The 72,089-nt window shown below is 39.7% G+C and overlaps 1 protein-coding gene across 4 annotated transcripts; it reads left to right on the top strand.

Annotated features, from left to right (window-relative positions):
• Positions 1-29,006: 29,006 nt before the first annotated feature.
• LOC126266975 (uncharacterized) lies at positions 29,007-67,684 on the top strand. 4 transcript variants are annotated; one of them, XM_049971709.1, is made up of 5 exons: positions 29,007-29,403; positions 29,505-29,645; positions 38,903-39,032; positions 58,071-58,211; positions 66,712-67,684. In XM_049971709.1, the coding sequence occupies exons 2-5, from the start codon at positions 29,527-29,529 to the stop codon at positions 67,306-67,308; spliced, it is 987 nt and encodes a 328-aa protein (XP_049827666.1). In that variant the 5' UTR covers positions 29,007-29,403; positions 29,505-29,526; the 3' UTR covers positions 67,309-67,684. The 4 variants fall into 4 exon arrangements, with proteins under 4 accessions (XP_049827666.1, XP_049827665.1, XP_049827664.1 ...); XM_049971708.1 differs by having other exon boundaries at positions 29,131-29,420; XM_049971707.1 differs by having other exon boundaries at positions 29,206-29,425.
• The last annotated feature ends 4,405 nt before the right edge of the window (positions 67,685-72,089 follow it).

The following is a 72,089-nucleotide window of genomic DNA, read 5'->3' as shown; positions in this document are numbered from 1 at the left end:
AGAAATTCGGGGCCCTCAGGTGTGGTGAACGAGCTGGCCATGGTATGGTGCTTTGACAACCAATCCACCTGTCAATATGCTATTCAATACCGCTTCAACCACACGTGAGTTATGTGCCGGGCTCCATCATGTTGGAAGTAAATTGTCATTCTGTCATGCAGTGAAACATCTTGTAGTAGCATCGGTAGAACATTACGCAGGAAATCAGCATACACTGCAACATTTAGATTGCCATCGATAAAATGGAGGCCAATTATCTATCCTTCCTCCCATAATCCGGCACCATACATTAACTTGCCAAGGTCGCTGATGTTCCACTTGTCGCAGCCATCGTGGATTTTCCGTTGCCCAGTAGCGCGTATTATGCCGGTTTACGTTACCACTTTTCCAAGGTTACTTAATAATAAGGTTGGGCAGTAAGCGCTCTGCTCTGCCATTGGCTGGCCTAGTGACGTCAGCATGGAAGCAAGCGCTCATAAGCAGACGACACGGCATGCGCGTTTACGTCTGGTTTTTGGCGGAAGATTTTGTTTATAACAGAATTGAGATGTCTAAACTGCTTTTCTGCAGCTAAAATATTAGAGTTAAAACTGATGAGTTATATTCTTTCGCAGCTTATGCCTCACCCATTGGTAAAATATCAGATCACTACCACACTGACACACACTTGAAATTCGAAACCTCGACTCAAATAAATCAGAAACTATTCATTTAATCGCATTGAAATGAGTTTACTTAAGAGCTCGAAGTTGCACACACTTGTTTGTAAGAGCAGCATTCCTTCTTTCTAAAGCCGCTATAGTATTCATCAAAGTAACTTTATCTGTGTCTGAAAAAAAACTGGTCATCTGTACATGTGCTCTTATTATGATGTTTCCTATTTGGTGACAGCTTTTCCAGAGTTTCCAGAGATCACTTATGTAGTTCTCTTTTCTTATACCGTTTGGTTCTGTCTTCTGTTGCGGGTGACACATTGACAGTCGCACTACTACTACACGGCAAATTGCGCGAAGGAACTGCATCTGGCTTGAGCATTCTTTTTTGGGGCAAATTAAGCAATTCAGACTGTAAATCACTTAAGCAATCTGTTTCTGCGAAATGGCGAGAACATATTCGTGCGTGCGCAACATTTACACTGTCTTTCCTACAACATTTCGACAACCATAGTTTTTGTAATGTTTCATTATGAGGGAAACTGTGATACATTTCGTCAGTTCCCTTTGTGCTCTAGTTCTAGGGAAAACAGCCCGTAACAGCACATCCTGGCATTGTAAAAATTAATTTTCTCACACACTTGTAGATTCTCCAATAAGAATTTCACAGGACGAACCATAAGCTATACAGCTGGCGAACACAATTTCCACTATCGCTAACTATTTCAGTTCCGAATGAAATATCAATTACAGCAAAAACCATTAATACTCCCGAATTCCGAATGTTTCCGCTGTTGACAGACTACCTCAGAAGAAAGAACACAATCAAAATACTCCTTCAAACACAAAACAACACAAGAAAAACAATCACACTCAATTCGAACTGTGTACTGTTTGGCACAGCTGCTTCCACCGTGACGTCACGCACACAACTGAGAAACCACGTTGCTTTCTGCGCATAGCTCTCTGCGCCCCCCTGCGCTGTTCAATGACGCTTTGTCGCTAAACAGAATGCGTGCAAAGAATCTGTCATCGTCCTGTACTTTCTCTTGGCGCCCAGTGGCAGAACTGTACACGACGTTCAAAGTCGTCGCCATGTAATTCCTGGTGCATAGAAATATGGTACGGGTGCAATCGATGTTGATGCAGCATTCTCAACACCGACGTTTTTGAGACTACAGATTCTCGCGCAATTTGTCTGCTAGTGATGTGCGGATTAGCAGCGACAGCAGCTAAAACACCTACTTGGGCATCATCATTTGTTGCAGGTCGTGGTTGACGTTTCACATGTGGCTGAACACTTCCTGTTTCCTTAAATAACGTAACTATCCGGCGAACGGTCCGGACACTTGGATGATGTCGTCGAGGATACCGAGCAGCATACATAGCACACGCCCGTTGGGCATTTTGATCACAAAAGCCATACATCAACACGATATCGACCTTTTCCACAATTGGTATACGGTCCATTTTAACACGGGTAATGTATCACGAAGCAAATACCGTCCGCACTGGCGGAATGTACGTGATTCCACGTACTTATACGTTTGTGACTATTACAGCGGCATCTATCACAAAGCGAAAAAAGTGGTCCAACTAAAACATTCATATTTCTTTACGTACTACGCGAATATGCAATAAAAAGTGGGGGTTCCTATTTTTAAAAAAAAGTTGATATCCATTTGACGTATGGCAGCGCTATCTAGCGGGCCAATCATAGCGTCATCTGGTTTCCCCCTTCAAGCTAGACGAGTTTCGTTCCCTGTAGTTTTTTTTTTTCATTTCATGCTTATTTCGTGAGATATTTGGCCCGATCACTATCAATGCGCTGTGTATTTATGTATGGATGAACTGTTAGAGGGATAGTGTCAGATCTTGTTTCGACAATCGCATAGGCTCATGAGGATGCGCAGAAGGATTAGAATCATGTGAGCATCTCAGTCCATGAGTAATTATATAGCTATGGAGGTGACTAATGACGAATACAAGTAACCAAACGAGGTGCACGTGGTGCCACCAACACCGCAGGTGGATGTTCGGAAGGAACCACTAAATCAAAGGAGCATTATGAGCATGGAAAATGCAAGTTTAGTGACTGGTGAGAAGGAGGCTGAAGACATGGTAATAAAACAACAAGCAGGACACGCGGTAGTCCATGAAAATGCAGAGAAAATCAGTAACAAAATTTTTTCCTCTAACCCTGATAGCAACGCTCAATTGACCCAGCCACCACCTGTTTCGTCAGCAGAAAGACAAAGACAAACTGGATGCATTAATGAACGTTATGTGAAAATTGCATAAGGAGATGAGAGAGATGAAACAGGAATTGAAGGAAATGAATAAGGTTTGCAAGAGATGAAACAGAAAGTTGCGCAAGGGCTCACGAACGTTGTAGAACTGAACTAGAAAATCAGTAACATCGCTGGCAAGGCTGAATAAACGAGCAAATTTCCTCTTGATGTGAATCCAGCTGAGCACGCCGCCTTCTGCTCCAGCTCCTAAGTGAGTAGAGAAGGAAACAGTGTCGAATATCTAACGGCACTGTGGTAACTAGACTATATTGAAAGGAGCCTCCGTGTGAACACAATTGATGACGTATATGCTGTGCTAACTAACGTGGCTCCAGTAGCAGACACTGGTAATACTGACACAGTTGTTGCTACTAATAGCAACAATTTGGTTACAGTTTCCTGAGACATAGAGCTGACAATTCTGTCGAAATTTTCGGACATTTTGCGTGAGGCGATTTTCTAGAAAGTGAAAGGTAGCCGAGTTTTCCGTTAGATAAGCCACCGTAGGCCATTGTCAACGATCAAAATTTAACCTCCAGCGAAATAACTGTAAACAATGTGGAAAGGAGTCTGTGTGAAAGTACAATTTATGAAGCAGCTGTAGAGCACCACTACGCAATTTCATTATTCGACAAGGTCAGTTCCCAGACGTCTGTTGCTAACCGTAACGTCAATTTGACCGCAGCGCCCCAGCACACAGATATTATGGTTCTAGACGAACCTTCAGTCAAAGCACATGATGCAAATGTTCCAGAGAATGACAGCGAGCCGGGTGCACGGTTAGATAATCCACCATCAGCTGCCGACGATGTTCAGAAAGCACGCTGCAGGGTTGTAGATGCAGGCGCAATCAAAAAGCCTTCAGGCGTGAGCACGAGCGTCTACTTTCCAGAATTTCTGTTTGTGCATATTAATGGCAGAACGTCTTATATGTTTTCAGGGGAGTCTCGATATATTTTTTCAATTGTCTTTTATATGCAATCTTTTATGAACACAGCCAATGTCATGAATAGCTGTGCTGTGATGAAGTAAAATATACTAGCACTATAAGGCTAAGTTGGAGCTGCCCTCGCTCAGTCAGTAACATGGCTGACTTAAACGCAAGAGAAACAGGTTCAAACCCAGGTCCAAGACTACTTCGATGTCCCACAAGCCATACGTTTCTAAGGTCGACTGTGTCTGAAATGGGTGCCAGGGACAATTCCGGGACCAAGGCGACGCACTGACCGCATCTCCGCCGACACAAGGGAGTCTGTGACAGTTCAAGGTCCGCAAAGGCTGTCGCACTAGTACTTATATTGCTTATACGTATTTATAACATTTATAAGGCTAAGTTACTGTAATGAATATTCTCAACATATATAATCGTAAAAGCCGGCCCCTGTGGCCGAGCGGTTCTAGGTGCTTCAGTCCGGAACCAGGCGGCTCCTACGGTCGCAGGTTTGAACCGTGCCTCGGGTGTGGTTGTGTGTGCTGTCCTTAGGTTGGTTAGGTTTCAGTAGTTCTAAGTCTAGGGGACTGCTCAGATGTTAAGTCCCATAGTGCTTAGAGATATTTGAAACATTTTTTTGTAATCGTAAAATTGATTGATTCTTTCCAGATGATTACATTATCAGTCTGCCTTTCATGTTTTAGTTCGCATATAAAATGCCTGTTAGATCTGTAATTATCAAGTATTGTTTACTTTCAACAATTTTTGTGCCCAGTGACTGCAAGAGGCAGTGATATTACCAACACGTTAATAAAATACCATATTCATACAAATAATGTTAAAAAAATTTCATAAATACAAATTATTCTTTTGTACTCCTAAAAGAGCTGTGCAAGGGTTTTGTTGTGAACAGAAACTACAACATGTAGGTTGTTCAATAGAGAGTGGAAAAGATGAAACTCTGAGGGCGCAAAATATGGCGAATAAGGTGGATGCAGAATGACTTCCCAACACAACTCCTGTTTCTTTCTTTCTTTCACTGGTGCCATGTCCCACACTGATGCAGGGTCGGCATTGTTAGGAACGGATTTGGCAAGGTTAGTGGAAAGGGGTGACCGCATGCCCTTCCTGCCACCACCCCGTACCCACCAGGGCGGAATTAATGTACACCTACTGTCTGCTCCGAGTGTAATTAATGGAATAGTGCGAGCATGTTCAGATGTCTGCGTATTGTGTAACTGAGGCGGAACGTGGGGACCAGCCCGGTATTCACCTAGCGGGATGTGGAAAACCGCCTAAAAACCACATCCAGGCTGGCCGGCACACCGGCCCTCGTCGTTAATCCGCCGGGCGGATTCGATCCGGGGCCGGCGCGCCTACCTGAGTCCAGGTTTTTTTTTTTTTTTTTTTTTTTAATCTCATTTGTTCTGCTCGGTGCGGACGTCGAAAGACATCCGAAAAGTTCGTTGTTCATCAACGAACACGCTGAGCTACCGTGCCGACATCGCTCTCGGCTACACTGGCGTGTCCCAACACAACTCTTGTGTAGTGTTTTATGTCAGTCTAGCAGAATGCGAAAGGGCGTTATTGTGTAGTAGTATCACTTTACACAATCTTCCTGGTCGTTGCTCTTGGACTGCGCCCGCAAGATGTCTCAGTTGTTGACAACAAATGTCAGCAGTGATGGTTACACTTCGGGGAAGCAATTCGTACCACACCAGATGCATAACATTGTCTTTTGTTGTTGTGTGTTGGTGTTTTTAAGAGAAGCTGTTTGCTTCGTTTGGGCTCAACCATTGCTTTCTTTTCTTATGTTAGCATAAAGACACCATTTCTCGTCACCAGTAACGATACAAGATAGGAATGGTCAGTGTTGTCCACGAGCCAATTGATGATGAGCAAGCGGATGCACGCTTGGCCACCCGCAGATTTTTGTGATGTTGGCTTAGAGCATGCGGGACCAATAACCCGATTTTTGAACCTTCCCCATTGCATGTAAATGTCACCAGACCGTGGAATGATCATAATTCATCACATTTGCCAGTTCTCGAGTACAGTGACGTGGGTCATTGTGGATTAATGTTTTTAAACGGTCTTCATCAAAGCCCAAAGGTTTTCCTGGATAGCCACTAATATCAAAACGATCCTCTTTAGAACGAGAAACCCATTTTGTTGCTGTGCTCTGTCCAGTGGCATTATCCCCAAACATGCCGCAAATGTTTCACGCTGCCTCGGCCGCTGCCGTCCCTCTACTGAACTCAAACAGAAGAAAATGTCGGAAATGTTCCGATTTTTTCACTTGCCACTACATTTTCCAGCATCCACAGATCCGCTGACTATGCTCAAATGTAAACTCTATTAGCAACAGTGAGCTACAAATAAAAAATGACAGTCGACAAATAAACCCATATCAACTAGAATACCAACATGCAAAACAAAAACGCTATGTAGTTATGCACCAACCTAATATTTTAAACCAGTTGTCGACGAATTAGTGAGCGTATTGTAGGGTGTCACGTGTAAGAAAACACAACTGAAACGGAGAAGGCGGGATTCTATTCACAATATGCAGGGTGTCCAAAAAGTCTTTCCCTGATTACATAAATTGACAACTCAGCTAGAAGTAAGATACAAATATGAAACTGGTATCTAATTGTTTACAAACTATCAAAGTTTTTTTCACACATCAGCTAACTTCCACATGAGCACCCTTTGTAGCACGTAGCACATCTAGGCGATATTCAGATTCCGTCCACACGTTTGCCAACATCACTGGAGGGATCGATTCAACGACTGTGGTTATCCGTTGCCGCAGGGTTTCAAGATCTGGTACACGTGTTCGGTAGACCTCGTCCTTGACATAACCCCATAAAAAGAACTCTAATGGGGTTACGTCAGGAGAGCGTGGTGGCCAAACCGTTGGCCCATCACGACCAATCTATGCCCCAGGAAAGGTCATATCGAGATAGGCACGGACGTCCAAACCACAATGAGGCGGTGCACCGTCTTGCTGAAACAAGACATCGTGGTGATACTGAAGCAGCTGGGGACAGCATACCGTTGCAACATGTCCAGATACACTGCAGATGTGATGGTAGCCTCAGCGAAGAAGAACGGCCCGATAATTCGATCGTGCAATAGCGCGCACCAAACATTCACCTTTGGACTGCCTCTGGTGCACTTCATGACCTCGCCAGGGGGTTGAGAACCCCAAATGCGCACATTATGGCGATTCACTACTCCACTGACAAAAAAGGTCGCTTCGTCGGAAAAGGCAATTCGTCTGAGATAACCATCATTGTCCTCAATACGTGATAGTATTTCGACCGCAGACTCACATCGACGTGTACTGTCATTGGGCAACAATGGAAGTGGAAGTTTACTGATGTGTGAAAAAAAAAACTTTGATAGTTTGCAAACAATTAGACTTCAGTTTCATATTTGTATCTTACTTCTAGCCTGAGTTATCAATTTATGTAATCAGGGAAAGACTTTTCGGACACCCTGTACTTTCTCTGTTACTGCGGGGACTGTCTGTGGCTTGACCAGAGGCAGGCAAGGAAGACAGAGTATGTTGCTTGGTTGCCTTTGCTCGAATACATTTGAAACAAACAATTATATTTTTGATTTTGGAACTTTTAACTTTCATTTCAATGTTTAAGTTGCTTATTATTTTTTGACAACGGCAAGCGAGGAATGTTGATTTGATTTTCCTTTTATCAAACGAAACATCTTGTGGGTGCAACGCACACGTAAGATTACTTACGTGGGTGCTCGAATACCGGAGCACCCACATAGTCGGCGCGCATGGATGTGGTGAGTATTATTTGCGTATTTGCGTATCTTCTTCCATCAGAAAAGTAGGGTGATAAGAGGCGCGTAGCTTCCTTAATGATCGTATTCTGGCTGACCCGGTAGACTGCAAGCTGCCATCCTTAGGGGCGGGGCCTGGACTCGTACGCGCGGTCTCCCGGGTGCAGAGATGTCTGCTGCCCTGGTCGGACGGCCGGAGCTGCTAAGGCTTACTACAACGAAGGCGGCCGGCTGTGTCCCTTCGGTGATCTTCATGGGATCCACGAGTTACACTTGAGAGGGCAGTCAGATGTGCCACGGGCTGCTGGCGCAGCCAACACACACGGCTGCCACTTAGTCATGACGTGAGTTGGAACGCGGGGCGACTGGACGCCGACGCATGAGATTCGAGTATTGCCATTGGCATTCCTTTCCGACCCTGCAGATGAGGTCAGTAAAACTGTGGTAGCAGATTCTTTCTCCAAGCCCACAGGTGATAAATAATTAAAGAGTTGTTCTTGCGCACCAGTGGTGATGTTTGGCAAAATACGTGTTCCACTCAGTGAGTCCGCAGAGGTCGCTCAGTCGTGTAATTCTATCCGGCAGCACTGCCGGACAGATCAGCGTCAATTCTTCGTATAATAAGTGGTTTCCGGAGAAGATCTGATTTGAAGAACAGGTTTCGGGGCAGAAAACAGACGTAAAAGAAAATTTTGGTGCCGAGAATGGGCGAGTCTTGGCATACACGAAAATGAATAGCTGTTAATTCAAATGGGAATCAAATTCGCCTGCAAACGCTTGAAACTAAGTCAGAAGTAACGTTCAGCACCAAAATAATCTAGGGACTTTGTTTGTGGTAGCTGTGTAGCTTGTCCATTATAATTATCCGGGCTGTTATGCCGTGGTCGGTTGATGAATTTTGTCTCAATTCCCAACGTTTCGTCTCCGACTGCGGGAGACTTCTTCAAGGGGGTCCGTAGGTCGATAGAAGGTCCAACACACCCACTGGCTCGCTACTGACTGTAGCCAGTGGGTGTGTTGGACCTTCTATCGACCTACGGACCCCCTTGAAGAAGTCTCCCGCAGTCGGAGACGAAACGTTGGGAATTGAGACAAAATTCATCAACCGACCACGGCATAACAGCCCGGATAATTATAATGGACATGATATTTTCGGCCGTGAAAGTCTACATTTTAGTAGCTGTGTAGCTGCCTTACTGTATGTGATTTTGTTGAGTAAGGGCCGGCCGCGCTTGTCGTGCGGTTCTAGGCGCTCCAGTCCGGAGCCGCGCTGCTGCTACGGTCGCAGGTTCGAATCCTGCCTCGGGCATGGGTGTGAGTGATGTCCTTAGGTTAGTTAGGTTTCAGTAGTTCTAAGTTCTAGGGGACTAATGACCACAGCAGTTGCGTCCCATAGTGCTCAGAGCCATTTGGACTATTTTTTTTTTTTTTTTTTTTGTTGAGTAAGATTGGAGTATTGGGAACAGGTTTTTTTTAGTCAAAACAATGGAATTTGTGTTTGTTTGTGGTTTACTTCGTGACACTGCCTGCTTCATTTGCAAGTGTGGATCCGTAAAAACGTACGTAGAATAACCATCTGTCAGTATAACTAAGTCAGTGAGAGCCAGTGTAGTGATCACAGGCTGTTGTTAGCGTGGCGAAGGATAGGGAAGGAAATCGGTCGTGCCCTTTCGAAGGAACCGTCCCGGGATTTGCCTGAAGCGATTTGAGGAAATCACAGAGAACCTAAATCACGATGGCCGGACGCGGGTTTGAAATGTCGTCTTCCCGAATGCGTGTGCAGTGTGCTAACCGCTGCGCCACCTCGCTCGGTGATAATCTTTTTGTCTAACAATGTGTGTTTTGGAATTTTTTTGTATGTTCTCAGTTCTCAAGAGCTCTGACGATCCATTACAGTAGTGTTTCCTTTTTTCACTTTTTGTTTGATTGTGGTAGCTCGTGTAACATGTTGTCGTCAGGTATTGTTTCCTTCAGCTAAAAATTAGGTCAATGAAGTTATTGTGCCTGGGTAAGTTAAGCTTATTGTGGAAATGAATAATAACTGAGTGTTGTAGGGCTATGATCACCAGCAGACACGAATTTGGGCCAGTTTTAGACAGTCTGTGTGGACTGTTTGGTTTCATGAGCGATGGAGTAACAGGGGTGACGAAGGAATGTGCAGAAATGTGTTGAACAGGGGTTGCTGTCTGGATTAAAACTTTTTGCTGTTTCAATAGAAAGCGAGTGTCCAGGTTTGCTTTTGAGTGCGTTTCTTTTGCAAGAGGAATGAAGATGTGATTGAAATTGACGTTTTTCTGCGTTGTATGAGTTGTAGTACCAGCATATGAGTTAAGACCGTCACAAAAAGAATAAGATTCGCTGTAATTTTACTTGCAGGCTCCCACGATGACTCCATAGTAAGCTCCATCGTCTGCTAGCTGGCTTTCCTGGAGGGATCTGCACATATTTTCCCTGATAGCCCCAGTGTTATTTTCTTTCTAAGGTTCCTTGAATTCTAGCTGAGCGGACAGTCAGGTATCCAGTCTGACGGCTGACCTCACAGTCTGCAATGTGGGAACTCTCAGAGAACACTGGTGAACCCGTGAGACAAAACAGAATCTCATGTGCCCGCCAGCCGATCAGTAATCTTTCTCAAACGATTTTAAAGAAACTAAATAATAAAAAAATCTGATGTGCACCTCATAGCTTCATTCGTCACCTTCATAATAAACTTCCAATCATTTCGTTAAGTGTCGTAGTTGCTGTATTATTACGAGATTAAATAAACTACTTCAAGGAAACTGAATAATTTGCGAACGAAACTAGAGATCGCTATGAATTTGCATGTGGTGTATGATAGGTCTTCTGTTGCTGTGTACCAAATGTAGCTAACATAGTGAATTATTCTTTAAAGTTAAGGGTGAGATCTGGATCTCAGTCCGTTCTCGAGATAATCAGTCGCATATAGTGCATTTAGTTCTGCTCTTACACCCAGACGATGATGTGGGAATGAAGTATTCATAACATTTCATGTACCTTACAAATAGTTTGAGATTTCCAAACAAGATGTTGGCAAACGATAGCATACAAAGATATACTGTGATATACAAGTAAAGTAACTACAGATTTTTTTCAGTGGAATAATATAATAACATATGTTTTTGGGTGGGGTCCACCTTTAGCAAAAAACAACTTTGTTTTTTGTCCCAGATATGTATTACTGTAGTTGCAGCATCATTAGTGTTTTTTTTAATTATTATGGCTTCTTACCACACAGTGCGGTTTTTCTGCTGCACTGCGTTTTTACAGTGTCTATTTTTTTGCACAGTTTGTCACCTGCAATTTTTTTTTCATCTTCTTCATTGTCAAGTTGAATGTATTGAGTTGTCACTGTCACTGCCACTGTCACTGTTTACCACCTGTAATAGCCATCTTGTCTCTGTAGAAAAAATAGACTAAAGTAGTCTGGAGAAAATAAATAAGTACTTCTTTTACAGTTTCGACGGAATCCTATACCTCAGCGGTTTTTTTTAATAATGAACGCATGGTAGTGAAACTAGCCGAAGGGGTTTTATTTCTATATCTCAAATCTCAATGTTCTGAGAAATTTGGAAACACTTCCTATCCCCTTTCAAAGTGACCTACTTCATCTCAAATATCTTTTGATACACTAATTATATAATTTATTTTTCATCTTCACGAGCAGTTCAAAGCAGCTCATAAAAGGATTCAAGCGCATTTTTTTTTCAATTAGAACTATGCTCCTTTTTGTAACCACAATAGGACTTCTTGTTCAGACAATGCAACTAATTTTTAGCCCTGAAGACCGGATCACTCTGACGATTTGCAGAAGTCTGTCAATTAAGTGTCAAGGTGAAAACACATAATCAATATTGACGAGCTAAAAGATATATGAAGTGAAATAATACAGTCCTCCTTTCGAATAGGGATATGAACAAAGAGATGGTATATATGTACGGCGAATTTTTATCATATTTGTCAAAACACTGAGATATAGAAATAAAAACGTTTGGCAGCTTTCAGTTATAGCCATTCATTATTTAACAAACCCTGGCTTATAGGATTCTGCCGAAATTGTAACAGAAATGGCTACTTACTTTCTCCAGACTTATTACTCTATATTTTCATCAGTGGTGAGGTTTGAGTAATAGCTACATTTCTCTTGTTTCCATGTTACAATTTTCTTCTTTTGTTAAAGCACAACAAAGAAACATTTCACTAACATTCTAACGTTGTTGAAATTACGACGGTTTCATGATGCAATGGATCATTAAACTAACAACTGAGGGCAAGACAGGTAGGTACAAAAAATAAACGCATAATTTCTTCACTGCAAAAACTACAGCAGTACTCGTTTCAACAGCTGTCGATAGGCCTTTAAAATTATTATTTCACTGAAAAATATCTGTAATTAAAAAAATGGTTCAAATTGCTATGAGCACTATGGGACTCAACTTCTGAGGTCAACTTAGAACTAGTTAAACCTAACTAACCTAAGGACATCACACACATCCATGCCTGAGGCAAGATTCGCACCTGCGACCGTAGCGGTCTCGCGGTTCCAGACTGCAGCGCCTAGAGCCGAACGTCCACTTCGGCCGGCCACTAACTAAGTAACAGATCAAACAATGAAATATAAATGAGATAACTGGGGATTAAGAAGAGAACAGTGGATAGCACGTGATATCAAGAGATATCCCAACATAGTGTAATAGAATGCTTTTTTGCAGTTTGGTTTCTTTTCTGTATATGTATCTTAGAGTTTAATTTCCTTTTATGGGGAACCAAGCATATGAAGAAGTAGTGTAGCCACGAGAGTAGTGAAGTAGATGAATAACTAATATTTTTGTTGTTAAAGTGTGTATTGTTAATACTACAATGAATACCTACAGGCATACATTGATGAACCAAAACATGACAACCTGCTTAATAGCTTGTTTGTGTTGTGTCTTCGCCAATGAACGCAACCGGAGCTGTTATGGTGAGACATTTTCAGACTGGCACCACGGTCAGTGCTTTGAAGTTCGCCGCCAACCTCAAGCATGGCCAAATCAGCAATCTCTGCACTGACTCCAATGAGATGGTCTTCCACGTTGTGATAAGTGGCCGCCACATATAGCAACAGACGGTTCATGTTCAGCATTGGCATACAGCAGTCCAGGTAAGGGGTCCCAGGGTTGCCGCTCATAGCTACAGTTCGTGGTGGAGATTAGCCTGTCAGACTTAGTGTACAAGCGGAGTCACCTATAGCCTTTGCATAGGGGCAAATATTTACTACAGCGATTGACAGTGTGGCACCCAGGATGGGCATAGTCTTGTTGACATTATATTCAGTAAAGCACGCCTTGACAGGTCACTGCTTAATTGCATCTGTCCGCAAGCACATGCAATGAATTGCTGTACGACTTTAGTATCGCAGAACAATAAAATGCATACTTGCCTTCACTAATTTGTCTGCACTGTCACAGTTCCTCTGTACACCTCGGAACACCTAAACCTAATAGAACGCGTGGGAGTCGCTCCACCCAGGTGACAGCTACTAATCAGTTTGTCCATATTTGGAATGAAATACATCGCTGGGAGGTATGTGGCATCAGATGTCTACTCGCAGGTCATGCAAATCGCCTACATAATGGACTGCTGATTTGAGTATCCAGTGATGGCACCTGATGATGACGCAGATGGGTTCCACAGGATTTACATCAGGTGGATTTGCTCACCGAGACATCAGTTTGAGTTCACTACAATGCTCCTCAAACCACAGGTTCTGGCTCTGAGACACAGTATTATACTGCTGAAAGATGACGTCACCGTCGGAGGAGACATCAAACATGAAGGGATGCAGGTGGTTCACAGCTGTCAGTATGTTCGATTACTACCATAGGTCCCATGCAAAGCAGGAGAACGTCTCCCATAGCTTAATACTGCTCCCACTACCTTGTGTCAGTGGCGCACTGCTCGTTTCGAGCTGCATCACCTCGATGACGGCGTTCGTGGAGACAATCAGCGATCCAGTGTCGCAAAAATGTGATTCACCCAAAGGGCCTTATAATATTTCTGGCTTGGGCAGCCATCATATTAGGCTCCAAGAAGCTGTTCCCAGAGCAGTGGAGATGCAAGAAGTATATAGATGACGAAATGTGGTGTGGGGTACCTGTGACAGATGTTAATTTCGGTACCATTCCCGTGAGAAAGACCGCCTGCATAATGTTACTGCTCTGTGGTTGCCTGCTGTGTTAGAAGCATGGGAGCCGAAACGTTATATTATTGTTATTATTATTAGTCAAACTGCTCATTCGAGTGAATTCACTTTTTAATATAAATATCCCTCAACAGCTGACTATCAATCAGTCATTTTAGAATTATCAGTAACAGTTTAAATGAAAAACAAAATACTGACGAAATTGCAGACGAAGCACTTCGGAAGCGTTCGGGTCACGCCTTTTCTCGTATGGCACGCGAAGTGTTTCGGGCTGTTAATCACTCTGGATTAGGCAGTCGAGAAGAACAGACACGTCTGTCGTAGGATGTGTTTCCAATTCTTATTTAAGTTCCTGTTCGTCATTCTGGATTAGACAGTCAAGATGTACAGTCATGTTGTCTGTGGCAGAATGTGTTTGCCAGTATTCAGTATTAAAATATTCACTTCGGTAGCCATGGGGCACAGACACGTGCCACAAATAATGTAAAGATACATTTTCGTAAGCATTGTGTTTGATCATATACTTTTCTGTATCAGAAGGTGTTGTATTAAGATCATGTAGTCTTCTCGTGTGGCTATATTAAAATATGCGAGTGGCATCCCAAAGAAGTGATACATAATTTCAGAACAAAACCTCGCTAAAAGTCAGTTTCAGCCCCAAGATACCGAACCTACGACCTGCGTGCTGTTTTCTGCGCTGGGGACATCAACTTGCAGACAGCAGGTTAGTGAACTATAACAGAACCTTCGTGTTCCACACAGTACATTGGAAACAACTAGGCGCCTCACGTGTGCTGCATGCACAGAACAAATGTGCTCAGTGACACGTCATCTGCAGTAATGCAGAGGAGGTAAAGGAGGATGATCGTTATTAACACTAACAATCAATTCATTCTTCCTTTCTTGCCGTAGCCTACACGTTTCAATTGATCGACTGTCGAATCCCGATGGTCCCGTGCCCAGTGCTGTGTTAATTGATGATGTCGTTTGGTCAACACGTAAACACGCAGGAGTGGTCTGCTGCTGAGCATCATGTTCAACAATGTACGATGAATGGAGTGTTACAAAACACTTATGCCTGCGCCAGAATTGTGCTTCTTCAGGAGAGATGCCACAGATCACCATCCATGATACTTTCCTGTGCAAAAAAGCCTCCGAACTCCGTGTTCTGTGAAGAGTTGTAGACATCCAACGATTTAGCGTCTTGTGGTTGTTTCACTGTCCTTCTACCTCTATCTGTAGCTGCCCACGACAGTAGTGCGTGTACATTCGACCAACTTCACCGTTTTCGAGATATTTGTTCACAGGCTCTGCGTAATAATAACCTGCACTTTGTCAAAATCGCTTTTGTCAATGGATTTCCCCATTTGCAGCTCACATCTTCACTAGGGTGATCCCCCCAACAGTGCATGCTCTGCTTACACACTTTTGTTACCGCGTCATGTGTCTGTAACGCCACCAAGCGGCATCCAGCGTTGTGGATTATCAGTGTATAATCTTCAAGGTTTTGTGACCTTACGACTAGCAGGACCTTTTTTAGTATTTAATCATTTCGGTGATATGGGCGAGCATACACATCGTGCTACGTCGTTTCCCTAGGTGCTGTGGGTGTGTGTGTGCGCACTCCTTAGATTTTCTTACATTATTATGTATGTCTGCATGTGTCCTGAGCCGCCGACCTCTCGCTACTGCCAACGAGTCTCGGTGAATAAACAATTTCGAGCGTTTGTCATAAAATATAAGTACATAAAAGCAAAAAGGCTAAGTAAGTTATTAAAGGTAATCAGCCCAATTTTATTATCATAGAAGTCCCCTTTTTAGGTTAATGTTAATTTAATGGAGGGCATCAGCCCATGTAAAGTCAGTTCTTCAATTATATACACGTATACCAAGATTTGTGTTAAAACATACGTATGATAAAAAGACTGTTAAGTTAAATAAATTATGTGCAGAAATACGAGAGTGATGAGTGACTGGCAAACACTAGAAGGGGAAATCCAGAGAGACAATGAGGCATAGGGCAATAACTGCAACAGAACTCAACCAGTAGTAAACAGCGCTCCAAAGGGGCTGAGTCTGGGCGACCTAAATGGAGCTGGCCTCTGGAGAAACACACTGCTGCCTGCTGACAGAGTAGTTGTAAGCACACGATGATGAACCTCAGCAAACAATGCTTCCTGGTATTTTTTTTTGACATCTGCAGGCGTGAGGTAGAAATCAAGCAAGTCATCTACCAGTCTCAGATCCTAGCCAGGCACGTGCGTCTGGTAGCAGCCTCAAAGCAGTCTATACAGCCACAGCAGAGCTGCTGCCTCCCAGGCAGCGAATTCTCATTAGCGAGAGCCTCTATTTTGACTGAAGGAAGATCTGTGGCGCATGTGCTTGCCACAGAGATTGGATTTGACCACCCTTTTTTTTCAACAACAAAGACTACTTTCCTACACTTACTTTGATGGGAATCCTTTTTTCTTTTCTGTCGTTTTGCCACACACAATGAAAGTGACTAATGCTTCTCAGTCCCTGCCTCCAGATTCTTTGATACCAGAATTTCAGCGCAGCATACTGGACATTACAGCTGCTGCATTGTTACAATTGCCCTCTTTTTTTAAGCATCTGCTTATGACCGTTTCTAGGTTAATTACAGAAGCCTCGTTTCTCATGCTGACCATTCTAATGGGTCGCTGTAAGTACAGTTGCATATCTGCGCTCGTTTTTCGTTGACGAACTTGAACTCTTGTTACTAATACAATAACACCAAAGAAGAAACAGAGGCAATTCTAGCCCCTGTGAACTGAACTCCACAATTTCAGTAATCTTGTGACTGAGTCTGTGAACAGTGAACCATGTGCAGTTTCTCTCAGGCATAATTTCCAGACACACATTTCTCATGTGCAAGACAAAGCAGCTGTTGGTAGGGTTTTCGTTGATTTCACTGAAAAGGATATTATAGGACTTGTAGTAAAATTGATGTTTATTATCTGTGCAACCATACCAGTGTTCTTCTTCTTATGTATATTTTGCTGAACACACATTCTAACAAAAAAGGAAAAAAAAAAGTTTTTGTTGTGTAGTAGATGAACTAATAAGTTGATTATTGTTTTTAGAAGTAAGGTTGAAATCCTTAGTAGGATTTATATACGAGGCCTGTTCGAAAAATTCCGGAATTTGGGCCACAAAAATTTTATATGCTTACCAATTACTTATTAATCATGGTCTCTTTCGAAATAATCTCCTCCACGATTGACATTCCGCTCCAAACGCCGTTTTCATTTCCAAAAGCAGTTCTGGTACTCCTCTTGCTGGATCACGAGAACCACCGTCTGCAAATTTTCTTTTTTCTCGCCCATTGTTGCAAATCTTCGTCCTTCCTAGGGGGTTTCAACTTTGGAAATAAAAGAAGTCCGCAGGGACCAGACCTGGAGAGTACAGGGGATGAAGCAGCACAGTGATTTCGGTTTTTGTGCAAAACCTCTTCACAGATTACGTGGCGGAAGTCTTTCTGGTCTTGATTCATGACCTGTGGGACGAACATGGCGGCAGCATGATACATTCCAAGAGGCTGTGTCAGGATTGCATGACAAGAACAAAATAAAATTGAACATTCCTCTGCAATCTCTCGGGCAGTTAGTCTTCCATAGGCAGGCACAATTTCATTGACATTCCTGACATGAGTGTTGTCTGTAGAAGTTGAAGGGGGTCCTGAAGGAATGTCATCTTTAACTTCCGTCCGGCCATTTTTTAAACCATTTGTAACATTGTGTACGGCTCAAGCACTCATCACCATAGGCTTCTTGCATCATTTGGTGCCTCTGTAAAGGTTTTCTTGGGTTACACACAAAATTTAATGCAGACGTTTTGATCCTTTAACTCTGCTACCTCGAAATTCGCAGACTGTGTGGCACAACGTTATACTCAATACAGCACGAAACAAATATTTGTATAATGTTTCATTGCTTAATGTTTCTTTAATGCCAAAGTAAAATGTATCTGCTTTTCCTCATATTTCTGGTATTCGTGATTCTGACAAATCTATACGAATGTTGTAACACTCTTATTAAGCTCTTCAGTATATGGCAATACCATGTTTCCTTGTTAAATATTTATTTAATGGCAATGTAAAATGTATGAGTCAGTGTTTTTTGTTTAAATTATGTTTTTATTTCTTTTTGTACAGTTGCTATTGTTGGTAAAAACCTGTAAGTCTCATATAATATAAATTCTTGCATGCTTGCAGTGTGACGGGATGAGTAAACCTTTGCTAATATAATCAAACTGTAAAGTTAAAATATGAAAGAATTTTTGGTCATTTCTAGAAAGATGCTACTTTCATTTCTGGCACCACCAGAAATTAAAATGTATGAATCATGGTATCAGTGAGGTTACTAGAAGAATTAATGAAAGAATGTTTGAGAATTCGTGTCAAAATTGTAAATCTTATGGGACGAATAAGGATTGTCTACTAATGCGTTTTTGTTCTCTTTAATAATTTGATTAAAATTTCGTACGTGCAGCAGCAATATGGAGATGGCCTCTTCTATTACTAATAAACGAAAAGTGCTACTTTATTTTTGTTCTGCAGAAAGATTTCTTTTATTGTGTTAACAAGTTTTCAGTTTACAAGGCCACATTTACTGACTAATGTCGCCAAAGAAGTTACAATGTTTGTAAATGAGATAGGAAAAGAAGTTACATTTCTACATTAGAGCAGAAAAATACAGTAAAGAACATTTTCAACAGTGATGTGGTAATGCAATGTAAAAAGTGAAAAGTTTAACAATAAACAAACATAACATGAGTAAACACAAGAAACTTTAACAGAAAACTGGAACTGCAAGCCTACATAATAGTTTATATTAATAAACAATACCAATAAAATAAAAGAAAATTAGTACTTGACAAGGTTACTTCAGGAGGTATAAAACACAGAGACTGATACACAAACCAATTCAAAGAAAGAAATTATCAATGTAAGTGCAGAATATACTAACAATCTAAGCAATATCAATAAGATAAACACAAATGAGTAAAAGCAGGGAAATGGAGGGAACATACAGTAAATGCCATAACAGAGAATGTAGTGGTTCTGCATTTTAAAAAGTAAAAAGTTGTCCAATATACAAATATAAAAGGAGCAAACAGGATAAACATGAACATTACACTCAAAACTGTGCCTGTGTAACAGTTTGCATCAAATAAATGAACCAAGTAAAATAAAAATGGTACTTTCTATCTACGCCACATCGTCGAATTTTGTACCTAATGTTCTTAAGATGATGTTCTCAGGGACCCTTGAAACATTTTTCGATATCATTATCTGTAACCAACATCCATACTTATTACACTTATGTACGTAAAATATGAATGTAATAGACGCCTAAATGTAGTTTTAACTGACACAGTGAACACATGGCAAGGTTTCTGTCGTCATCACAAGGGCTCTTTGGTCATCTAACATATTTGTAGTTACCATACCTTTACCAACAAAACTTTGTGGCGTGCTGTCTCTGTATAATAGACGTATCGCGCTTACAGGGGTTGTCTTAATGTAGAAATTATTCAATGGTGCCACCGAGGGGCGTGAGCACATTACAAAAATTATTTTGTCATATGAAAGTCGTTCTACTAGCCAAACAAACAGTGAATTTCTTCTGTATACCGTACGAGTAGCCTAAAAATGTTTACCATATTTATATATGGTAGTGCAAAGTCAATAAGCATTGGATGGGAGAGGACTTTATGTTGAGCATGTATTACACTGTCCCCTTAAATTAATGTGACCACCTGTCAAAATCCTGAATAACCACCTCTTGCAGTACAAACTGTTGTGACATGTGCAGGAAGAGAATCAGTGAGATTCTGGAAGGTACTGATAGGGATGTGGAGCCACAACAGCTTTAGAGCCATGTCCAGCTGAGCTGCTTCATGAGATAACCTCACAGTTTTTATACTTTCTCGCTGGGCCTTAATTCCTTTCCAAATTTCTCTTTGATTTCCTCTGCCATTTTCTCAGTGTAAAGACCAAGTAACATGAGGAGTAGGTTGAAATATTTCCTCACTCGCTTCTCAGGTACTGCCTCCATTTCATGTCCTTAAGCTCTTGGAATTGTAGAACTATATAACATTTTCCTCCCTGTACTTTATCCCAGCTACCTTCTAATTTTATAGCGTATCTCAATCAATATTACTGTAAGTGTTCTCTAAATTTTCGAAATTATATAAATGTTGGTTTGCTTCTTTTTTTATCTGTCTTGTAAGATGAGTCTCACACCCTTGCTTTCAGTTCTTCTGTTCTTCTGAATTGAGTAAAAATTTTTATTTGCTTAATTTTTTCGTATCTCATTAACAGAGTCACAGTTCGACCATGGGACTGGGACTTCATTCCATTTCAACTTCACATATCATATTCTAAGGACAATGGACAGGATGTGTGGATTCAGAATGTAGAGAAAGTAATGCAATACTATGATACAGAAGAAGATATCATAGCTACTTCTGGAAGATGATTTTAGTTTATTTGTCTGGAGTTCTGTTGAACTATGGAGAAAATCAAGTTCTACAACACAGAATTACTATAAAATACATAAACAGAAATATTAAAATATTTATAGAATAATACTGAAAAACGCATTATTTCAAATACATTAATTTTACTATTATGTTGTTTAGCTTCAGTCATTATAGTTATTTATACATGACTAATAACAAACCATGAGAACCTGTGATTATTTTGGTAGGCCTACATATTATTTTGCAACATGTATGCTGATGTCCCACTTATGTAATAGCATTACTGAGCTATAATTATCCATTATATTAAATCCTTTTGGACTTTATTAATATTTATAAATGGACACCACATGCAATTGAAGTTGCTCTGTTATGAGCAATAGAGACTTTCTTTGATTAAATTTCAGCTTGTCAGATAATGATACCAGATGACAGTAATGAAGGGAAGGCTCATATGCAGGTAGTTCTGATAGTGGTCCTATTAGTAATCATTACAATTTTTAGTAAGGCACAAAATGATCACTGAATTGTCTTCACAGGTCCAGAACTTAATACAACCAATTTATATTTTGTCAGTGTCTAAGTAAAAGAATTGGAATGAATATCTGTACGTCAATTGTTGTTCTTTGTGTTTTAAAAGTATGTTTTTTTCTTCTTTCTGAGACCAATGCCCCACATATTCTTGGAGTTTGTAGCATATACAGTGAGCCTATTACAACTAAATGTTTTCCGAAGTCGATGAAAGCAGTGTTCACAGATGTCACTAGGTAGTTGTCTGGTCTTTTATCAACTAAGACTAATATGCTGTCTTTAAGGATGATACATCTGCTTGCAGTTATTGTGCATAGTCAATGTATCATTTAAAAGTGTAAGACGCAGCAAATGAGCCACCAAAGAGCTCTGTGATATGCAAATCACATACCACTGTGATGAAATTGGTATTCCATCACAGCCATTAACAGAAGGCCTTCTGTCTTCTAGCTGTTTGATAATCCTCAATCCACTTCATTACTCTCTTACTTAAATTACAAAACTCTATTTTCCTTTTGAGAATTACACTGCCCTCATAGCCAAAATTTTGGGCAGATGCAAAAGATTCAGAAAAGTGTTATTGTTAACTGAAGCTGATAATGAATTTAACTTTATTTTTTTAATAGTGTACACAGGGTTTTTCCTCATTCTGTTTAGATTTAGGGCAGCTATAAATCAAGATTTTTAGGAAAAGTCTGTCAAATAGAAAAAAGAGGTATGCAGGAGCCTATTATCCCACTTTAATTAACTAATAACTAATTAAATCTTTGTCTTGTCTCCCTTCTTGAAAAGAAGCCTTATCTTGGCCATTTTAACTTTTTCTGGAAAAATACCACTACACAATGAAGAGTGGCAAAAATGAGTAAGGGACTTACTAATACAGTTGCACATTTTCCTAGTATGAAATCAGGAATATTGCCTATGCCTAACGAAAACTTTGATTTTAATACCTTTATAATAGTCAATATTTCCTCTTCGTCTGTTTGATACAAACATATTTTTTTTTCATTTAAATATATTTTTTGCTCATCTCTGTTTCCAGAAGTCGTCTTTTTCTGTCAAGTTGTTTGCTATTTCTGTGAAATATTTATTTTCAAGCAGTTTAACATCACAGTAATTTTCCAGTTTCTCTCTTGACAAACACCCAAATTACTTTCAGTTTTTTTTTTTTGTAGCTTCCTCCATGTAGTTGTCATCTCAAAGTTTTCTGATCTTCTGATAACTTTATTTAAGATTTGTTTGTATCTTTTAAAGTTAGCACCAAATTTTGGAGTTTATTGGTTTGCTTGGCTATGGACTAGAGAAATAATTTTTTCCTTACTGCAACTTTCGTGTATGGAGTAATTCAACTACTTTTTGTATATTTTTCACGATTTTTCTTTTTGTGAGTGGGAAGTACTGCTTAAAATAAAACTGGAAGGTGCTTAAGAATTTATCAAACATTTCATTTGTGTTCCTACTTTTATACACTTCCTCCCACATCTCCGTATTTAAGTAGTGAATAAATGTATTTATGTTTTCTACACTGAAGTTCCTAGCAATAGTTACTAATGATTTTTTGGGTGTAGAGGGCGATCTATTTTTACTGATGTTATCTGTCCAATATAATCTCAAAAACCTATGGTGAAACCTTTGTGTTCTATTTTATAAGTACATCAGGTAATATTTGGTCTATTATTGTGGCTTAAGTGCTGGTTACATATGTTGCTGTTTCTATAGTAGTTTTCAAGTCAATTGTCAAAAGGAGGTTTGGTATGTTAGGGCGCTGCTTAGATTCCACAGAAAAATCAGCATTAAAGTCACCACAAATAAGCAGACATCTGTATTTTATAACTTGCGTAGCAGGTAATCTAAATTTTGTAGTAAAGTGTTCAGGTCACTATCGAGGTCCTGTACAAACAAATTACGTCAGATTTTCATTTAACAGATCAAGAACCTAATATTTCTATATCTCTTTCTTGGGCGTACCTTCTAGGAACTGAATGGGCACAGATGTGATATCACTATTAATGCATATACACCTTTTGTTTTCTTGCAGATGTGACTGCCTAGTGCGATGTCTGGAAGATATGCCATTTTCAGTGTGTTCCTGCAGCCAGTGTTCAGTTAGACACAGGACTGAAACATTTTAAAGTTTATTTCCTAACAGTATTCCAAATTCATCAATTTTGTTTGTTAGTAATTCCACGTTTTGGTGAAACAGTATGTGGTCTGCACTTAGTTCTGAAATCCTAGGCTGTCCTGGAAACTGATCTTTTTAGCTGAGTATTTGTCCACAAAGCAGCACAGACGTTCCGTTTAGGAGTTTCCCTGTGGCTTTCTCCAGTGATGTTGGGCTATTTTCGTTTTATTTCAGTAGTTAATTCTAACGTTAGTGCTTCTTTGATTACTTGCTTGGGTTTTGGATATACAAATTCCATTTTATTTATTAAACATGGCTGTTGAACTTTATTTTCCTCTGTGACTGTTTTCATCTTCTGTGATTGTAATTTGACGTTGCTTTCAATTTTAAATGTCTGCACAGCTTTTATTTTTCCTTAGCCATCATGTGCAAACCTTGTTTTGTACAATCATTTGATATCAGTAACCTGCTTACATCTACGATGCAGACATGGTTATGTTTCAGAGTCGCATTTAACATTTGATATATTTCATTGTTCCATTGTACCTTTTCAAATCTAAATGGAACTGTATGGCAGATGACTGTAATATATTTTCTTTCTTTGTAATAGATCAGCAGCACTCTTTTTGAAATCTTGAATTTTGTTTTTGATATCATATGCTACGACAACGACGATAAAACAAATCTTTTGTGAAATTCGCGATCTTGTCTTTCACATTATTGAAGACTCCTGTAAATTGTGCATTTGAATTTATTAATGAAGATGTATCTGAGTCAGGCTGTAATTTTTTTGTTTTAAGAGTCTTGTGGGGTTCAGAGTTTAGATATTAACATCCCAAATCACTTGATGTGAATCTCAAAAATTCTCAAGACAACTTTGAAGTTCTTCAAGTGACTTTAATTCAATAAAGGTATGACAATTTTCGATGGGCCAGTTGAGTCTTGATGTGTTGGTAGTGGTTAAATTTTCCACAAGCTTGTATAAAACGTTGAAATTCATTGTATTTTAGTACAATAAAAGATTTGGTGAAAGAAATAGGTAGTCTTAAAGACTGGTAATTCTTGGATCACTGGCTCTTGTCTTGTTTCTGTCATTATTTATTTTACGTTTTTTTCGTTCAGTTCGAATAACTATCCCACCTACATATAAATTGCATCAAATATACGATTTTTGGCGTATATCTTATGTAATTTTGATATTTTATGAAAAGAGCACATCTGCTTAATATTTATATTTACATATTGCATGTGGAATTCCAGGTTTCATTGCAAATATACCATAGATTCTTAATTAATGATCTTTCATATAGTATTGTTAATAACCTTTATTTATTTAAAAAAAATCGATACAAATTAAATTTTCAGATATAACGGAAAAAATGTCAATTTGGAAATGTGTCTATTCTTTGATACAACGATATGATCTCATATAACCTAAAGTGATAAACATTATAAAAACATAAACGAAAAAAATTAAAAATGCTATGCACAGATCTATATTTTATTAATTTTGACCCATAAATGAGATGTATTTAAAATCTGTTTGGTGCTTATTAATGACAAGGTTGGATCAAAGTTCAGTGTGAGATCATGAGCCTAGTTTCAAAAATGTTTTTCAGCAATTGGGGTTTCATACACTGTTTCAGTTTCTCTTTCTGTTACGAACTTCATGATATTTTGGTGAACATAATGTGTCTATTTGAACTTCTAAACCCACATGTCAGAAGCTTTGAAACCAAATTTTTTTCATTGACTTAGAACAGATATAGCCCACTGCTGCAAGTTCATTGTTGGTTGAGCTTCGTCAAAGCTATTAAAAATCCATGAATCGATAAATGTGTTTTTGTCGACACTGGTTTCACCATGCTTAGAATATTTTCATGCACAACACAACAGAATACTATCTGCTGCTTCACCAATGAATGCTGAACTGCCACCAAAACCAGAGCAAAAGATGTTGTATCACATCCAATCATTGCGAAATTTACAAATATGTTTTGTCCTCAGGTAGCAGTAGCCCGCTTTACATGTAATGTTACTAGTGTAACAGTTGGGCGAGTAGTGTGGGATCTCAATTTCGACATCCTTCTTCACTGTCGTCAACTACGAGGGGTGTTCGATAAATAGTGCTTCACACTTTTTGTCCTGCTAATTCCGATTGAAAAAACGCGGTATTTATCTGAAAAGTGTCTGAGGGCACCTGGCGGTGAACAAAGACCCAGTGAGGTGTTGTGTGAGCCGTCTGTCATCGTCACAACAGGATTGCACAAGCTATCCAGTTTCCCGCTTGCCGACTGGCCGCACATAGCTGTGACTCCTGCGGTGTTGGAAAGTGCAGACGCTCTCACTTGAGGTGATCGATGGAACACAAACACCTCAGCGTCCAACTGGATGTCTCAATTGATAATTCTGACATACTTGTCCTCCAGTTGAGGAACTCAAAGGTGTGTGTGCACCTGTTGGTTGCCTTGCCAGCTAACAGAAAACTGTAAAGAGCAACCAAGTGCTATCTGTGTGGAATTGCTTACGTATTATGAGGTTGATTGTGACAATTTTCTGTCGAACATCGTCACAAGCAACGAAACCTGTGTTTATCAATCTGAATAAGTAACAAAGTGGCAATCCATAGAGTGATACCTCACCACCTCTCCTCCTAAGAAAATGTTCAAAGTCGCATGCTCAGCTGGTAAAGTCATGGGAATGGTCTTCTGGGAATCTGAAGAGGTTATTCTGTTTGATGTCCACCCTTGTTGTGCGGCAATCGATTCTGAAGTGTTTTATGTCATTCTCAGAAAATTGGAGAAATTACTTCAGTGTGTTCATCGCCACAAAAATGCAAACGAGCGTTCCCCTCTCTGCAACAATGCATGGCTTCGCAAAAATCTGTGCACTTGACCGAAGCCCAGAAAACTTTGATGGCTTGTTCTTCCTCATCCACCCTACAGCCCAGATCTCACACCTTCTGACTTCCATCCATCTAGCCCAATGAAGGATGCACCTTATGGGAAGCAGTACTTGGGATGATGGGGCCTTTATTGATGAAGCAAGACATTGGCTCTGACATTGATTAGTAGAGTGGTACCATATGGGCATACAGACAGGCACTCCCAGCAAGGTGGCATAAGGTTGTCACAATGAACGGAGATTATGTTGAAAAATAGGATTTTGTAAACAAAAGAGTGGGAAATAATATGGTATATTGGAATCCTGAATAAAGTCTACCTACTTTCAGAAAAAACGCCACAGTAGCAATGCATATATTATAAAGTTTGTAGAGATACTCAAATAACAGCTATATTTAACTTACCGCATACTCTCCCTCTCTCTCTCTTCTATCATGTTTCCCCTCGACTCAAATGCAATTTTCGTACAAAATTATAATTAGATATGTGTTAAGAATCATATATGTGAATAATTTAATATTGAACTGACATAGGTATTGGAAATGAACCTAAAAAACAAATGTTGACTGAAACAATACTTGAGCCAGCAGTCCAGTGATTACCAGCACTATCGATAGACTCACATGGCCCATTGACAACTGTCTTGCCTTTAGTGAATTGAGATTGCCTGGAGAACTTTGGAGTTGATTTGCTTGAACATTTTTGAGAGTTGTATTGAAATGCTTTGGCAGATTGGCATTTGAAACATCAGGAATCAAAAAGATACAAAAATCTAATTGCCATAATGTCCATTTATTAGTTCTATTTAGGCACATGTCATATGTTACTTTAATAAAAAGACTCTTCTCTAAATACTTTGCTTGTTATTCTATAAATCCTATTATTTATATCATTAAAATGACTTATATCTACTATTTTCGGATAATTTACAAAAGAAGTGTGTGTCTGTTAGTTACTTTTAAACTTATTTTATTGTCAAGTCATGTATTATGTTAGTGCAGAACCTTTTAAACACTTTCTTACCTGAGAACAGTGATCTACTCTGAACAATGGAAAATAATGTGCTGTCTACAGTATATTGAAACTATTCTTTCTTTATGCCTATGTGTTTCTGATTTTAATCAAGCTTATTAATAGGCATATTTAAACATAAGTTAAAATAAGAACAGAAGAAACACTTATGCCATTAACAAACGTACCTCTGTCTTTGGTTGAAACAATTATATAACTCTGAAACATTCACTTTCAGCCATTGGAAGCGTTAGAACCAATTTATCACTTTCAGTGTGCTTTTTTGCTTCCTTTTCTCAACAAGAATGCTTTAATCCGCTGAAGGTCTGTTCTGAATGGTGGAAATACAACCAAACAAATTAGACAATGGTGAAACTTTAAGCAAATTCTATTCAGCTGCTGCACTTAAAATCGAAGGAATGAAATAGTGCTAGCTGCTTTTTACATCTCATCATACATTACGATCTATACCTGGCTACTGATAACCTGCCTTGGGGTACATAGGTAGAAGAGATAAATCTTAGGCCTATTTCAAATGTTTTAAATTTTTTATAGTGAGTGTTTTTCATCAATGATATATGGTAACTGTTTATCTGCTGCTGTAGTAGGGCCTATGTGACTCCAGTTAGCAATACATTTTCATGTAGTTATTTCATATTCCATGGATTGTAATTGTGACAACTCACTATTGTATCTTCTGAGTCACTTTTACAATTAGAATACAGTTTCTCAGTAAAAAGTGTGACAACAAGCTACCATTGATATGTTTGTCTTAAGCAAATACCATGTCTGTTTTATACTGTTCATACAGTGATTTAGACTTACCTTTATCAAGGCTCTCTCCCTCTCTCTCTTAAAACACACACACACACACACACACACACACACACACACACACACACAAACACACAGAAATTTGTCTATTGAATTGAATAAGATATCAAGCAGATATTACTTCAATTTGAATTTAAAGTTAATTTTATAATCTGTTACATTTTTTTTTACATCACTGGGTAGTTAGTCAAATATTTTATAACTTAAGATCTCTTTTCTTTCTGTCCAAATTAACCCTCTGTTAGTTGTGATCACTGCAATGGTAGCCCATGCAAACACTAATGACTGCATTCCCACTCTAGACAGGTGCAGACGTGTCTCAGACCTAGTAGCTTCCTGTAGGGAGTTAGGTTTAAGTCAGTGTAGGTATGATGTTCAGTGAGTTAACATGTGTCCTATGAAAATAAAATTGTTACAACAGTAGTCCATGCACCTAACCTTGTACCTTTTTGGGGCACTCCTGATGACGTGCTAAGGCTGAGTGATGACTAGCGTACAGTAAACTGTCATTTCTTCATCTAGTATCATACATTTGTATGTTATCGCCGTTTTCAAACTGACAATGAGACCGACTATTGACCAGGAAGATCATGAGAGGATGAGTGTGTTGTTGTCAGTATATCTAAATGCAGGTCACCTGTTGTCCTTATTCGGTCCTACAAGCTTCTGCCCAAGAAAAGCTTTTTCTCTACATCGCCGAGTTACAGTACTACACAGCATGACGCCATAAGACATTAATGATCAAAACTAAAAGAAGTTAATCAACGTTTTGACATTTTCATCCCGAAAATGTGATATTATCGGTGACGAAAAAGTTACAGAGTCGTTATATTTACGTCTAGTGACTTTACATTTGCTGGTAACCAGTTATTAACTTCCAAATCTTCAGCCTACTCTTATCAGCTGTTCACTGTTATCGTTTTGTCTTACATGTTTAAGCGTCCTCAGAAAGAAACGGAATCTGTAATATAAATATCAGCTTACTGAATTCACTGCGCTATATTTAAGATATTTCAGTCTCAGTATCAGAGGTACAGTTTGTTTTTAAGTGAAGGCTCTTTTATGCTGCATTCGAAGTAAAATCCTTAAACAAGCAAAAATTGTTCCAAACAATTACAGAACGTAGTGGTTCGCCAAGCATGAAATAGATATTCACAAAATACTTGAATATTTAAAAAAATCAATCGCGTCAATTTCTCTACCCTAAGTTTCTTGCGTTAACGCAGCTGCAAACAGGGCTATCACTCTAGGCGGTGTTGCTAGCAGAGATCTGTGCATTTTAAGTTCACAATACAATATTTCGTCCTCATCAAGGAGCTGAGGACATTCAATAAATATTCAATATTTCTGTGTCAGACTGCCACGAATCGAGTAATCAGTGACAGATATACCATTCGCCGTTGCATAGCTTTCACTTTGAGAAGCTTTGCTTTGTGTACGATTGAGAAGTGATGCATAAATGTCAAAAGGCCAGTCAATATATCCACGTAAAGAAACAAATATGTGTTTTTAAGATGTGTTGTCTTGACTGGCGTTGTGATGACAAGCGTTGTGAAATATCAGCTGGCGCCTGTCGGATGCTGTTAACACCGTTTCAGCTTCTGAGTTAGTTCTTGAAAGACGTACGGTAAAACCTTTCAGTAAATGTGGGAGATGATTAAATGACGTAATGTTTGCAGTTGATATATTTATTTATTTACTTGCAGGCTGACAGAGAAACGTGTAAAAATGTCGGAGGAAAACTCGAAACTACTACTGTCCGATGTAACGTGTTCTTGGAATGTTGTTAATGAGAGACAGCTAAATGATGCAATTAGCTTCACCACCGAAGCGTCACCAGAAAAGCTGTGAGTTTCACGGCCATATACCTCGCACAGAATGATCCCCGCTGTCCTTCATTTCTAGATGATCATTTTTAACTGTCTTTCTCTGCAATAGAATACTCTTCGATTTGTCAATATACCAGCTTTTATGTTGCATGCTGTACAAACGAGTACTGCTATTATTGTGGCTCTACTTGAGCAAAAATTAATATTTACTAATTTATATTAGCTCTAGGCAGGCTAGTAGTTTAACGTATTCGTCCAAAGACCACTTTACAATAGTTGAGGGTGTGTTAACTTAATAAAAGGAAAACGTAAGTTGTATACAAAGACAGGTGAATGTAGCTCCATGTATAATGCCCAGTTGGAACGTAGTTGAAGGAACTGCCCTGGCATTTATCAAAACATATTTGTTTCTTTATATGTTAGTGGCAGGACAATACTGTTCAGTATTTGAAATGAACTTTACGACAGGAAACTATATGGTTCCAGAGACTCTTTCAACTCTCAAGCATCTATGATGAATGTATGCAGACTGAAAATTTGTACCCAGGCCAGGATTCGAGGCCAGGTCTTCTGCTCACTAGGCAGCTGTGCTAACAACTAAGCAACCAGCGGATTTGCCCAACTGCACTGACATTGTAACATGCTTCCCACCTTAGAACCAGCTTCGAATCCTGGGCTTGGTGCAAATTTTCATTCATCTCTTCAGCCTACGTATATACATCATAGATAGCTGAGACGTGAATAGGCCTCTGGAACAATATAGTTATATCTGATTAAAGAAGCTGTATCTGGACAGAATACAGAAGCGTCCGATCCCACCCATTTGCTTTGACCCATGACGTCACAAATATGGCGGAAACGACCATACACTAAGACTCCAATATGGCTCCTATGACGTCATTACGTTAACATGACCACAAACGCGAAAATACATTGAAAAACCAACATATAAACGTTCCACAAAAAACCTAATGAAACTAACTGGACAAGTGTGGGAAATTGGGTTGTTTTGGGTGGGGCCAAAGTAAATATTAACAAATTTAGACACACACCACCATACCAAACCACCTAAAACGACAAAAAAAAAAAAAAAAAACCGACTACACTAAACTCCCCAAATATGCTCTGGAATCGCACACTTCCCTTGACCTATATACTTCAACTGCAGCTCCCGATCTAACAACTTGGAATCGAACACTTCCCTTGATCTATATATCTCAACAGGAACTCCCGATACCGGAACACCCACATCAACCACACATTCGAACTGAACACTTCCCTTGACCTATAAAGATCAACAAAAACTACCGATTCCAAATCATAAAACCCAGAACTACAACCACGGCCGCAATCATAGCTACCTCAAAAATAACAACAAACCAACAAAATTGGAATCGAACACTTCCCTTGACTTGTTATCCTTACATCTCCACAGTCCGACATGCTGCAACTTAAGTAAGCCTCATTTCTTCACGACACACTGAACAATTCACGACTTCATCCAAAAATCCGAATAGTTGAAGAAATTTTATTAGAGACGATGCGCTGTCCCCCATCATCTCTGACAACCAAAAACTGTTGACCTTGTCAGTCATATCCATACCCACCAAAGACATAAACAAAGCAATTTACCAAGATTCACACATGACGAACAGAAAAAAAAAACTACAATAACGTCGACATAGCAAAAACAAAATCGTTAACTCACCCAAAAATATTCCACTGAAAGCACAGTCTCGCCAATACCACACACGTGCAATGCTACCACGCAAATGAACCCCAAACACCACATAACTCACTACCCGTAAACACACCACCAGAGAGCACCACTGTTCACATCAAAACAAATCAAAACAACACCTACAAACACACCACTCTTACAAACTAGACTCCGCGTCGTTGTGACATCACACAACACAACAGCCTTATGTCACATGTCAAAGCCGACGGGTGGAATCAGATGCTTCGGTTGACCCGTCTAGACTTCAGGCAGGATCCCCCATTTCGTTCAATGCCAGGATGCTATTCCAGTACTGTTGGAGAGCCTGTGCAGAGTTGTTCCAGTTTAGCAGGAATACCAGATGAGCTGAGGCCTGATGGGAATTTGGATTGAGGAGGGAGGCTTGTTATCTGCCAGGGTGTTATAGGGGTTAGCACATCTGCCTTGTGAGCAGGAGATCTGGTTTTGAATCCTGTCCTCGGTACAAATTTTTATTTCTCTCTTCAGTCTGTGCATATACATCACAGAATATTATTAGATTTTATATGTACACACATGAGAGATGGAAAGCAATAAATAATTGGGGAGGAGGTTAATTTGTTCATTAATCATCATATTTTGCACATGGTACATGAAGCAAAACCTTAAGATATATGCTATGAGTGTATTTTAATTAATAAAGAGAAGCAGCTGCAAGGAAGACTGGAATATGGGTTCAAGTCCTGGTGTGGCTCACAGTTTTAACTTGTCACAACTACAGTATTCACTGCAATGTTTGCTTCACTGAAGTTTTGAAAAGTGTTATTTTCATTTGTTGTTATAGCTTGAATGTTTAAGCTTGCGGGAATGTGTGGTGGAATGTATTTAGTACCTGTATAAATTTACTGCAAGGGGACACCCATATAGAAGTAGTTGATTTGTGCGCTACTCCACCCACAGTACATAATCATTTTGCTCAGTAGATGCAAAAGTAGCACAGAAACTGAAAATAGATGCAGCATCAGTAACCTCTGAATATTGTGTATCTAATTTATGTTCCAAGTTTTATAGCAGCTATTGTCACCACTAACTGAGATAGTTCATTTCCCATGAATACAGGTTTCTCAGTGTCACTTGTTGGTGTAGTATGCCTGTGGCCATAAAATACAGGGCATTCTGGTAACAGAGGTCCTTATTCTGGAACTTGACAGATGTAGTAATGTGCAAAAAGAGACTTGCATTCAACTAGCTCTCGACTTGATCACTTTTAAATGTCATGATCATCATTGACTTGGTGTTACACTGACATTTATTTGTATGTGCCTCATTATTGTCATGTTACAAATTCACAACAGTGCAAAAAACATTTTCAGCACCACGTGGTAAATTTATAACATTTTACAATATCATGAAAAGGATAGTTACTACTCACCATATAGCAGAGATGCTGAGTCACAGATAGACACAATAAAAAGACTGTCAAACAAAGCTTTTGGCCAAACAGGCTTTCATCAGAACAGAAAACATACATACACTCAAGCAGACACAACTCCCACACGCATGACCACAGTCTCTGGCTGCCAAGCTTTTTTTGTGATCCCAAAAGTGAGGTCTAAAATTAAATATAAAGAAGCATTTATTTACAATGAATTGTACATGGTTTTGAAGCTTGAACATTTTCTGTTTTTCCGTGTAATCACCTTTTCAATTGATGTGCCGGCTGAAGTGGCCGTGCGGTTCTAGGCGCTGCAGTCTGGAAGCGCGAAACCGCTACGGTCGCAGGTTCGAATCCTGCCTCGGGCATGGATGTGTGTGATGTCCTTAGGTTAGTTAGGTTTAACCAGTTCTAAGTTCTAGGGGACTACTGACTTCAGAAGTTGAGTCCCATAGTGCTCAGAGCCATTTGGACCTTTTTTTCAATTGATGCATTTTTGTAAACACTGTAGCAGTTGTTTTATGTTCATGTCCTACTAGTCAGCCATCAAGCTATTGAAGAAGCATTGTGGCTCATCTTTCATCTTGTCATCATCATTGAAGAAACCTCAGGAACAACACCCAAGTGTTCCTTCAACTTGGGAAGCAAGTGGTAGTCACTGGGCACAAAGTCTGAACTGTGGGGTGGATGGGGGGTGGTGGTGGCGGTGGTGGTGGTGGTGATGTCCCATCCAAACAGTGCAGAAGATCTATGGTTTGACAACCGACATCCGGGTGAGCATTGTCGTGGAGAAGCTTAGGTCATTGCTCAAAATTCCTCTTCTTCTGTTCTAAATTTCCCATCTGAGTTTTTGTATATTCAACAATACCTGTTGGCATTTATTGTTGTCCTGAGAACCATGAAGTCAATCAACAATATCCCATTTTGGTCCCAAAATACAATTGCCATGACTTTATAGGCATACTGTGTCCTTTTGAATTTTCTTAGCTTGGGTGAATCAGAATGCTGCCAATCATGTGATTGTTGTTTGGCCTCAGTTGTGAAGTGGGAAGCTCAGGTTTCATTGCCCATGACTGTTGAATCCAAAAGGCTGCCCGTTTCATCTGCATAACATGGAAGAATTTGGTGTCAGGTTTCAGCATGCTGCCACTTATGGTTTTCTATCAAAATTCTTGGAACCATCTTGTGCATACCTTCCAAAATTTCAACTCTTCAGTAGAAGTGCAATGAATGGTGCTTTGTGAAACCTCGGGAACAACATTGCAGAGTTCATCGAGAGTGATCTGCTGTGCTTGTTGCACAATTTTTTGAAGCTTTGCGATTGTCTCTTCAGGAAGTGGTGGACTTGCTCTTTTTATCTCATTGTGAATTTCAGTATGACCACCTGAAAACACTCTACACCACTTGAGGATATTTTGACATCCATACAAGACTCTCTATACACTTCCATCAACTGTCAATGACTGTCAATTGGTTTAACGCCTTTCACACTCAAAAACGTAATATCTGTGTGAACTTCACACCTGGTGGTAGTGACTAATGGGAGCTTCATTGTAACTGGCTGCCGAGCTAAGACTGAAAGCTCCAGTGGATGTGCGGTTCTTTCTGTGTACAGGGGAGGGGGGGGGGGGGGGGGGTGTCAAAATAGTGTGGCTGATAGCCATGCAAACAGTTTCCCTGTGGCCCGTGGCCTAGCACTTTGGAGACCTTTTTTTTAGATTGCCCTCATATATATACTGTGCGCGCACACATGTGTTCATGCACATGCGCGCATATTTTGAGCTATTGATTTTCATTGTGTTATCATGACAATTCGTATATCATTGTGAAATGATCATTGGATGAATAAATAAATAAATAGAAGATTTCTTTCTGGAACAGTTTGTGTATGGGTAGACTCCCTCTGAGTGACATCCTCCCCATATTATGGCTCCCTAATCTTCCTGTATCCATTCACTTTAGCACAGCATCTGAAAATTGAACCATGTTGTTGGTTTTTAGTTTCCAGAAAGTTGGTAGTCACATCAGTTATTGCTGATTGCCTGTGCCATAGATTTTCTGCTTCCCAAGTTTCCATAATGTCTGTCAAAGAATGTTCACTTGAGTATGAACCACTCATCTCTCTCCAGGTCAAGATATAAAGGCACACAGAAAAACTGACCAGTATGACCACCTGAAAACACTCTACACCACTTGAGATCACCAGAACATTTAATTCATAACACGGTGTGATCGAATTTCATTTCTGTAAGTATCATTCAAGCTGGAAAACGGGCTGATGAAACTGCTGGAAGCTGATTTATTTATTTGTAATTGTTTGAACATAGTCAGCTGTAGTTTCTTGGCAAAAGACTGTACATTGTATTAACTAAACAAAAACTTATTTTGTGAAATGAAGTAAAAAGGTGTTTTAGTTAGTACAGTTAATTTTTGCTGACTTTTGAGTTCTTTGAGTTAGTTTGTGCAAATTATACACACATTCCATTGCACTCACTATAGATAATTTGAGGGTGAAGAACAGCTGTTAGCAAAAGTAATAAGTTTTCACATTTTCAACAAATGTCTTTATTTCTTTCTTAGATCACAAAATGTTGGGACCGCATAGTACTGGGTTCAGTCAGCAGTGGCCATATTCAGATCTGTTTTAAAAACATGTTATAAAATAATGAAGCCATAATGAAACTGTCAAAAGATAAACACAAAATCAGCTCAGTGTTTTGTTTATCATTTGATGGTGCCACTATGGCTCCATTGTATTAGGATATGTTTTCAAAACAGATCTGTAGATGGTCATTGCTGACCAAAGCTGGTAGTCTGATGATCTAACATTTTTTGATATAGAAATTTGCTGTTCACTTTCCAGATCACTGTTTGAGTCACAACCATGTTACAGCTTGTGTAACAAGTTTTTTTCTATAGATAAGATTTTGGCGCATTGATGAGACATCTACACAAAAGATATGTGATGAGTTGATGGGGGAATTTGTATAGTCCTGTATGATAAGACATTTCTCTCCTTGCTACAATTTATCATAGGTCATAGCCTTATTTTGCAGATGTCAGGTTGTTGTAGAATTGTGTATTGTGCATGTGTATTTTAACTTTTTGGGTGAGTGTTGCAATCAACATGGATTTCATGAACAGGGATTCTGCAAAATATGGCTCAGTCTTTATATCGGTGAGATTCAGAAGGCACCTGACAGCGGTGTAAGACTTGACTTCTGGAATGCGCTTCATACAGTTAAAACACTGCCACCTAGTATACAAAATACAAGATTACAGAATGTTGCAGCAAAATTGTGATAACACTGAGGACTTCCTTACAGATAGAACTTGGCTTGCTGATGTTAATGGGAAAAACATCAAATACAAATGTAGCTATGGATGTAAACTTGGTATACAGATTTTAGTAGGGAGAAATCATCAGATGTCAGTATAGAAATTGCTGTACTCAAACACTGAGTTAAAGAACAATTTGTGTTACTTATCTGATGGATAATGTTGGAAGCTAGCGGAGACTGTTCATATATGATGCTTTTGTGTGAGATAAGGTCACAATGCCGGAAAATTGTAGCTGGATATGGGAAGACCTACAAAGAATTCACAGTTAGTGCAGTGGTGGTCAGTTGGGTATCAGTTTAATCAGGCATAACATATTACACTCAAAGCTGCAGAAAGACATAAATTTTTAATTAGTCAACAATTATTTTAATCATTAATGAACATCACCTCAGCTGTATTATTACACATTTGTTGTGCGGTGACCAATTTCATTCTTAGAATATCTTCAGGTTGCCAAGTTGTGCTAAAGTAATGACATAAATGGTCTGGATGTCATATGTAATGTGAAAGACCAAATTCAGGAACAGTGTTCACAAACATTTTCATGACTAGCTGGTGGAGGTATGGTGACCAGGCACTTGTATGCAGCATGCCATGCCTGCTCGCCATACTTCCACCAGGCAGTGAGCAGAAGATTTGTGGTAATTGTTTCTGGACCTGGTCTTTCACAGTACACATGACAACCAGACTGTTCATGTCATGACTTTAGCACAGCTTGACAACCTGAAAATGTCCTAAGAAGGAAACCGATCATAGCATGATAAATGTGTGATAATACAGCTAAGGTGGTGTTCATTAATTATTAAATTAGTACCAGTTGGGGTGTTCAATATGATCATTATTTACTAACAATTATAAATGCTGTATACATAGCAATCTGTCTGTCTGGAGTGATTTAAACTGGTAAGATAGATGAATGCCAAATTAAAATTCACTGAAAGAATTCTAAGGAATTGTAACTCACCTACAAAGGAAAGTAGCTTATAAAATCCTTGTTCTCTGCATCCTTGAGTACAGTTCATCCTCTTGAGATCATTATTAAGTAGGTTTTGCAGATGACTTAAGAAAATGTCATCATGGATTTGTTAAATAAATGAGAAAGTGTAACAGACCTTCTCATTCACTTAGTGTTCTCTCCTGCACACGCCAAATGAGACATGCAGTTATAGTTGTTGATATGTGTGCAACTTGGAGAGTACACTGTAATAAATAATTGGCTCTAATCGACAGTATTGCAAAATTTTCCACTGTCAGCTAGCATTGCTAACAGTCAATGACTAAAGTCATATTTATTTCCTGACTTAATTATGCAGTTGCAGCACCCTTTTATAAAAAGTCGAGGCAGATTAAACTCATCTAGTTAGGCATAATTTTTATCTTTACACCGTATTGATTTAAGTGCAGTGGATTTATTTTAATAGTTCATTTTTTTCCACCCCTTTATTTTGTGCTTCTGTTGTGAAGAATTCACTTAATTTGGTGATCAGTGACTGGATATGAACATTCTCTCTCACGAAAACTGGTGTCAGTAGGTTGAGTATTTGCCTTAGTTATTTTATTCCTTTCATGCCTAATCACACTCCAAAATGCCTTTTCTCCATTGTTGGAATTTTGAATTTGTTGTGCATAGTATATGGTTTTTATGTTTTTGATGATACTGAAGAATTTGCTAATCGGCTTTTTGTGAATTCTTCCGGGGTTTAAGATTCCTCATTCCCAAATTTTAAATACACTATCTTTCCATTTGTGTTTATCTTTGGTCCATTGAAGAGCCAAACTGGAATCGTTGTGTAGTACACATATTTTTGGAAATAATTCAATCACATCTGATGTGGGTTCTGTAATTTACTTCCCATTTTTCACCCTGCAAATTCTCCTTCAATAGTGCAAGCATTTACAGTTCGGGGAAATTTTAGTTTTCCATTCTCAGTTGAACATGATTTGTGGAGATACTTTATTGTTGGTATTACACGTTCATGGTTGTGTAGACAATTTATTATGCAGCTCACATCTGTTTTATGAAAGACAGGTGTATTTAGAAATAAATTATCAATCACAGTTGCATGTTGTCTTATTCTTGTTGGGAATGTTACTGTGGCAATTAAACCATGCTGCCTATCAATAACTCAAGGTGCCCTTAGATGAAACTGGTGTTGAAATATCTTTACAAAATCATTTCCCACTAATTCTTATTAGCACCACCTCTAAAATTGCATAGCAAAGTTTAAAATGAGGGTCCTATATACTACTAGAACAACCATCTTGTATGTTTCCAATCCAATTTTTAAAATATTAACATTAAAGAAGTTGTTGAATGCAGTTCTGACTTTTTGTTTCTGTTTGTTTATATTATGATTATATAAATGGGCTTTCTTATTATAAGCTTAATAAAGAAGTGTGATTTAGTATATAATGCATTATTTTTTGTGTGTTTAATCACCTTGATGTGCCCTTTATGTTGCAATTGTGGACGTTTATGGAAACTGTGTGTTACAGTCCCCTCAGAAACCGTGAAACATAGGTAAACCATAATTAAATAATAAACAAAAACTGAGACATAATAGTCCAACATGTTTACATTTCTGACTCCATTACTCAGATTTAAATGTTAGTATTGCACCTGATGGAGGTAGTGGTTATTTTCTTTAAATAAAATTAACACATTGAAAATTATTTTTGAAATGCATCAAATTTTCAGCAAACTTAAGGCTAAAATAAGTACATTCACAACAGAATTTTAACAATGTGAGAAAGAGATGAAACTAACCATTGTGTCAATGTTGTGAATTGTGTTTGCAGGAAGGATCTGGAAAGTGTTGTAAGCTTAGAGACTTGCATACATCTCTCAGCTAAAGATGACTTAGAGCCTTGCATTCTGGAACTGAGACCAGAGAAACTAAAAATGAAATCATTTGTTATTGTTTCAGAGGTAAGTATGTTTGTCTTAAAGCAAATTTCTAATGTAACACAGTTATGTGCAATTGATACAAAAAAACTTGTTGAATACAGCTAATGATTATGATTGATAACGGATGAGTATCTGTATTATATTTGCTCTTTTTCTACATTTCTGACAATACCACAATATTACATTTTGTGTTTGTTTAACAACGCTTTCAACCTCTCGTTGATTCTGTGGTTCTGAAGTTCTGAATTTTTTTTTCTAAATATGAAATAGTAGAAGCAGTTGAGTTTCTAACGTACACATTGTTGTGACCCAAGTGCACTAAGGTGGTGACACAAAGCAACTGGGTATGCCCCACTGTCTGAAGCCATTGCCCGAGTTCCCTCAGTCCATTTCTCCCAATGTTCTCACACTTGCACCAAAGTAGTCACATTCTGAGGAAGAAGTAGGTGGTGTCTAGGAGGAGACAAGAACTGACAAATGAATGCAAATTGTACTACAAAACAGTAATGAAGGAGGAAACAAAATAACAATTCTTTATAAGAAAACATTTTGTATGGTACCAGAAATGACAAGAGGTAATGTGTTAGTAGAATGATAAGATCATCATCATTTTTTGTTCTATTAAAAATATACTCATTAAAAAAAACAGAACACCTTAAATGACTAGAGATAGGACATTCATATTCACAGGATGTGTACTTTAATGTGTTCTGCAGAAATGATTAGCATTTGAACCATGTCAGCCCATGGGTTATAAGTCAACATTGATATTCAGTGTAACAACACCTACCGGTGAAATGTGTATGTGGGTTTTGTAGTTTCTATAACCTGAAGGTAAAGCATCAGTGTGACTTGAGCAGATGTGCAGGATGCCTCACTGATGTATGCACAAACCGTACCGTTAAATCAGTGACTTTGAAAGAGAGCGCATTATTGGCATGAGATAATGTGATGCCTCCATCTGGGATATCACTCCTCATGTGTGATGAAATGTTCAGCAGTGCAATGGGCATGTGAGAATGGGTTTGTGGAAGGCTGCACCACCCATACCCCCCCCCCCTACCCCCTCCTCCACTCACTTGCCCCCCTACCCCCCTCCCTACCTGAGAAGATTGATATCTCATCCAAATGGCATTGCAAGGTAGATCTTTGTCCTCCTTAGCTCTGGTGCAAGAGTGGAACAGTGTAACACATTGTACCCTATCAGGGGTGACAATCTGTCACCATTTATTACTGTATGGCTATTGAGCGTTGTCCACTTCTCTGCCTACCTTTGATGAATGTGCAGAAACATACTAAACAGCAGTGTTGTATGGAATAATAACACAGGGGACAGAAATGGTATCAGGCAGTGTTTTCGGATGAATCCAAGTTCTGTTTGTTTGAAAATGATGGCTGCATTTTGGTTCACCACAGACAGGAAGAGTGGCATCACAGTGACTGCATTTGCGCAAGACATACTGTGCCAACTCAAGGCCTTATTGTGTGGGGTGCTACTGAGTACAACCATGAATCATTGCAGGTGTGTGTCCAGGGCACTGTGACCTGTGTTCTTGCGACTTTCAGCCATACGCTTTCTGCACAACACCCCAGACGCATTCTTCAGCAAGACAATGCCCGACAACATGTTGCTGCACAAGCACATGCTTTCTTGGTGTCACAGGCATTGACCATTGAAAATGTATATACATCAATGGTAGTACATCAGAGGGCCAATTTTTATAAACAGATATGACTTGTGAAATGACATTACAAAGTAATGGACTTGTCATATTGACATAACTATACTGGATATCAAATATATGATTGTTATTTTCATATTTTTGTGTAGGTGGTGCTCAGCAGCTTTTGAATATGTGAAAAAGTAAGACATGACTTCAAGGAAGCTGTAGTACGTGACATGAATAACTGAAAATTATAAAGTTTTGGATATGCAGTTATATAACTGGCTTATTATGTAAAATTGGTAAAGATAACAGTAAACAAGTTCATCTTGAAACTTCACTGATTTTTTTTAAAGATGAACTTGTTTATTGCAAAGTTCATAGATATTATACACTGTGCCAATTAAACAGGTACTTATCCAAATGCTCATAATGTTTTTGATTCCTGGTTCAAAATGGCAATAATGATTTCCATAGTTAGCCAACATTATTCTGCTACCTACACCTAGATGATGATAAAGTTGCAGAAACAAGTAATTGAATAAAGTCAGATCTTATAGCAGATTCTTTCTGATCATGTCTTTTTTATTTTTTTTAAAGTCAACACTGCAATGTCAGTAACTGGTGTATTCCACAGAACTTTGCCAATATATGGTGTTATGAAACACATGAAACATGCAACACTTTGCTAAAAATAGAAATACCTTTTACTGACTCCACTCAAAGTATATCCATTGTTTTGACACTAAATAAAAAGGATTACTTTCCAAATCTCTTTAAGTTTATTTGCCACCATTGACTGAGTTGGTGAAACAGGCTTGCATGGACGACACAGTGGCTTTCACTTAGGCACATCCTCGTGCCTTATAAAACCATATTGCAGATATCATACTATTCAGACTGAAGAAAGCACTTGGCTAAGCTAACATTCTTTTTGTGAAGTTTTTGTTTCTAATACCAATAAGATCGCACAAGGGCACGTCCTTGGCTGGCTGGAATTCTTGATGCCACATTTGTTTGCCTCTAGTGTCTCTCAACAAACCCTCAGACATTGTCCAGTAAATATGGAACAGCATGATAGAAGGAGAACTTAATGTGCCTTATCAAACAACACCAATCAAATGGAAAGAAGCAGTTCTAGGACACACAAAATACATTTGGAAAAAATGTGGGACAAACACATTTGAAAGTCTGAAATAGTGCTCAGTTGCCATAATTTGAAAAAGTGACCACTTGCAAAAAGTGAAAGATTCATTTTTGGCTCTTTTGCCTGGAAAAAAAAATCAAATGGTCACATTGTAACCATACTGCAAATATTGAGCACTGTATTACGTTCCGTGTGCTTTTGCAAATGCTGAAGGAAACCACAATTTTTGCTAACATTACAGGTACCTCCGTTAGTGCTGTCACAAGTCTTAAATGTTTGTTCATTTTATGAATAATAAAGTGCTTTTTCATAAACCAGGAAAAATGTTTATAATAGCACATGAAAGACCACAGTGGAACAGAACATGTAAAAAAAAATCTCTTGTACCAATACATAATATAAAAAGTGCTAGGTTAGGGATACATTTGTTAATAATAATTCCATCTTCAATCACAGTATTTTTATTTTCTAACTTGACTAAAGCCAGAATTGTATTAATAAATATATCCTAACATAGAAGTTACATTCACGGACAGACCACAGCTTAATGCATATGAATAATGCAAAATGCTGTTTAATAAATAGAATTATGTTGAATGTTGTCTACAGACATTAAAAAGTGTTCACTATTTTTGTATCAGTGAGCTATTATGTCCAATGCTTAGAATATAGTGCACAGTCACACACAAATAATCGTGAACCATATTATTATTTTCAGTTCAAAACTGCTGATGGTGTTGGTGCATTTCAAAAAACTGGGCAATGTGGTTGTGGAGTCTCTGACAGTGTGGGGCTTGTAGGATGTGACAAATGGATAAACTGCCTCTGCATTTTTGAAATGATGCAAGATCAAGTACATAGAATGATTAAAAGTATAAAGAAAGGAAATGTATCTAAAGATCAGCAATCATCATGACTTGATACTTAAGTGATTCACCTGTCTGCTGTCTTCCGGTTTCTCTTTCCTACATCTTGACCCATACTCTGGGACTGCCATGAAGCGCGTGGCAGTGTTTCCATCCTGTTGTACCAGTTATTAGGGCTTTTTACTACTCCATTCACGTATGGAGTGTGCAAAGAATGAGTGTTTAAATGCTTTTGTGCTGTAATTACTCTAACCTTGTCCTGACAGTCTATGGGGGCAATATTTAGCATACTATAGTATATTCCTAGAATCATCATTTAGATCTTGCTCTTGAAACTTTGTTAGTAGGCCTTCTCGGGACAATTTGTGTCTATAATAAAGTGTGTGCCAGTTCAGTTTTTTCAGCATCCCATGGACCAAACAAAGCTGTGACCATTCATGCTACACCACTCTCTATATGTTCAGCATTCCCTGTTAGTTCTGTTTGGTACAGGTCTGACGCATTTGAGCAATATTCTAGGATTGGTCGCAACAGTGGTTTGTAAGCAACCTCCTTTGTAGACTGATTGCATTTCTTTAGCACGGTATTTTACCAGTAAACTGATGTCTACAACCTGCTCTTCCTATAAGTGAACCTACATGATGGTACTGTATCATATCTCAACAAAGTGTTATGTCCACTTATTTGTATGAGTTGACTGATTCCAGTTTTGTCCTGTTGATAATGACCTCCTCCGTGCCAACCAGCATATATATGTTCTACAACAAATGGATGTCAAAGATATAGGGTGGTAATTTTGTGGATCACTTCTATTACTCTTCTTGTAGACTGGTGTGGCCTGTGCTTTCTTTCAACTACTTGTGATGTTCACCTGCTTCATTTCGTCATTGATTCTCCTTGGTGTTGATGTACTGCGTTCCTACACTGGCTGAAAAATGGGGGGGGGGGGGTGGAAGTACAACACTGACTACTTTAAATGATGTAGCTAACAGGTGCACACTTGCGTTTCACAGTTCTTTACTTTTACTGTTCACAACCCCCCAATAATACACAGTTATATGACCAGTGCACTATTGTTTAACTTTTGATAAGCCTCATTAATAGTTTGCAGACAAACATCAACATACTGCTACAATAGTTTACTGTTGAATATCGACGAGCATTAAAAACCTAACCACACATTTCACAGTCTTTCAAATAAGTTGACCAGACACTGTCATTGCTTTAATACAGGTCCTATTGGTGTAACACTTACATCACAGCTAAGTTGTTTGCTGTAACCAACATAGTTTTCTTGTCTGAAATTTGGCCATGGACTGACTGTCTCGGGACCAAAAGTTGGGCCCTTTTATATCCTCACAATAATAGGCACTGAAACTACACATTGTTTGATGTTTAATTTACAGAAATTACAATTTAAACATAGCCCATTCAATTAACTGAATACATTGAGAACTTCCTTCTTTTTAACAGTTTCTTCTACTCTATTTAAGCTGAATTATTTGTTTAAATCATGAATTTAATTTATTTAGTTACGCAAACAATAATTTTGAAAAAACTGGTAATTACTTTGGAATTAGTTAAGGGCTGGCTTTGCTAACATGGTTTTGAATAGAGCCAAATCGATCTTTTAAGAATACTAGTAGTTGTTCCTCCAAATGTTTATAATTAGTACAGAATTTATATTTGTTTGTAGGCTAACAATAGAATTTAAGTTACAAAACAATTACTGATTTCACCCTTTAACAAAAGTATTAACTAGGAACAGTCAAAATAAATTAGGAAATTGATGACATATACAAAACTAAGCATAAAATTAGATCTGGTGTTACATTCTTTAAAGCTGAATGCCAGCATTTCTTTTTTATGAAAATGCAGATTATACTCACATCTTTCAATGGTAATTAGTCAGAAATGAAAAAAATGAATTTTAAGGAGGCAGATGGAAAAACAAGAGGGGAAGTAAAAATATCCCAGCTTGGTTTGTCACATACTGTGCATGTTTTTTTTCCCCCAATGGGTCTATGAAAGATTACACATAGAAAAGGGTCTAACTTAGTTGCAAATTGGACATAGAATCTGATACGGATTCCATTGGGCTATGGAACTTTGTTCAGTTTTTGCGACTTCTGATGTTTCTCAACACCACTGACACTAAAATTTATATCACTCATCTTTGCAGTGGTGTGTGAGTTAAGTCGAGACAAACCCCTGTGTTTTCATTTGTAAATGAACATTTGAAAACCAGGTTCAGAATTTCTGCTTTCCCTTTGCTATTCTCAGTCTTCTTTTATTAACATTCAGGAATGAGTTTTAGTTTATTAAAGTGTGCAGCATAAATATGAAAATGTTGGTAGATTTTCCCAATTATCTTCTGTAGGTGAATTAGTAAGCAGTCTGCAGCTGTCTAGATAAGAATGTGTACAAGATGAGTAGGAGGTTCTGCACATGCTAATTTATTTGCGCTCTCTTTTGTTTTTAAAAAATTTTTTTTTTTCCTCTCTCCATAGCTGGTGTTTGCGATGGCAGGCAAAAATGCTACTACATTTTTCTCAACGATGAACTTTTACCAAATGTCTAAGCTGTAGAAAGTCAAATGCTCTGTACTTTCAACACCAGAATTCACTAAATCCAAGGCTCTTCAAGTGGGTCATTTGTCTCAAGTGATACAGTGTGGAAGATGCTGCTGTCTGAACTACCTACATTTTTATTTGATGTTGCACAGAGTGTTGTAAGTGATTGGTGTGGGGCTTCTGCCAACTTTCAGCTCCATCTGTAACATGGTGTAAATACTGTATTCGATATGTAAGAAGATCCTCGACAGCTCACAGTGCTGTTGCCAGCTTTCAACTGTGAAGTGCTGACAGCTGAATGTGAAAACAGGAGCTTGCTAAAGTGCTGTGATGAGTTGGGCATTGTCCTGGAGGTGTGCACAAATTATGTTCTGTAATTGGTTGAGGGAGGTGTGGGAAGCTGCTGCACCCAGGCCACTGTAACAGTCAGGGATCAACTTACGGCGACTCAACTATAGAGCTGTTTTTGCAAGGGTCACTTTTTCAGAACTGGAAATGGGTTGGAAAAAATCATCAAGTTTTCCTAGCCATTCCTTGTGGTCTAATGAGAGCCTCAATCCTCCAGCTTACCATCCTGGAAGCTTTTTCGCACAGAATTCACACATAAAATAAATGATTATCAGAAAGCAACACCTCGTCAAACATGCTGCAATATTGTCTCATCACAAATTTTTCCCAAATTGTAACGAGAAATAGGTATTGAATGAAAGACACTGGGAACAGGATATGTACTCTTTCAGGTCAAGAGGAATGGCTTGACAAACTTGATGATTTATTTGTACATTTCCAGTTCCATAGGAAGTGGCCCATGTGAAAATGGGTCAAGATTGTACATAACATTACAGACGAAGCTGAATGTTGGCAGAAGTTTGTGCAGGTCCCATCAGTACAAACTGTACAGATTTGAATAAAATTAACCCTTGCAGTACCAAGGGAGGGTACTTCATGCCTGCCTTTTCAAAATATTGTAATCTAGCCCTGTACCTTATATTTTAAAATTTGGAAAAAATTATTATTTTTAGTGATTTCTCCTACTAGATTCATGATTGTTTTAAATTTTTCCATAAAATTTAACACACAAATTTGCCTTAGTAGTGGATGTGACTTTTCACAACAACTGTCATATTCATGTTTCCTGGTTGAGGACCCTTCTTACACATAAACATATCTGTGTAAAGTATGTTGTGAATAAAGGTCAATGACAGTTAATGAAATTTTAATTTTTAAATTTTTTTTGATGTTATCATAAAGTACTGGCCCATGGTAGTACACATTACCAAAAATGCATTGATATTGCTAAGATTGTTGTAAAAGATATTTTCTGGCACTGGACCCTGCTTACACCTCAGTATGTTACCTGTAAAAGTTAAGAACAATAAATGATTTTTTTTTTCCCGTGGTAGTCATGAAGTACCCCACTCCCGCAGGTAGTACATGTTTTGGAAAATGCTTTGTTATTGGTGGGGTATAAGAGTGTTGAGCTAGGACCCCTGGGGCACTTGACATGGCTTGTCCATGTTTCTGAATGATAAAACCCAACATGTTAACAAATCTGTTTGAAATTCTTGTGGTTGGATGGATCAGTTGTTGATGAAATGAAATGAATTACAGTTTTACACTACTAGTACAGTATTGACCACTAAAGTTCTCACAATGCCTCTACACTTAGTTGAAAATTCATGTAGTTCTTTTGTTAAGTTCAAAACAATGAGCTGTGCTATATGATCCACTTGTCTGTCTCTGTCCAAATAATTTTTAACAACAACAATAATCAATTTTTGACAATTTAATGTGATTGCATAGATAAGACGAGTGGGCAAGACAGAGGGTTTATACCAGCAATACATGATATTGTGTTGCAGAGTATGCTGTACATCATCACTGAAGCAACAAAACAAAAATTTGTCCATTGTTGTGAAGAAAAGATCCTATCAGGTCAGGTAATTAGTTAATAAATAGTGGACAGATGCATCCTACATGAAAATTTGAAATATTTAGCTGTCCACAAAGGAAGATACAGGACACCAGAACAATTTGTTAAAGATGGGTATTGTTCTGTATGACTAATATTATACATAATCAACACACTGTAATTAAATAGTAAAAATTAACTGTGAAGTGACAGAACCAGAAGATAAGTTTTTATATTAATCACAGTTGAAGATGACTGAACATTCAGAAAAAAATCAAGAGTAAAAACTGCCTAGAGTACTTTCGGTGAACTAAATTGAGTTCTTAAAATATAGCACCAATTTATAAAAAGGGAAGTTTTGTGTTGTGGCCTGATACAAGCCAGGTAAGCTACTGCCACAAAGTACATAGCATGTGGAAATCGAGCAATTGGAATTCCAGCTAAAAATCAAGGTTCAGAATGTATGGTTACAATTATAATTGAGAATCAATATACCAAGCTCCTGAGCAAGATACAAACTGTGAATACAGCCACTGGGAAGTTTATTTCCCATAGTGAGCCAATGTGACCTGTTTGCTGCAACCCCTACAGTCACAGCACCCGAAAGTAGATTTATCTGTCACACAGATAATACCACTCCGTAATGGTATATTAGAGATAGTTTCAGTCATTAGGTATTTCCAGTTTTGCATCTTGGAACTGTTGGGACAGCCACATAAACAAATAAGTGGGTTGAGAAGCACCACTTCTGATTCTGAACTTAACACATCACATTAAAAATACGTGAAAAAAAAATATATATATAGAGGGAAACATTCCACGTGGGAAAAATATATCTAAAAACAAAGTTGTATATTAAAAACAAAGATTCCAAGACTTACCAAGCAGGAAAGCGCCGGCAGACAGGCACAATGAACAAAACACACAAACACACCACGAAGGCCTAGGCTGTAGGCCTTTTTATTGATGACATCTTCATGATCTGGACTCACAGTGAAGAACAACTCCAGAATTTCCTCTCCAACCTCAACTCCTTTGGTTCCATCAGATTCACCTGGTCCTACTCCAAATCCCATGCCACTTTCCTAGACGTTGACCTCCATCTGTCCAATGGCCAGCTTCACACATCCGTCCACATCAAACCCACCAACAAGCAACAGTACCTCCATTATGACAGCTGCCACCCATTCCATATCAAACAGTCCCTTTCCTACAGCCTAGGCCTTCGTGGCAAACGAATCTGCTCCAGTCCTGAATCCCTCGACCATTACACCAACAACCTTAACAGCTTTCGCATCCCGCAACTACCCTCCCGACCTGGTACAGAAGCAGATAACCAGAGTCACTTCCTCATCCCCTCAAACCCAGAACCTCTCACAGAAGAACCTCAAAAGTGTCCCACTTGTGACAGAATACTTCCCGGGACTGGATCAGACCTTGAATGTGGCTCTCCAGCAGGGATACGACTTCCTAAAATCCTGCACCGAAATGAGATCCATCCTTCATGAAATCCTCCCCACTCCACCAAGAGTGTCTCTCCGCCGTCCACCTAACCTTCGTAACCTCTTGGTTCATCCCTATGAAATCCCCAAACCACCTTCCCTACCCTCTGGCTCCTACCCTTGCAACTGCCCCCAGTGTAAAACCTGTCCTATGCACCCTCCCACCACCACCTACTCCAGTCCTGTAACCCGGAAGGTGTACACGATCAAAGGGAGAGCCACGTGTGAAAGCACCCACGTGATTTACCAACTGACCTGCCTGCACTGTGACGCTTTCTATGTGGGAATGACCAGCAACAAACTGTCCATTCGCATGAATGGACACAGGCAGACAGTGTTTGTTGGTAATGAGGATCACCCTGTGGCTAAACATGCCTTGGTGCACGGCCAGCACATCTTGGCACAGTGTTACGCCGTCCGAGTTATCTGGATACTTCCCACCAACACCAACCTATCCGAACTCCGGAGATGGGAACTCGCCCTTCAGAATATCCTCTCTTCTCGATATCCACCAGGCCTCAACCTCCGCTAATTTCAAGTTGCCGCTGCTCATACCTCACCTGTCTTTCAACAACTTCTTTGCCTCTGTACTTCCGCCTCGACTGACATCTCTGCCCTTACTCTTTGCCTTTAAATATGTCTGCTTGTGTCTGTGTACGTGCGGATGGATATATGTGTGTGTGTGTGTGTGTGTGTGTGTGTGTGTGTGTGTGTGTGTGTGTGTGTGTGTGTGCGTGTGTGCGAGTGTACACCTGTCCCTTTTTTCCCCCTAAGGGAAGTCTTTCCGCTCCCGGGATTGGAATGACTCCTTACCCTCTCCCTTAAAACCCACATCCTTTCGTCTTTCCCTCTCCTTCATGAAGAAGCAACCATCGGTTGCGAAAGCTAGTAATTCTGTGTGTGTGTTTTGTTCATTGTGCCTGTCTGCCGGCGCTTTACCACTTGGTAAGTCTTGGAATCTTTGTTTTTAATATATTTTTCCCATGTGGAAGTTTCTTTCTATTTTAAAAACAAAGTTGATGTGACCTACCAACCAAAAGCCCTGGCAGGTTGATAGATACACAAACATACACACAAAATTCAAGCTTTCGCAACCAACAGTTTCTTCTTCAGGAAAGAGGGAAGGAGAGGGAAAGACGAAAAGATGTGGATTTTAAGGGAGAGGAAAAGGAGTCATTCCAATCCCAGGAGCGGAAATACTTACCTTAAGGGGAAAAAAGGACAGGTATACACACACACACACACACACACACACACACACACACACACACACACACATATCCATCCGCACATACACAGACACAAGCAGACATCCTTTCATGCCGATCACCTGCTACCCTACCTAAAACCTCTTTCCTCATTACCTTAGCCAGCTTCATCCTAACCCGCAACTTCTTCACTTTTGAAGGCCAGAGATACCAGCAATTAAAGGGAACAGCCATGGGTACCAGGATGGCCCCCTCGTACGTCAACCTATTTATGGGTCGCTTAGAGGAAGCCTTCTTGGTTACCCAAGCCTGCCACCCCAAAGTCTGGTACAGATTTATTGATGACATATTCATGATCCGGACTCACAGTGAACGACGACTCCGGAATGTCCTCTCCAACCTCAACTCCTTTGGTTTCACCAGATTCACCTGATCCTACTCCAAATCCCATGCCACTTTCCTCAACGTTGACCTCCATCTGTCCAATGGCTAGCTTCACACACCTGTCCACATCAAACTCACCAATAAGCAACAGTACCTCCATTATGACAGTTGCCACCCATTCCGTATCAAACGGTCCCTTCCCTACATCTTAGGTCTTCGTAGCAAACAAATCTACTCCAGTCCTGAATCCCTGAACCATTACACCAATAACCTGAAAACAGGTTTCACGTCCCACAACTACCCTTCCGACCTGGTACAGAAGCAAATAACCAGAGCCATTTCCTCATCCCCACAAACCCAGAACCTCCCACAGAAGAACTCCAAATGTGCCCCACTTGTGAAAGGATACTTTCTGGGACTGGATCAGACTCTGAATGTGGCTCTCCATCAGGGATATGACTTCCTCAAATCCTGCTCTGAAATTTGATCTATCCTTCAAGAAATCCTCCCCTCTCCACCAAGAGTGTCTTTCCACCATCCACCTAACCTTCATAACCTCTTGGTTCATCCCTATGAAATCCCGAAACCACCTTCCCTACCCTCTGGCTCCTACCCTTGTAACAGCCCCCAGTGTAAAACCTGTCCCATGCACCCTCCCACCACCACCTACTCCAGTCCTGTAACCCGGAAGATGAACATGATCAAAGGTAGAGCCACGTGTGAAAGCACCCACATGATTTACCAACTGGCATGCCTACACTGTGAAGCCTTCTATGTGGGAATGACCAACAACAAACTGTCAATTCACATGAAAAGACACAGGCAGATAGTGTTTGTTGGTAATGAGGATCACCCTGTGGCTAAACATGCCTTGGTGCACAGCCAGCACATCTTGCCACAGTGTTACACCGTCCAGGTTATCTGAATACTTCCCACTGACACCAACCTATCAGAACTCCAGAGATGGGAACTTGCCCTTCAATATGTATTTTTCTCTTCCCGTTAGCCACCAGGTCTCAACCTCAGCTAATTTCAAGTTGCTGCCCCTCATACATCACCTGTCATTCAACAACATCTTTGCCTCAACTGACATCTCTGCCCAACTTCTTTGCACTTACATATGTCTGCCTGTGTCTGTATATGTGTGGATGGATATGCGTGTGTGCGCGAGTGTATACCTGTCCTTTTTTCCCCCTAAGGTAAGTCTTTCCACTCCTGGGATTGGAATGACTCCTCACCCTCTCTCTTAAAACTCACATCCTTTCGTCTTTCCCTCTCCTTCCCTCTTTCCTGATGAAGCAACCTTGAAATTTGTGTTTGTGTGTTTTTTATTGTGTGTATCTACCAGCACTTTCTTGTTTGGTAAGTTATAGCATCTGTGTGTGTGTGTGTGTGTGTGTGTGTGAGAGAGAGAGAGAGAGAGAGAGAGAGAGAGAGAGAGAGGGAGGGGGGGGGGGGGGAAAGGGGAGAGGGAGACTTTTATGGCTGGGATGTCAGCCGATCCAGCTATTGTGAAATTCCAATGAAGTATGGGAAAGAGCTCTGTATTGATGATTTCAGTTGTGTTCATATCTGTTCATATCAGTGGTGCCTACGTACTGCATGGGAAACATCATTTCTCAGCTTTTCACATGCCACTGTGTCGAGGGCAGACCATGATGCATCGGTTTTGGGGAAACTGCTGCCACCAGTCAGCTGCCATGGGTAACAACTTGTGGATGATGGGAGACGCCATTGACTGTCTTGGACTGTTACAGTGGGTACCAGGACTGCAGTACAGTACAGTGCTTGCCATTTCAGATGTGGGCAACAGTAACTTGTCAACAGCCAGAACATCTAGATTTCATGTTGCAGGGCATAGAAATTAGCAGGGCCATTTTAACACCACAACTGAAAGCCAGAAATACAGCATAAGCTCACTTCGAGTGATGGGCTAACATACAAATTTTCCAAAAATACCTTGAGCAGCTAGTTTGACAACCCACATGCAATGGAAATGTGGTAGTCCTTGCATCTACAAAAAGGCCTGACCTTATCAACAGTGTTAGTGTAGGGACAGGTATTAGTGTTTATGATATCATTTTAGTTTCATTGATTACTTAAGTTAACAAATCCATCAAGAATGCTAGTAGAATTTTTATGCTGGAAAGATCATCATCATCATCATCATCATCATTTAAGACTGATTATGCCTTTCAGTCTGGAGCATAGCCCCCTTATAAAATCCCTCCATGATCCCCTATTCAGTGCTAACATTGGTGCCTCTTCTGATGTTAAACCTATTACTTCAAAATCATTCTTAACCAAATCCAGGTACCTTCTCCTTGGTCTGCCCCGACTCCTCCTACCCTCTACTGCTGAACCCATGAGTCTCTTGGGTAACCTTGCTTCTCCCATGCGTGTAACATGACCCCACCATCTAAGCCTGTTCGCCCTGACTGCTACATCTATAGAGTTCATTCCCAGTTTTTCTTTGATTTCCTCATTGTGGACAACCTCCTGCCATTGTTTCCATCTACTAGTACCTGCAATCATCCTAGCTACTTTCATATCCGTAACCTCAACCTTGTTGATAAGGTAACCTGAATCCACCCAGCTTTCGCTCCCATACAACAAAGTTGGTCGAAAGATTGAACAGTGCACAGATAACTTAGTCTTGGTACTGACTTCCTTCTTGCAGAAGAGAGTAGATCGTAGCTGAGCGCCCACTGCATTAGTTTTGCTACACCTCGCTTCCAGTTCTTTCACTATGTTGCCATCCTGTGAGAATATGCATCCTAAGTACTTGAAACCGTCCACCTGTTCTAACTTTGTTCCTCCTATTTGGCACTCAATCTGTTTATATTTCTTTCCCACTGACATTACTTTCGTTTTGGAGATGCTAATTTTCATACCATAGTCCTTACATTTCTGATCTAGCTCTGAAATATTACTTTGCAAACTTTCAATCGAATCTGCCATCAAAACTAAGTTATCTGCATATGCAAGACTGCTTATTTTGTGTTCACATATTTTAATCTCACCCAGCCAGTCTATTGTTTTCAACATATGACCCATAAATAATATGAACAACAGTGGCGACAGGTTGCGGCCTTGTCTTACCCCTGAAACTACTCTGAACCATGAACTCAATTTACTGTGAACTCTAACTGCTGCCTGACTATCCATGTAAAGACCGTTAATTGGTTGCAAAAGTTTGCATTCTATTCCATAATGTAGTAGAACAGACAATAACTTCCTCCTAGGAGCCCGGTCATATGCCTTTTCTAGATCTATAAAGCATAGATACAATTCCCTGTTCCACTCATAACACTTCTCCATTATTTGCCGTAAGCTAAAGATCTGGTCCTGACAACCTCTAAGAGGCCTAAACCCACACTGATTTTCATCCAATTGGTCCTCAACTAATTCTCGCACTTTCCTTTCAACAATACCTGAGAAGATTTTACCCACAACGCTGATTAAAGAGATACCTCTGTAGTTGTTACAATCTTTTCTGTTTCCATGTTTAAAGATTGGTGTGATTACTGCTTTTGTCCAGTCTGATGGAACCTGTCCCGACTCCCAGGCCATTTCAATTATCCTGTGTAGCCATTTAAGACCTGACATTTCACTGTATTTGATGAGTTCCGACTTAATTTCATCCACCCCAGCTGCTTTATTGCACTGCAATCTATTGACCATTTTCTCCACTTCCTCAAATGTGATCCTGTTTCCGTCATCATTCCTATCCCATTCTACCTCGAAATCTGAAACATTGCTGATTGTATTTTCACCTACGTTGAGCAACTCTTCTAAATATTCCCTCCATCTGCCCAAGGCATCCACAGGATTCACCAGCAGTTTTCCTGACCTGTCCAAAATACTTGTCATTTCCTTCTTACCTCCCTTTCGAAGACTGCTAATTACACTTCTGAATGGTTTTCCAGCAGCTTGACCCATAGTCTCCAACCTGTTTTCAAAGTCTTCCCAAGATTTCTTCTTGGATGCTGCAATTATCTGTTTGGCTTTGTTTCCTTCTTCAACATAACTTTCTCTGTCTGCCTGAGTTCTAGTATGTAGCCATTTTTGATACACCTTCTTTTTCCTTTCACATGCTGCCTTGACTGTGTCATTCCACCAAGCTGTTTGCTTCATCCTACTTTTACACACCACTGTTCCAAGACATTCTTTAGCTACTTCTAGTACTGTGTCCCTGTACCTTGTCCATTCCTTTTCCAATGCCTGTAATTGACTACATTCAACTACCTGGTACCTTTCTGAGATCGCTGTTATGTAGTTGTGCCTGATTTCCTTATCCTGAAGTTTCTCCACTCTTATCCTCCTACACATGGACCTGACCACCTGCACTTTCGGCCTCACAATCCCAATTTCACTGCAGATTAAATAATGATCAGTGTAATCAAAGAATCCCCTGAATACACTTGTGTCCCTCACAGCCTTCCTGAATTCCTGATCTGTTATTATATAGTCAATGACAGATCTGGTTCCTCTGCCTTCCCAAGTATACCGGTGAATGTTCTTATGTTAGAAAAGGAGTTTGTGATTACTAAGCCCATACTGGCACAGAAATCCAAGAGTTGTTTCCCGTTCCTGTTGGCCTCCATATCCTCTCCAAATTTCTCTGGAAAGAACAGATAAGTATTTTTTTGTGTCCTACTGACACTAGAAATGGATATAATTTACTTCCAACATGATGGATGTAGAGGAATTATGGGCAGAGTTTAAACTGATTGTAAATTATGATCTGGAGAAGTGTGTTCTAAGAAAGTGGATTAAGGATAGAAAAGATTCACCATGGTTTAATAACACTTGTTCGCCCACTGCTTGAATACTGCTCACCGGGTGGGATCCGTGCCAGATAGGATTGATAGAAGAGATAGAGAAGATCCAACAGAGAGTAGTGCGCTTCATTACAGGATCATTTAGTTATCGCAAAAGCATTACGGAGATGATAGATAAACTCCAGTGGACGACTCTGCAAGAGAGACACTCAGTAGCTTGGTATGGGCTTTTGTTGAAGTTTCGAGAGGAGTCAAGCAGTATATTGCTCCCTCCTACGTATATCTTGCAAAGAGGCCATTAGGATGAAATCAGAGAGATTAGCGCCCACACAGAGGCATACTGACAGTCTTTCTTTCCACGAACAATACGAGACTGTAATAAAAGGGAGAATCGATAGAGGTACTCTCCGCCACACACCATCAGGTGCCTTGTGGAGTGTGGATGTAGATGTAGATGAATTCAAAAAATGATGAGGAAGCAGAGATTGTTGTACACTCAGTTCGAAAAAGAACGTAGATATTTTGACAGGCAGAAGTTAGTAGAAATTTGTGCATCTGTAAAAATATTGCCAAGAATATGAGAAAATTCTGGTCGTGCATAAAATCACCAAGCAAGTGGAAGGCTTCTATCCAGTCACTCATCAACAAGTCTGATGTAGCAATAGAAGACAGCAAAAGAAAAGGTGAAGTTTTAAATTTCACATTTAAAAAATCATTCACACAGAAGAGAGTAGAATATTGTCAAGAGTACTCCAGAGAAATGTGATAGAACCACACTTGTTTTGTATATACATAAATGATGTGATGGTAAGGATGAATTGCAAGCCGCAACAGTTAGCTAATGATGCAGGAGTGTATGGCAGAATGTTATTGGTGGGTGGCTGTGGAATGATACAGGATAACTTATAGAATTTTTTATCTGGTGTGATGAATGGCAGCATGCTTTAAATACAGAAAAATGTAAATTACAAGCAGACAACTAGGAAAGACAATCCTGTAAAGGATTAGCAGTGTGCTTCTTGACACATTCATGTGTATCAAATATCTAGGCATAACGTTGCGAAGTGATACGAAATGGATGGAGCACATAAGGTCAGTAACGGTGAAGGCCAACAGTAGACTTCGGTATATTGGTAGAAATTTAGGAAAGTGTAGCTCATCTGTAATGGATACAACACATGAAACACTAGTGTGGTCAGTTCTTGAGTATCATAGTGCGTTTGGCATCCTCAGCAAATCAGATTAAGGGAAGACATCAAAGCAACTCAGACATATCGCTAGATTCATTGCTGGTAGTCTGATCAACATGTGAGTGTTGGAGAGATGCCTCATGAACTCAGGTGGGAATCATTTGAGAAAAGATGCCTCTTTTTAAGACCTATTGAGAAAATGAGAGAAATGGCATTTGTGGCTGACTATAGGACGATTCTGCTACTACTAAGGTACTTTTTGTGCAAGGAATGCAATTAAAGATAAATTAGGGCTCATCAAGAGGCATATAGATAGTCTAATTCCCACGCACCTTTTGTGAGTGGAACAGGAAAGGGAATGGTTAGTAGAGGTAAAAGGTATCCTATACGATGCACTTTTTTTGGTGGAGTATTTTTATAGATGAAGGTGTAGGAAAGCTGATGGCAGTGTAAAAGTAGTTGAGTATCACACTAAGCAATGCATCCTGCTTTGCAACCTGGCACTGTTCTAGCAAATAGAGGAGGTATTCTATTGCAAGGCATGTTTTCGTTGGATCAGATGCAGCCCCTGATATATCTGCCACCATCTCTTTAGTGAGCTGTACAGAAACCTGTGAGATTATGTGCTCAAATTTATTTGCTTACAGGCCTGCAGGTGAACTGTATTTTTGGTGAGACAGTGTAACACCCAGTTATTCCCAAAATATGTCAGAATTGTTTGGGGAGCATTCCACAGTCAGAAGGGTGTTTTTAAAGCTGCTTGTTTCACCTGATTTCAATTCTATAGTGTTTCTGAGGAGAGCCATTGAGTGAGATGTATGTCTCTTGGATCGAGCTCCAACCACATCCAAATACTTTTTGTGTCTCGTAGAATATGTGCCTTGGCATGTTGCAGTTGTCATGAAAGCAGAAGTGTTTTTACATGTTATTGCAGAGATCTAATTCAATTGCTGATGAGTGTGACAGGGTACACACTGCTTATGCATTCACTTGTCCCATACTTTTCACTCACTGGGAAAAATAGAAAATCCTGTATTATGCTTTGATGGGTATGACTTTGTGATTGACATTTGAGCGAGTTGAGTTGTAGGAGCAATCTCACAGGCAATTGTGAAGGTATGTGCAGAGTATCATTAAGGATGGATAGCTGCACACCAGCAAGAGTGACCCCACCACTGCAGCCTGTCTGTTGCAGATCTCTTTAACATTGCATCACTTACTGAACTTCAAATTCTTTGGTATCTAACAGTACCTGCAGCATTAGAGCAGTAACATCACAACTTTCATAGCAGTTTTTAAGCTTTTGTTATATATTTCATTCTCTCATTATCGGCAACAAAACTAACACAACACTACACAGTACATGCATTCACCCCATAGGATGCATGCAACCTGTTAGTGGTGTCAGCTATGAAGGCATGCATCAGGTTGTGACTCAGAAGAGGAAATAAAATAAAATTGTAACATTTATTGAAAGGTGTTTTTTGATTTGCTTTGATTTTTTATTGGTCCAGTTTTATCATACAGCACAAATTGTACAATTGATATTGGACAGTTGTTCTAACGGTTCTCAGTGTAAAGGCACTTAACAGGTATGTGACTTGTATTCTTGAATCTTCCCAATTCCACTGACAGTTGACAACTCTTACAGTTGGTTGCAGAGAAAGAAATTACTGAATACCGGATTGAAAATAAGATGTGGAGAAAAAGTACAGCGTATAAACTGTTGATTATGCCTCATGCATTTAAAAATTAAATTCATAATAGCCAATTCTGTGAAATCTGAAGAGCTACACAATTTAGTAAATGAATTTGTTCGTTGTTTGCAGGCAAGAATTGTGGAAATTTATGGAAATTGTGGGGAGTATATTTTAACAAGTCATGGTGACTTTTTTGATGAATGTCAAGATTTAGTTGTCTTTGTGATAGAAGTGAAGCTTCCTCAACCCTCTCAGGAGTGTACAATTAAAGTAAGTTATTTTCCTTTTTTGTGTATTTAGTACTTTATCATTTTTAACTTCAGGTATCACAACCTAATGGTCCATTTAGTAGTGTAAAACCTGATTCTTTAAATGGAAAAATGTCGATTTAAAGAACTTCAGTGAAATACAGTGTTTCAGAATACTACTGCACAAAATCTTCAAGATGTAGAGAAAACACACATGTCAGTGAATAGAGCATCTCCCCAGATTTTTAACTTATTTACAGGTGCTGAATATGGGAAAATGTCTGTATGGTAGTCAAACTCTTTCCATACACATTGCAGCATGACAGCATGGGAACCATGTTCAGTCCAATTCTGAGGCAATTTGGCATCATGGTAATGACAGATTTGTGGAAGACAGTGATGTATTAAAAAAAATAGACGACGGTGAACCCCAACCACGAAAAGTAAATCAAAGAGAAAGTGTGGTGGAGCATTATCATTGTGTGAAATGAAGTCTTCACTGTCTTGCTGTAACTGTGGCATAAGGCATTGCTGCTTCATGGAGGTACACTAAACCAGTCACATTTTTATACACAAAGAAATATACCCGTAATTATTCAAAATAGAATACTCATGAATGTGTTTCACACTATTATATGAATGTTCTATGTCCCCAACAAGCACAGCATGATGATTCACCTTTCCAGACAAATGAAACATGAATTTGTCACTGAAGAACAACTTCTGTGGAAAACTGTCTTCCTCCAGTAGCAGCAATTGTGATAGAACAAAGCTCATTGTCCTGAGCTGTTATGGTTGTACCTATGGATGTTTGCTGGATTGTGCCAGAAGGTTGACTACAGTGTCTGTTGTCCTGTGCTCACACATGTTGTCACCTTCTTTGGACTCCTGATGAATGACGCCATGATCTCTGGTGATTGACTGGGGTGGCCTGTATTCTTTGCACTACATAAGTAGCTATACTCATGAAACATGTACCACTGATAAATTGTTCTGTCTGTCCGAGCTTTTATCTGCTACTGGGTATGAAATTGTTGCTGAACCATCAAATGACTCACATTTAGTGAATTCATGGACACAAGATGCACACATTTCTCAGTTATATACTGTGTTCTGATAAGCCTACTCCCTAGTGGTGTGCTTAATAACAATCAAAATTTGGAAAGAGGCTGTACCTATTGATATGTGTAATTTTTCTGTGTATCTTGTAGTTTTCATGCAGTCATCTTCTGAAACAGAGGTACTTATGGATAACCTTGTATTTTCCATGCTTTTTTATTTTAGAAACTTGTATTGGAGCAATAAAATTTTTTAGAAGTTATAAGTGAAGTATATGTTCATATACTAGTGGAGGGTGTACATAGACATGTATCTAGATTAGGTCATTGATGAAACCCTTACAGCTAAGAAGTTTTGTTAACAATCACCATCACCATCATCACAGTAGTGACACTGACAAGTAGTGAATATTAATGATATTTATAATAAAATATAGGAAAGACTATCCTTCATTTTATGAATGTTAGGCAAATGAATTGTAAACATCTTGGCAATTGCCTATCAATAAAAAATAATCAATTTATAAAAAATAATTTAACTGGACATATAGAAAATCTACTCACCATGTGGCGACAGGAGTACACACTTACATAGGAATTAAAGTTTGCAAGCTTTTGGAGCCAATGGCTGCGTCTTCTGACAGAAAGGTTAAAGGGGAAGGAAGAGGGGTGAAGGAAAATGACTGGTTAGGTTTAGGAAAAGGGTTAGAGCTTAGAAAAGTCCTCTAGAACCCCAGGTCAGAGGATACTTACTGGGATGAAAAGGAAAGACTGTTTCCTTTTTGTCTCATGCCTTCTAGCCCTCTCATCCTGTCCAGTAAGTCTTCACTGACCTGCGATTCTGAGTGACTTTTCTGAACTCTGCCCCTTTTCCTAAACCTCACCAGCCCTTTTTCCTTCACCCACTTTCCTTTCCCTTCAACCTTTCTGCCAAAAGAAGGAGCCACTGTCTCTGAAATCTTGCAAACTTCAATACCTTTGTATGTATGTTCTCTGAGTGGCTTTATCTGTCCAGCTACATTATATTGAGAGTTGCCTAAAATGGTATGAAAAGAGACAAAAAAAAATCAACTCAAATTATGATGGATGAGTCAATTGATCAACCCTTATCATTTGTACAAAAACAGTTTTCCCAGCTTTCAGTTAATTTGATTGGTTTACAGTTACTGTAACAAAATCATATGGACCTGGAATAGTCACATGCCTTATTTTGCTTGATCCTTACAGTTGTTCTTCTCAAGAGCTGTTTTGCTTAGTGTTTGTCACTTTTTAGTATGGGACATAAAACTAATGTGTACTGTGGCCATAGTGAATGGCTAATTTGTGTGTCAGAATGTTGTGTATAAACATAATATCAGCAATTCTGCTACAGAGCTGAATTTGTTGAGGAATGACAAAGAAATGGATAGAATATTATGTGATGTAGTTCTGAACTGTCACTGATAGTGGGGAACTAAACAGTCATTGAGAACACAAATCATTAATATCTCAATGTTACATTACATTAATACTTGTTCCATAGATCATGAATACGATATTGTGTAATGATATGGAATGTGTCAGTCTAACGTAAGTTTTCTTTTCACAATATAACCTTTTTTTCTTAAATACTATTTCATATGTAAAAATTTATCTGTTGAGTAGGAGGAGTTGGCATTCAGAAATCCTTTTAATTTGTTTTTGAATGCTGGTTGACTGTCAGACTTTTAATGCTATTTGGCAAATGACCAAAGATTTTTGTCACAGCATAATTCACCTCTTTCTGTGCCAAACTCAGATTTAACCAAGAATTCTGAAGATCGTCCTTTCTTCCAGTGTTGTAACTATGCTTTTTCCTATTATTTTTTGATTTGGATAGGTTATTAACTACAAATTTTATAAGTGAATATATGTATTGCGAAGGTACTGTAAATATTCTGAGATCCTTAAATAAATGTGTGCAAAGCGACCTTGGGTGGGCTCCAGCTATTATTTTGATTTCAAGCTTTTTCTCTTAATGATGAATTATCACAAAATATGATGCCAGATATGTTTATCACAAAATTTGCAATAACCCTAATAGCATAAGTAGTTGAACCTAAACGTTTCAGCAGATCATCAATGTGTTTCTTCCAATTAAATGTCTCTTCAATGCACAAACCCAGAAATTTTGAATTTTCTGCCTTAGCAACAGAGTTATATTCAAATCTATGGTTATCAATGGTGTTACACAATGGAACTGTATATACCGTGTTTTCTCAAAATTTAGTGAGAGCCTATTTGCAGAGACCACTTAATAATTTTCTGAAACACATTATTTGGAAATTCCTCAGCTAATTCTTTCTTGTTGGGTGTGATTACTATACTTGTATCATCAGCTAAAAAAACTAGCTTTGCATCTTCATCAATATAGAGTGGAAGTCATTAATATATATGAAGAACAATACGGGACCCAAGTCTGAACCATGTGGGACACTATTCTTGATATCTCCACAGTTAGGATTCTGCTGATTTTTATAGACTCTCTATACTGCTAACTTCAGCCTTCTGAATTTTTCCACTTAAACTTGAATTAAACCATTTGTGCACTGTCCCACTCATATCAGAATACTTCAGCTTATTTAAAAGAATTTCACAGTCAAAATCCTTTGAGAGATCACAAAAAATCCTAAAGGGTGATGTTCAGGTATTCAGAGCCTTTAATACTTGATCAGTGAAATATATATAGAATTTTCTGTGGAAAAGCCTTTCTGAATACCAAATTGACACTTTGTTAGTACTTAATTTTTACAAATATGTGGCTGCTCTTAAATAAATTACTTGTTGAAGAAGTTCCCACCAGCGACTGGTCCTAGGGCTTCGCGTTCCTCCTCTGTACCGGAGACTGAATCAGTGAAGCCCTCCCAGCTGGTGAAACCCAAGGTTCAGCGAGAGAAAACCAAGAGAAAGACCGCCAAGGCCAAAGAACTTGAGGTGGCACTGACCCCACCGCACCCTTCGAGCTCTGCGTCTGAGGATGAGGTCGAGATCCTGGCGTCTGCTGAGGACCTTGACCTCGCCGGTCCCTCAGACACCATGGATGGCACTTGCACAGGTGCTCAATCAGTGGCAGCAGGTGACCAAGCGGTGTAATCTGCCTCCCCAGTCCCTTCACACCTTTCTCAGCCATGGACAGTACCATCCTCCAGTGGAACTGCAGCGGTTTTTTTCACCATCTAACTGAGCTCTCGACAACTTCTCAGCCTTCACCCTTTCATCTGTATTGCTCTACAAGAAACTTGGTTTCTGGCAATGCAAACCCCTGTCCTCCGTGGCTATCGGGGTTATTATAGGAACTGGACCGCTTATGAAAGGGTATCTTGTGGCATCTCCATCTATGTCTTACATTCTCTTCACAGTGAGTCTGTCCCTCTACAAACACCTTTAGAGGCTGTCGCTGTTTGGGTTTGGATGCCACAGGCTGTTACCGTTTGCAGTCTTTATCTTCCACCGGATGGTGATGTCCTGCTGCATGTGCTGGCTGTGTTGATAGCCCAATTGCTGCTGCCTTTCCTGTTACTGGGCGACTTCAACACCCATAACCCTCTGTGGGGTGGGTCAGTGGCAACAGGTTGAGGTGCCACCGTTGAGAATGTATTGACACAGCTAGACCTTTCGATGTTAAACGATGGTGCCTTTACACATTTTAGTGTGGCACATGGCAAATACTCCGCCATTGACCTATCGATCTGCAGCCCTAGCCTCTTACCTTCTGTCCAATGGAGTGTACATGACGACATGTGTACTAGTGACCACTTTCCGATCTTTCTGTCACTGCCACAGTATCGCTCTCCTGGGTGCCCTTGCAGATGGGCTATGAATAAGGCTGACTGGGACTTGTTCTCCTCCATGGCCACTATTGCGCCTCTTTCTAATGAAGCAGTTGATGCGGTGGTTCTCCGTCACCACTGGCATCATTACTGCCGCAGAATCTGCCATTCGCCATTCTTCCGGGTCCCCTCGGTGAAGGACTTTGCCTTGGTGGTCGCCTGAGATCACTGAGGTGATTAACGATCGCCGCCGGGTGCTCCAGTGTTACGAGCGACATCCCTCCATAGAACACCTCATCACCTTCAAACGGCTGTGTGCGCAGGCCCGCCGCCTTATCCGCCAACGCAGGCAGGAGTGCTGGGAGCGGTATGTTTCCACCATTGGCCTCCATGTCTCTCCATCGCATGTTTGGGCCAAGATAAGGCACCTATATGGCTATCGAACCCCTGTCAGCATCCCTGCGCCCCCACTGAATGGAGCAGTTTGTACTGACTCCAATGTAATTGAAAACTGTTTGGCAGAGCATTTTGCTCTGAGTTCTGCTTCTGTGAATTACCCACTGGCCTTCTGCTCCATTAAAGAGCGGGTGGAACGTCGGAGCCTGTCATTTCACACCCGCCATCCTGAATCCTACAATGTTCCATTCAGTGAGTGGGAACTCCACAGTGCCCTAGCCGCTTGCCCTGATACAGCTCCCGGGCCAGATCGCATCCACTGTCAGATGCTGAAACGCCTCTAAGTGGACTGCCAGCAATGCCTCCTCGACCTTTACAACCGTATTTGGGCTGAGGGTGAGATTCCGTCACAATGGTGGGAAAGTATTGTTATCCCCGTTTTGAAACCAAGAACTCATTGGAGGTGGACAGCTACCGCCCAATTAGCCTCACCAATGTTCCGTGCAAGTTGCTCAAACGCATGGTGAGCCAGCGGTAGAGTTGGGCACTCGAGTCTCGGGGCCTTGTAGCTGCATCTCAGGGTGGGTTCCGTAAAGGCCACTCTGCCACCGACAATCTGGTGAGCCTGGAGTCAGCCATCCATATAGCCTTTGCTCGCCATCAGTACCTCATCGCTGTCTTTTCGACATGCGGAAGGCATACGATACTACATGGCGCCATCACACGCTTCATGATTGTGGTCTTCAGGGTTCACTGCCGATTTTCGTATGAAATTTTCTGCCACATCGTACCTGCATGTTGTGGCCTACCATAGTTCCTCCCGAGTTCAGGAGAACAGGGTACCATAGGGGTCTGTTTTAAGTGTCTGCCTGTTTTTAATTGCAATTAACGGGCTCGCTGCTACGGTGGGAACGTCTGTCTCAGCATTATTGTATGCTGACAACTTCTGCCTCTACTACAGCTCTGTTGGCATTGCAGCTGCTGAACGTCAGCTGCAGGGCGCTATCCGCAAGGCTCAGTTTTGGGCTGTAGTGCGTGGATTCCAGTTTTCGGCTGCCAAGACCTGCCTTATGCATTTCTGCCGGCGACGCACAGTTCACCCTGAGTCGCAGCTTCATCTTGCCGGCGAACGTCTTGCTGTGGTGGAGACACAACGCTTTTTGGGTGTGGTTTTTGATGCCCGGTTGACTTGGCTCCCACATATTCGGCAGCTTAAACAGATGTGTTGGCGGCATCTTTATGCTCTGCGATGCTTGAGCCACACCAGCTGGGGCACCGAATGATCTACCCTCTTATGGCTCTACCAGGCATTAATCCAGTCCCGTCTCGATTATGGGAGCATGGCTTATGGTTCAGCATCCCCATGTGCATTGCAGGTGCTGTACATAATCCTTCACAGTGGGATCCAACTTGCCATTAGTGCTTTCCAGACCAGCCCTGTGGACAGCATACTTGTGGAGGCAGCTGTCCCTCCACTGCGGTTCCGGCACCAACATTTACTGGCTGCTAATGCTGCGCATGTTTGTAGCTTGCCCGGGCATCCTAATTATCGCCTCCTAGTCCCGCAGTCAGTCGTCCATCTCCCAGAACGTCGGCCCCGGTCGGGTTGTACGATGCCCGTCCGCATCAGAGAGCTTCTCTCCGGGCTTTTTTTCCACCTCCTTCACTGACCCCTCTGCGTACAGCCCCATGGTGTGTGCCCTGCCCTTGCCTTTGGCTCAAATTGGCACAGGGCCCGAAGGACTCAGTCCCTCTGGATGCCTTCCGCTGCTGCTTTTATTCCATCTTAGCCACGTATCAGAGCTCTGGTGTGTTTTACACTGACGGTTTGATGGTTACTGGTTGAGTCGGTTATGCTCTAACTCTTGGGGACCGTTACGAACAACAATCCTTGCCGGCTGGCTGCAGCATTTTAACTGCTGAGCTGGTCACCATCTTTCGTGCCCTAGAGTATATCTGCTCCTGCTCAGGTGAGTCCTTCGTTATCTGTAATGACTCCCTGAGCAGTTTACGAGCTATCGACCAGTGTTTCCCTCGCTATTGCTCTGTCCAGGACTCCCTCCATGCTCTTGCCCGTTGCGGCCGCTCTGTGGTCTTTGTGTGGACCCCAGGCCATGTTGGGATACCCGGCAATGAAAATGTTGACCGCCTGGCGAAAGAGGCCACCATACACCATCTCTGGACATTGGCCTCCTGGAGACTGATTTGTGAGCCTTCTTATGCCGCAAAGCTTTTGCGCTGTGGGACACTGAATGGCGTAGTCTGACCACATCCAATAAACTCCACGCTATCAAGAAGATGATGACTGTGTGGCAGTCATCCATGCGAGCCAATCGCAGAGACTCAGTTGTCCTTTGTCGTCTCTGTATTGGTCACACCCGGCTGACGTACAGTTATTTACTGGGTTGGGAGGACCCTCCTCTATGTCACTGCGGGGCGGCTTTGACAGTGGCCCACATTTTGTTGGCCTGTCCCCTTTTAGCTGTGGTCAGGCAGCCATTTTCACTGCCTGATATGCTCCCTGCCCTTCTAACAGATGACGCTGCCATGACAGGCTTAGTTTTGCGTTTTCTTCAGGCAGGAGGCTTTTATCACTTAATCTAAGTGTTTGTCCTTTTTTGTGTTCAGTCTGGCATTTAGCCTACAGTTTTAGACTGAGTTTTTAATGTGTTTGTCATTGGTTGGCTTTTCCTTTTTTGTCTCTCTGTGTGATTTTTACTTCCTTTTGTCTGGTCTCTGTCTCCATCTCCTTGTCCTATGTCGTCTGTCGTCTTTGTCATTGTTCCTTTTTATTCTGTGTGGGTGTTTGAAATTTTGGAACAAGGGACCGATGACCGTAGCAGTCTGGTCCCTTTAATCCCCCAAACCAACCAACCCTTCATCTCGCTCTCCTCCTCCTCCTCCTCATCTTCTTCTTCTTGTTCTTCTTTTTTAAGATACATTGAATACTGTAAATTTTATTGTAGTCCCATTAATATACTTTAGTTTGTTGTTATTTTTCACCAAGTTTGACAGTAATTATAGCAGTGTAGCTTCTGTGTGAGGTAACTCGCATCACATTTAGAGATTTGTACGAAAAACACATTACAATATAATTTTACTTTTCAGTATAGTTATATTTTTTGTTGTATTATGTTATTGATAAAAGTATTTTTAATGTTGTGGGAATAACTGAAGCTACCTTTTTTATTATTTCAGGTATAACAAAATTTTTTAATTGCTATGTTGTTATTTGTTGTGAACACAATCATTTCACAGTTGATTTTTGCTTAATTCACAGTTTGCTCGCACGAAAGACAAGGAGCAGATGTGGTTGTTTGGAATACACATTTTTGCAGAGAACTGTACAAATCTTCCCCCACAAAATACAATTAATTTTCAAAATGTGAATAACATTTTGAAAGAATCTGGACATCAGTTGTCTGAAAAGGCTGAAAAGTATAAAAAGTTATTGCAACTTTATAGTTCCTGCTGGGATCAGAATAAATCCCAAAAGAGGCCACCAAATGCACAGAATTTGATCAAAATGTTTGAAGTTGAGTGTCTATCACAGTACAATCAGATAGGAGCACAAGCAAAAAATGTGACAAGGTGCCTTACAGATATTCTGCCATCATTCAATATCCGACAAAAAGAAAATCCCCCTGCTGCTAATAGTGAGTGTGCTGAACTGAACTGTAGTGATGTTGCTGTGCAGCACCAGTCTTGTGACACTATCACAGAAGACTTGAAATTGTACATCAGTGAACAATGTGATGTCATAGAGAAAAGAATATTATCAAAAGTTGAGGAAAAATTAGAAGAACTAGACAGAAGGCAGAATCAAAAACTCGATAAAATTTTGTGTTTACTGAGTAAACTTGACAGTAATAGCTAGATGCATTATTGACAATATGTGGAAGAGTTGTGTATTTCATTAGAATATCCTCGAATGAAAATGTTACATAGTATTTCTTTAAAGTTACTATTTCAACAGGTTTTTTTTGTGCTTAAAAGAATTACGATACAGTTAGAGAACTGAAGGCAGTTCATTTTTTGTTACATTATAAAAATGTGATTTATAGTATTACAATTCCAAAGGAGTTCTTAACTTTGTTCCTTTAGGTACTTCTTGCTTAAATGAAATGCAGATAGTGATATTGCAATTTGAATTTTGAAGTATGGCCTATGTTTTACTGTTAACAGTTATGTATTGCAGCTTACTATTCTTAACTGCTACCAGGTAGTAGTGATTAAATAGTGTGTTTCGATCATTTTTCTTGTTATTTTATTTGAACCAGTATCATTACAGTTTGTTGTCTGTGTCAGTGTCACTTCATGGATCAAAACCATAAGTATGTATGGTATGTCTTGACAATATAATTGTGTATTCAAGAACTACAGAAGATCATGTTCAATATATGGGTAAGTATTTAGTAGATTGAGGGTAGCACATCTTACACTCAGTGTGGAGAATTCCATTTTGCTCAAACACAAGGAAGTTATCTCAGACATATTATCAGTCAAGATGGAGTGAAGGTGGATCGTCGACTTAAATCCACAAACTACTAAACACTTACTCATTTACTGGATTCTGCAAATACTATTGTACGTTCATGAAGGGATTCACTGAAATTGCTCAGCTATTAACTAAGCTGATATGAAAATGTATTAGTTTTCAGCAAGCAATACAGTATCAACAAGTATTTGAGAAACTCACGGAGATATTAATATGAGATCTGCTATTAATATTCCCTGGTTTTGAACAGGAATTCATAGATTCGTGTGGTGGCTCCAGCAGTGCCTTAGGCTGTATTTTAAATCAGAATGTTGATGAGATAGAAAATCTGATCGTTTGCCACCAGGCAGCTGAATAAGGCTCAAACCATTCGACACCTGAAAAAGAAGCATTAGAAATTATTTATGGAATCTCTTATTTTTGCTGCTATTTGTTTGTTCAGAAATTCAAAGTGATTAAAGTGATTACAGGCCACATGTCTTTAAAATGGTTATTATGTTTCAAAGAGCCATCAAATCAATTAATGAGATGGGCATTAAAATTAAGTGTTTGATTATGAAATAATTCACAAACCAGCAGCCAAACACACGAATGCTGGTACCCTAAGCAGGAAGAGAGCAGTTTTATAGGTAGTAGATGGAAGCAGTGCAAACTGGATAAAGTCACCATAAGCTGATACTGAGTGTCAGTTGTTTCAAACACAGCCTCAGTTTGAAAATGCTAGAAGGCTTGTAGTTCTTCCAGTATTAAGTGACGACCATGCATTATGTGATCACAGAGGGAAACGAACAACTGATATATGTGTGGCTGAAAGGTTTTAGTGCAAAGCACACCACAGTGATGTAGAACAATATGTAAGGAACTACATCCTGCGTGCACAAAGAGTAGACTAGAGTCACCAGAAAATTCAGTGACAGAGACTACCTGAAGCTGACAAACCATTTTCTGTGCTAGGACTGGATGCCTTAGGACCTTGTGATAGAAGACAAGTGGGTAATACATATCTTCTTACAATATTAAATCATTTTTCATGATGTTTTGTTATGGTAGCCATCCAAGATCAGAAGGCGAATACAGTAGCACGGGAAATGGTAAATAACTGGGTACTAAAATTTGGCATGCAAGAAACCACTATTACAGACCAAGGAGTTAATTTCATATCTGAACTAATGATGATTATTGAAAAATAAAAAGATACAAACTGGCTTGTTTCATACTTAAATGAATGGAGGGACAGAATGAGTTCACAATATTTTATCCAAAATGTTAACCTATCATGTAAATGCACAGCATTCAAATTGGGGTTTATGAGATTTGTTCAAAAAATTGTGGAACTTGGTCCATAAAATTTTTCTATGTTTATCTTTTACTTATTGTGCATGGTTTCCTTCAAAATACCCTCTCCTACAAAATTGATTCACCGCCGTTTTCCACTTTCGGAAGCAGTCTTGGTGTGCTTCTTGCTGGATTGCGCATCTATCATTGCAAATCTTCGACCTTTCAATCGAGTTTTCAAAAAAGTCTGTAGGGGCCAGGTCCAGAGGGTATGGAGGATGAGCCAGCACAGTGGTTCATTTTTTGTGCAATAGTCACACATCATTGGGGATGTATCTGTGGGTGCATTATCCTTGATGTGAGAGCCATGAATTGTCGTGCCAAATTTCGGGCCGTTTCCTTCTCACATTTTCCTGCAGGTGCCACAACACATCCTGATAGTACCATTGATTAACAGTTTGTCTCTGTGGCATGATTTCAAGACTGACTAATCCGTCAAAGTCAAATAAAGCTACTACCATGGCTTTGACATTTGACCTGATCTGATGAGCTTTTTATGGTCGTGGACAACCTTTCCCAATCCATTGCGAAGATTGAACTGCGGACTCCACATCATAACTACAGACCCACATCTCATCGCCACAGACCCACATCTCATCGCCACTGGTTAAGATTCTCTTAAGGAACATCTTGTTCTCATTTGTGCGGTCCAAAAGCTCTTCACAGATTGTGAGGCAAAAGTCTTTGTGGTCTTGATTCAAAAAACTGTGGAACAGACTTGGTGGCAACATGATGCAACATTTTACATTCTTCTGCAACCTATTGGATAGTCAGACTTTGACTAGCATGCACAATTTTGTTGACGTTCCTGACATGAGCATCGTCAGTAGATATCAAAGGGCATCCTAAATGAGGGTCATCTTTAGCATCTGTCTGAACCATTTGTAACACCCTGTATGGCTTTAAGCACCCATCATCAGATGCTTCCTGCATCTTTTGGTGTGTCCTCGTAAAGGTTTTTCTTGAGTTTCACTCAAAATTTAATGCAGACTTGTTGCTCTTCTAACTCTGCCATCTCAAAATTTGCAAACTGTGTGTGACAATTTTCTGTTCAATACAGCACTGAACAATAACCAACAAACACAAAAAACAACTTGTAGTAGTTATACATTAAACACAGGTGTGTGCAGAGATGCCACCTGAATTTCGCTCGAACACATCATTGATGCAAAGTTACAAAAGTTCCAGAATTTTTTGAACAGACCTCGTATATTTAAGTTTTATTGTTAGTGCATGTAATTCAAAAGTTCATATTGGAACTAGCGTCTCACCATATGAGGTAATATGTGGGTGGAAAAAGTCATCAGCTTTTGATGAAGTTCAAACTTAGCTGAGGCTACAGTGCAAACCAGTGAAAAATTTGTGATGATATTGGGAGAAGTTTGGCAAAGGGTAAAGTGGGCCAACACAACAGCTTTAGAAAAAAAGAATGTATTGGGCAAGGGACCAGTAAATGGCCACAATACAGAACAGGACAGTGGGTATTACAGTACTAGCTAATCAATATATCCCAAAGGGCAGAGCAAAGAAGCTTATAAAGTTATCAAAATAACTTCACCAGTCAAAGTAAAGTTACAGTTGCCAGCTAGAGCTTCTATAGTCCACATAAGTAGTGCTAACGGTTTAGAGGTGAGAGTGATGTGTTGCTGCAGATTCTTTCAACCATTGCATTAAAAGAATTACCAAGGAAAAAGGAACATCAGAGAAATGTGCCTTATGTAATTAGGGCTAGTAAATAGTGTAAATTTCATGTGAAGTGCACATATGGTACTGGTTAGTTACTTAGGTTTGTCTTAATTTTATTTACTTGTCACAGTCTATGTTTATCTACTTGTATAAAGAAGAGAGGAGACTGACAGGCTTCCTTTTTTCCCAGATGTTATCTGGAAAAGTTTTTCTAGGCATAATACTAGTATACTATTGCAAAGGAGATGTGATACGAAATCAGCCTATATGCAACGGAATTTTATTTGCTAGGTTATCAGGTGTTCTACTAACAAGTCACAGATGTACAGTCATGTTTGAATTCAATATTTGAAAAGTCAGGAATGATGTAAGATGACTACAGGACAGGTTCACTGTGTTGCAAACAGATGCAGAGAAGAAAGGATTATTGAAAGATATGCAGAATGATTATTAGAAATTAAATAGCTCATATGAGAAATTAGGGGCTCAGTTGAACAGTTAACAGAAACAGTATTAGGAGTGCTAATACTGAAAAGAACGAGGTTAGTTACATGCAGAAGGGAAACTGTTTAAAACTGTGTTTGTAACAGCAGATAGTGAAGATATCAAAAATTTAAGCAGCATAATTAGAAGTGTACAAGAGTTAGCAGAAGAAAAGAGCAAAAGTAAACTGGACACAGCACTCATAGGAAACATGGACCAGAGAATACACAGTGCTACTAAAACAGTATGAAACTTAACAACAGAATTAGAACATTATGCACAGAATAAAAGGAATACCTTAAAGAGTGATCTAGAGAAAATACAAACCTGCTTATGCAAACCGGATTAGAAAACGAGCTACATTGTTACAAATCTTAGCAGATAGATTATATGATGCAAGGATTGAGGTCAAAACTTCCCATGTAACAGTCCAGCATGCTGCTCATGGACAATTGAGTGCAACATTATTAAATTCACAGCAAATTCTGATGGCCTTACAGATATACAAAGAGACTTTCAAAAAGGACAACACATACCTATTACCAGTAGGAATATAGCTGCATTTTATCATATATGCAATGTAAGAATGGATACTATTCAAGATAAATGGCACATTAAAATACAATTAGTAGAAGTAGGAATAAACACACAGTAGT

The sequence above is a fragment of the Schistocerca gregaria genome, chromosome 4, assembly GCF_023897955.1.
Source record: "Schistocerca gregaria isolate iqSchGreg1 chromosome 4, iqSchGreg1.2, whole genome shotgun sequence".
In the NCBI taxonomy this organism is placed as follows: domain Eukaryota; kingdom Metazoa; phylum Arthropoda; class Insecta; order Orthoptera; family Acrididae; genus Schistocerca; species Schistocerca gregaria.
Note: the sequence above shows the minus strand (reverse complement) of the source record. Positions and strands in the feature narration are given on the sequence as shown.

Excerpts from the sequence above, each read along its gene's own strand:
- LOC126266975 (XM_049971709.1), top strand. The coding sequence starts at position 29,527 with ATGTCGGAGGAAAACTCGAAACTACTACTGTCCGATGTAACGTGTTCT. Across the intron at positions 29,646-38,902 it reads GAAGCGTCACCAGAAAAGCT|GAAGGATCTGGAAAGTGTTG; the intron begins GTGAGTTTCACG and ends TTGTGTTTGCAG. Across the intron at positions 39,033-58,070 it reads CATTTGTTATTGTTTCAGAG|GCAAGAATTGTGGAAATTTA; the intron begins GTAAGTATGTTT and ends CGTTGTTTGCAG.